The sequence below is a fragment of the Hyalella azteca genome, unplaced genomic scaffold (genome assembly GCF_000764305.2).
Source record: "Hyalella azteca isolate HAZT.00-mixed unplaced genomic scaffold, Hazt_2.0.2 contig6088, whole genome shotgun sequence".
Lineage (NCBI taxonomy): Eukaryota > Metazoa > Arthropoda > Malacostraca > Amphipoda > Hyalellidae > Hyalella > Hyalella azteca.
This window is the reverse complement of record NW_025936257.1, coordinates 1-64709: the sequence shown is the minus strand read 5'-3', so window position 1 is coordinate 64709 and position 64709 is coordinate 1. Positions and strand designations below refer to the sequence as shown.

Genomic DNA, 64709 nt, shown 5'->3' with positions numbered 1-64709 from the left:
CAGGCAATAAGTCCAGCAGCTATCTCAATCAATCGTCAGTTATGGAAAGATCGGGTTCCAAAGGCCGGATCCCTTGTGAATCAAGTCACGAAAAGTTCAAGAATCGGCAACAGGCCATGAGCCTATTTCTTCAACGCCGACACTTCTATTCTATTCTATTCTATTCTAATAGGGCAGTTTTACTGTAAATAATACAGTCACTTTACTATAGTTAAAAAGTGAAAGTTTTTTGCTAAATTTAACCCGAAATAAAATTGCGAAAATCATCGACTATTGTGCTCTCCAAGAACGAATTCATTGCGCATTGTGTGTTTTCCCGTTATGTATACCAAGCCTTAAACGAAGTTCTATACCAATCCTTATTCAAAACTATTAGTAATTTGTTTTCTTCATTTTTCAGCTTTACAGCAGAAAGATTCCTCTTTCGAGAATATCTGCCAGCGAGCGAATGAGTCTTCTGCAGTCGACAATCGACATGTTCGATCCGTGACGTCCACTCGTCCTAGTGACACCGAGGTAATCACACCAACTTCAACAACCATTTCTACGGCCATTACTTCAGAAAAAATCCATGCCAACGAAAGAAATTAATTTTGGATCAAAAAATTCTTTTGGAGCCGTTCATGAAAATTTGGGACGCTTATCGCTAACTTCTTCCACCGTTACCGTAGATCACATTTATCAAAGGGTATTGGGAATGCGTGTTTCACCTATCGCAAAGAGGATTCAAGCCTCTTCCTTAATCGAAAAAATACGTATAACTCGACCGCACCGCAGTTGATAAGCAATTGACCTGCCGCGGTCTTCGAAGAGTTTGCCTGCTAAACTGAAGACAAAGGCTGCTCTATGTTTACTTCACTCTGCTTAATATTTAGACTATCTTGTGGGGGTCATCTTCCTCTTTCGGATGACAGTCTCCGCAAGCGATAAACGTGGAACCAATGGATTTCCCTATTCAGTAAAAAAGAAGAAATTATATGGCGGCAGTAAGATTTTTTGTGAACTAATGACCGTACAAAACGAATTGATTAGCTAGTTGCTACACAATGGACGCAGCAGTTCAAAACCAGGTGAACTAATCTAAATAAAGTCTGTATGATGTTAAACTTTTGTCATGCACGAAAACTTGTCATGCACGAAAACTTGTCATGCAAGATATTATTTCATTTAACATCTCTCATTTACAATCACATAAAATCTTCCAATTATGCTGATTTGGCAGAATTAGTTTCTGTGCCTTCGTCAAATGTCGAATGCTGAATGGTTCCGTATACTGATAATCATTTTATTTTTGGCAATGATAAGCATCCCTCATTTGTTATGGGAAGGCGGCCTCACATATTAATTAAAAGTGGTCGCACAAATAAGTGCATGATTTTGTTCGTAATTTTCAAATTTTTGCAACTTATTTAATCACCCATACTTCTCACAAGTTATGGGCGTGAAGCACACAGAAAAACGTTTGATCATGGACAGTATTTTGCAGTCATGTAGTGATGGATTAATGCACATAAAATGTAAAATTCAGAACAGAATGTGACGAACACCTGAATACAGAAAAAAACAGAAGGCTTGATCTCATCAGAAGACATCGCTCATGTTTGTCATGATCTTCTAAGATGCACAAGGGACGATTTGCCGACAATGCACAAGGGACGACATCCACATGCATGTAGGTTGCTTCGAACAAATATCATTTCTCGCCCTTCTACGCGACACTTGCAACCACAAAGAGCTCTCAACCCTTACTGTATCATGTAAGATAGTGGTTTTGTGTACCACAAAATCCTGTTGTAGCTTGCATGAACTACTGCAATATTTTGCTATTCGCGCGTCGCCTATCAGAGCCTGATAAAATAACGAAACAACAATGGCAAACGGTGAAACGTAACATCCAATTGTATGTTAAACTTAGTAAATGGGTGAGTATGTCGAAACATCCCCTGAACTTTCCTTCTTACAAAAGTACAAGAATTTTTAGCTCTCATCTGATGAACGCTTGATTTTAATGCACAAACTCTCAAGCCTGAAGCTTATAAAAATTTCAAGGAATCGAAAATTAAAAGTTTCATTACTACAATAATTGATGGTGCAATGTATGAAGTAAGTCAACATCACAAAACTCCTGTTAAACTCAAACTCGCGTAGCATCATATAATGCACGTTTTAGATCGTTATATGCTGTTAACATAATGCTGCGAGTGTAATTCTTGGAATATAAAAATCGCATCACGACACGCGTATTACATCAAATTTGGAGATAACTTCAAAATTCACGGGTTATATCATTGTATCCTTATAGTATGTTTCGGACTAAGCAGTCCCACGCCACGCTGTAGGTGAGCAGCTATTGGAGGGTTGAAGTCAGCCAGCGGGCACCTGCAAGCGCCTGTAGTTGGTCAAATCGTGTGCTAATATAGCATAAATAAACGATCATTATTTGTTAAGGAGATATATTGGATAAATCATTGATTGGCAGAAATTATTGTCTAAGAAAGCGACATGTTTAAAAACGGTATATTGATCTATCTATTGTATAATTGATACAATTTATTTTTTTTATGGAAATAGAATAGATGCCGTTTAATAGGGGAATTCCTGTTTTTGATGTCCAAATGTGTCCCGGTGCGTCGTGCACACAATTATGGAGGAACCTAAATCCGGTTGTTTGAAATCGACGCCTTAATTACGTCTGTGGAGCAGTCTGACGTTTAACTTATCCATTGCCGTTTCTGCGGCATCCGCGAACTTATCCAGCGCAGTTTCTGCGACATCCGTGAACTTATCCAGCGCAGTTTCTGCGACATGCGTGACACGTCTTTCGCCGAAGAGATAGCCACCCATAAACGTTGGCGACATTAGGCGCATCACTGTTTGTGGTTTGAAACCTTCCCTTGCTTTGGCTTCGTGAGAACTCAAAACAAACTGGGACATGAACTCTATGGACAGGTCACGGCAGTTGCTCTTAAGGGGACCGCCCTATCATACGAAAACTTCTACAGTTATTATCCGATTGTCATGAAACTTCACATACATACGTAAAATGTATGAAATTCATAGAAAACGGCTAAAAAGGGGTACTTTAGAAAATCTATCTCCTCCCACAAATATCTTCCTACAACATCGAGACACGTATCAATCGATTCGTAAAGACCATATCTATTGACTCTAACATCACTTTTTTCATTTTCCATCTAGTTTTTTTTATTGCGTTTTTTCTATTTTTCCCATTTTTTTCTCATTTTTATAATTTTATCAGCCTAAACTATAGTTTTGGAGATTTCTTCAATGTGCAAACGTATTTTTGAGCCAGTCAATTTTTCAGTAAGAAACTAAATGATCGTAGTTGCTAATAATCATGAACAGCCTGAATGATCAGAATAGACTGGTGGACACTGTTCGCAGTGCACTGAATTTCTTCTGTCTGCAGCGAACGGTTCATCTATTAGTGAAAAAAAGCCGCTGTCTGCAGTGAAGATGAGAAATTTTGCGCTAACTCGGGAAATAGGGAGAATTTAAATAGTAATGAAAATGTTTACCTCGACGTAACTAAAAAAATCTATGCACAATTAATGTGCAGCTCATACTTCACTATTCTCGCGCACCTTAGACCACGTCACTACGCTGCCAGACGCTGCCGCTGAAATTTACAATGCTCTCGCCCAGTGTGCCGAGTTTAGAGTTGGAGCGTCCGTGAACGGGCCTCTTAATGCCAGGCCTTCCTTTGTGGAGTGACCAGCGCGTCATTTATCCTCGTAGAGTTTTGTTAAGGGACCTAAAACCCGCCTCCCTTTGAGGAGCTGTCACAAAGTCATTTTTCGACGTACAGGGACGATACTTATACCGTTCGATGCGCAAGAAAACAACCTTTAAGATGAGATAAGAAACAGAAAAACTCAAAATTTTCAAATTTTAGCTAGGGCGGTCCCCTTAATCCAGTCATATGGTCTGGTCAGATGGTCCGATCCTTTCATCCAACGAATGAAACTATCCAGACTTTTCCCAAGGCTCGAGTGCGAGTCGCTGCATCGAAGCTTGCACTCACACCCTGCGATAATCCTTGCTTGCTTCAGCGCCGTAGACACGAAGGCATCCTTCGATAAACTGCGCTGAAACAATATGCCGTCATCAAACTTATCCATTGACCAGAAAGCTCTTCCTATCTTCAAGACGATGTAGTAGTGGGAAATGGCCACGGGGTCCTCGTTCCTACCCTTATGGAAGGTCTTGACCCATTTCTCCTGGTCGCTTTGGAGAGGCGCGTAGTAAACTAACACCTCATCCAGGACACCTCCGTCCGCCTGGGAGCATTGCTCCATGGCGTCGTAGAATTGGGCCGGGGTGATGGAATAGATTCTGTCTCGGTGATCAGCCATCGAGTCAAACTTGATGAGTTCACTCCAAACTCCCCCGCTTTCGCCGGAATTGCAGCCTGCGTGTCATAGAGGAGAGGAAACTTATTAACGGAATGAATGAACTTGCTTGTTCATAAAGATCAAAACTGCACCAACGAACTACCTATACAAATGGGACATAATAATAATAGGAATGGCAGCTTATGTTATCAAATAGGCAGGTTTTGACGCCTAACGAAAACAATAACTCGATTGTATTGCAAAGACAAGCATTTGATGCGCTTCCCCAACCCTGGATAAAATTAGACAGGGAAGGATTGTTGTAATGACATTTAGCCCGGCATAGTTGTGTGCTTTTTTGTGTAATTAAGTCAGCACGAATCAGACGTGCGTCAGTTAGGTTCACTCACTGCTTCTGTTGCCGCTCCCCTCGACTGTAAAGTCTGAGTCCTCGACGCTGAAGCTGAAGCCGTCGACGCCGCTGACGATCTTCAGGCCGGTTGACTCCGAGCCGCTGCCGCTCGAGGTTGACTTCCAACCGTCACGCGTGGATGTAGAGCTCATCGTGAACGTCAGTTATTCGCCGGATGAACGTTTTATCTGTCACAATTTTGTAATTTCAGTGATACAAATAACAGATAAGACAATTTGCACTAGCGATTCAAGTAGCCTCATATATACAACTAAAATAATTTATGTTTCAAATTTACATATTTGACAAACTATTAAATTCCAGTGCGACGTGAAATTTTGTATTTTGTTGGGCCTGATGACCGCTCGGACAGTCCAGAATCTCAGGATTGACTGTCGCTCGGATTAACCAGCAGGTTAAACCCAGCGTTGCTTGGGACTGATGATCCGTGAGATTAATAATGCTGTTATGTTCAATTTAATCATCATCATACGACAAACTATATTCTTCCTAACAAATTAAATAATTTCCAAACCTAAATTGAGGGAACACTCGTTTAAACCTTATTTCACTTGCCTTCATTTTGAAATTTAGAAGACATGTTCATTTACATTCTTAAGTAAATGTTAGTTTTTACGTATATCAAACAACGATTAATTCAAATTTTGAAAAATGTATGCGAAGACTTGAGCAAGGGTATCAATAGGGAAAGTGAGGATTAAAATTTAAGGAAATTGTATGGAATGCCTACAAAAATTTATGTCTTTTTTTAATTTCTGGAAGTAAATTCATGGAAAACACCTCCCCCTCTTACCTAGAGGGTACGCAGCTCAGGAATGCTTATAATGAGAAATTGAAGACCAACCTCTTTTATGAAGAGGAGAAATTGTTGAGTTCTCAAAGTTTGAATTGAAAATATTCAAAACCAGAACCAGAAAGAACTTCATCATTAATTCAACGTTTTCATAGATGCCCACGATACCCTCATCACAAAATTTTTTACATTAATTACTAAAGCTTTAACTGTATCCTCTATTATTCTTACGATGGGCGTATGCGCGAGTCTGATGTTTGTTTTGTGGAATGAATTTACTCTGGAGATATTATAATTTGATCTCACGACTTTATTCAACTATTTTAGTTTGACAATTTTCAGTAAGTTTAGATTTACTTCCATTGTAACAACTGGGCTCACCAAGTGTGGCGCAGTCATAGAGCTGAGAACCTTCCTCCAGCAACGCTGACGGTTGACTGATGATCTGCGGCTCATGGTGAGGTAACTGGTGAGTGTTATTACCCTCTATTGAGAACAGTATCATGTTTTTCATCTATGTCCTGCTTACAATTGATACCTAATAGCTTTTTGGCAATAATAGACTGGAGGTGGCTCAGATCATCAACTAATGATCTATTTGCACCAGTTAAACTCACGGCATGAACGGTACTGAATAGTTCCCAGCATAAATAATCTAGGGAAACAACAAGCAACAGAGAACAGCAACAGACAACAGCAGCAAACAACAGCAACAAACAACAGACAACAGTAACAAACAACAGCAACAGACAACAGCAACAGGCAACAGTAACAAATAACAGCAACAAACAGCAGTAAAATACAACAGCAACATACAACAGCAACAAACAACAGCAACAGACAACAGCAACAAACAATAGCAACAAGCAACAGACAACAGCAAAAAACATCAGCACCAAACAATAGCACAAAACAGCAACAAACAACAACACCAAATAACAGTAACAAACAACAGCAACAAACAACAGCAACAAACAACAACAGTAACAAACAACAACTACAAACTACAACAACAGTAACAAACAACAACTACAAACTACAACAACAACAAACAACAGCATTAACAGCAACAAACAACAGCACCAAACCAAAGCAACAAACAAAAGCAGTAAGCAACAGCAACAAACAGCAGCATAAAACAACAGCTTCAAACAACAGAAACAAACAACAGCAAGAATCAACAGCAACAAACAACAGCAACAAACAACAGTAGCAGCAAACAACAGTAACAAACAACAACAACAAACAACAACAGCAAACAACAGCACCAAACAACAGCAACAAACAACAACACCAAACAACAGTAACAAACAACAACAACAAACAACAGCAGCAAACAACAGCAGCAACAAACAACAGCACCAAACAACAGCAACAAGCAACAGCTACAAACAACAGCACAAAACAACAGCAACAAATAACAGCAACAAACAACAGCAGCAACAAACAACAGCAACAAACAACAGCAAAAAGCAACAGAAACAAGTTCACTGAGCGCTAAGCTTCAAGATATTGCGGGCAGCAATATGACTGCAAACACAATGTGTCGTTTGTTCACACTCACGAGTGTGTTCGAGTTTGGTCAATCTAGGAACAAAAACGCGATGCTGAATGCTTTTTGATGGTGAAAAACATAGGTTTTTATTTATAAGAAGTAAAAAGAAGATATATATATGCCACGCTATCAGCTGAGGTATTACGGTCGCTTATGTTATCACTCGAAACATTGAAGCGATAGGTTATGGCATAATAATGAAATATTGTATAAATGATTTAAATTGTCTCATTGTTGGTATTGATGACGTTTTTTTGTGCTGTGCACTAATGACAATTGATGACTTTTTTGGGTCAAATTTGATACATCACTAACGAGCTTCTGTTACGCTGAAACGAAAAAAATAAAAATCATATAGTCATTGAACTACTTTGGCGTAGCTGAGAACAGTACTCATATCTGTATAGCTCGAGGTTTTGTTTGACTCCTACATAGTATACATTAATTAACAATTCAAACATTAACAATTCTTTGCAAATCTTGTTTTATTTTCCCAAATTCTACACGAGATTTAGGTCTGTTTTCGCAACATCATTTCCGCCAACAACGAATTCAAATCATTCTCGCCGATGGTCATTCATGCACCCTCCTGATATTCATATTCGCCGATCCTAAGCATTCATCAATGCGCTCTTAGATTTTGCTTATATATTTGTATAGAAGTTATTCAAGTGAAGCATGCCATATTTCTGCCTTAAGGGGACCGGCTACCCTCCGGAAAAACTTCTACAGTTATTATCCGATTATCATGAAACTTCACATACATACGTAAAAGGTAAAAAAAACATTTTGCTCCTATGTATTTTTCGAAAAAATTGATAGAAAACGTGAAATTCATAGAAAATGGCTAAAAAGGGGTACTTCAGAAAATCTATCTCCTCCCACAAATATCATCCTACAACATTGAGACACGTATCATTCGATTCGTAAAGACCATATCTATCGACTCTAACATCAATTTTTTCATTTTCCACCTAGTTTTTTTTATGGCGTTTTTTACCATTTTTTACATTTTTCACCCCTCCCCCCCATTCTTCCCCATATAAAAAACGAACCAGACAAAAATTAAAAAAAGTGATGTTAGGGTCGATAGGTATGATCTTTACGAATCGAATGGTATATGTCTCATTGCTGTAGCTTGAAAACTGTAGGAGGAGATAGATTTGCCGTGACAGTAAGTTGAACTTTTCAAATTTTTCAGGACGGCGCGACAAAGTCCCGTGCGCCTCGAAATAGGCACTCAATGTAGCATGGATACCAAACTACAGGCTTCTGTAGCTTAATCCACTCAAGGATGCTAGCAGCAACTTGTTTCTTGCATCAGGATACGCACATCTTGCATCAGGATACGCACCTCTTGTGACGCTGTAGCTGAGCTGCCTAGTTCGTTCAGTGCCTGGCAGCTTCAAGAAATATGCTACAGAGATAAAATAAGCGATGCTTGGGTCTATCCTGCTGCAATACTTTGGCTGCATGGCAACAGCTCTTGAGGAAATGCCAGGCTATGATAGCGAGGTAAAGATGAGACGATACAGCGAAAATGGTTTACTCCGTATTAGGATGGATTCTGCTAACGAATGAAGACAAATATGCAATATTTAATTTATTGACTTACTTTGAATGAGTAGTAAAGATATAGATATAGATTCGACTTGATAAAATATCTACAGTGGAGATAAAATATCGTCGTGAATGAAATCATCATAAATGGAAAGTGGCATCAAACTTATAAGCGATTCTAGGAGACTCATAGGAGAAACGGTGATTTTTAACATGAAAATTTATTAAATTTGCGGTTTACGAGTTTTTCAAGTTTAGTTTCTTGCTGTCTATAACAGCTCGAATCGAAGCTTGAGGGAGGAAACAATTTACACACGCCTGGCCTCCGCATTTGTTTTAGTTTCTGAAGGAATAGCTGGTTGGATCAGCTTTGTATATATGATGAATAAAAGAATAAAACCGAATTCTAACCAAACGTAGAGGGGTAACCGAGTCGGCATTCCCCATTATAAACAACGCCTGTAATGAAAATGATGGTAGCATAGATACAGCGCCTCACCACAAGAAGACATCTGCTCGCCCATGGCCTGAATGTCTCGATGGTGTCCACAATACCAGCATCCAAAGACGCAAGTAATATAGCATTAGGAAGTTGTAGCTGTCATGGTTAGCCACGCCTAACTCTGCATAGACAATAACTGAGATCCATGAATGCCGTCTATAATTTCCACGCGGAAGGCCGTGTTAAATAAATAAATAAATTAAATAATGTCTTGTTGAACCACACACGAGCAGGGTTTCCGTTTAACTCTCTTTGTGAAGTATAGTGAATTCTAATTTAACATTCAGAATCTCAATTGAAAAATAAACACAGAAAGTTGTGTGCATGTTTTTACTTGTATGGAGCCTGGTGTTGGAAATACATCGGGGATATTCGAGCGCGTATATCTATGTCGAGCCGTAGGGAATGATGGGGTGTTGCGAGCCGTAGGGAATGACGGTGCTGTATCATAAAAAATATCTTCATGCTGTGAAGTTACATTTTATTCACTACATGCGAAACAAAAATTTCCTAAAAGTTAGATATGAATGTTAAGTAGAAAAATCTATGTTCAATGTGGGTCCTAAAGGCTCATTGCTATATTATCATTACCTCAGTTTTGAAAATATCAATATTTATCAGATTTAATTTTTGAAGTCTATCTCGAGCAACGTCGGGTTGACGTGCATGTTTACTGAATAAGTAATTTGTTTTAACAATACCATTATAACGGATTATCTGACCGGCCAGAAATTGAACATCCCATTTTTGACTTGAGTACAGGATGTTTGAAAAATACTTACAGGGTCCTCTGCATGGCAAAGAATAATGCAAATGCATGAATGGACAGGGTAAGTGCTCTTGGCGAAGAAGACTTGGGGCCATACTTTTAAAACTCGCTAAATACGTGAAAGTAAGTACGTACGCTCGATTTTCTTGCCTATGATTGGTGGATTTTGCTTGAAAGGCTGTCAATGATTGCACTGTTAGAAAAAACGGTGAAAAAACGGTCCCACCGGCGTCCTAGTGGCCGGTCGCCCCGTGAAAATAAACTGTTTCGCCGTTTTTATCATATGTTTTACGGATTTCTGGTGTTAAATTAGAATAAAAACGGTGAAACGGTGTTTCTTTTCACGTGCCGACCGGCCACTGAAACGCCGGTAATACCGTTAACGGTAATTTTTCTAACAGTGTGGCTGATGAACTTACGGTCTCTTAACTTTTTTTTTAAAGTATATAGGCCTTGGTAGTGTTGGAAATGGCCGACGCGATGGAGTCATTCATAAGCACGACCACGAGTAACGTTGGAAATATGATGTAGTTATGTACCACAGCGTAACCAATACGCAAATTTAAGTGGTCGGCAATATGTGTGACACACTATAAATTCACAAATAATTACGATAGTAACTTCATTCTGTTTGCTGAGCAATCGATGCAATATGGATTCATTACCAGGGATTGAAGTACAAGTGTTTGTATTCAGAACTCCTCGAGCGTATTGAATTGGTTATGTAAATACGCTGAACTATTTTAAAATTCTGATTCTCACAGACATTCATCGCTACATAATACAATCGTAGTAATATCTTTGTAATCTGGGATCTGATAGAATAGTCTTTGTGTAACCGTCAAATGAAAAGAATTAAGCTAACTATTCCTGCTCTCGTAAACCGCGCCATCAGTTCGCTGTCACGAGAAATTCATTGGTCGAACCAATTTAAAAATAACGTTCAAGTATTTACATCCATTTCTTTATTAGTCAAGAGAGTTATTCCCATCTGTTGAAAAAGAAAAATCACTTTGATTTCCATCATGACAGAAATGACAGTCAACAACATATACTAGATTACCGTATCGTGGTGTCATAGCTTAATTGTGTTCCATATGAATGTGTTATTACAGCCTTCATTATTTATTATGATTACCCCAACTATCCTATAACTTCTTGCTTCATTTAAACGTACTGATCTTATGAGTTTTGAAAATAATGTATTTTCAATATGCGTTGCGTCTTGGGGGTTTGTGAAGGACTGCTGTAGTTGTACGCATATTAAGTTTTACCCGACGAAGGAAAACAAACTGCAACCAACATGTTATGCTTTTTCTTAATATTCAGTACCGAGCAGCTTAAACACAATACTCTCACCTGGGCTGAATTTATCTATTATTATTAAAATGTTGCTACTGCAGCTTGCAGTATAAGTCAGCGCTAGGCTGGAGTATTGCGGTATCTGGCAAGTTGTTGGTATAACGAGGCATTTTCGGTCACTATGATAGTGCGTAATTTATTAAGACACGCGCGTAAGATTTTCTTCAATTATTAATACCACAGCATTGATAGAACTATTTTCATAGTTTTCAAAAATATTAGCAGTTTTACTGCTTCCAATTTTTAGCGGGTGTTTCCCATGACGTTTCCCCATGAACAAACTTGAAAGATTTTCCATGACATTCATTCGCTCAGTGCGAATGTTTCTTTTTTCAGAAGAAAAAAAAAACATTGTGCTTTTCAGCGGAAATAAATGTTTTTGAAAATTACTTCCACGAAAATATTTCCTTCCGTGAAAAGGGAGAAATGAAGTACACAAATCCAACAATGTTCTTTATTCACTTAAAAAAATATTTTCATGAGGAATGGTGATTAAAAATGCAATATCCGATGAGTTCGTAGGAGTACAGTTAAATTGACCTTATCAATTTTTTTGGCTGAGAACAAACTTGAATTAATAGATACCTGAAAAACTTACGAAATTGGTCTGACGTTGGAACCGAAAAGTTACATCTCAAAAATTCTATGTTAAGCACCATATTTTTCAACAAATGCAACCTAACAAAAATCTTGCTCTATCATGGGCTCAAAACAACAAACTACCAGTTCGGTTTTGCCAGCAAATTCTTTTTATTTGCCTTGTTTGAGTTTCCTTTGTCCGCCATTGTTGTTGGACGTGCCCTGCTTCTTGTCGCCGTCCCCGCCAACAGAGAAACTCGCGTCTTCGATGTCGACGACGAAACCTTGCGCGCCGCTGACGATCTTGACGTTCTTGAGCTCCGAGTCGCTGCTGCCGCTCAGGTTTGACTTCGACGTCCCGATGCGTGACCCGAACATGACGATGGCGTGGACGTTACTTCCTGTGGAGGGATGGAAGGGAGGTTTAGGAAAATAGACGAAATGAATACAAGCATAGAAAACGGACGTGAAACATTCATATAGTGCGTGAGGAAGGGAAGAACTTCTGAATACCATCTTCTATACGTGTAACATTTTACTTTATACTTTATGGGAAAATATTTAGTCTCTCCACGCATGTTACTGTCACGTGTGTCACTCCGGTGCTTGCTACTCTGAGGTCGCCTGCACTGCGAGAAAACGGCTGGCAGTGAACTTTATATCGGCAAACTTTTACTGTCATCATCGTTTTGACGATATTAAAGAAATGATGAATTTAATTATAGTGGACACAATTTTTCCACTTCGGTGAAGCGATATGTACCCTCTGTGTAAGCTGTATGCGTACCCTCTGTATAAGCTGTATACGTACCCTCTGAATAAGCTTTTTCTCTCTGTTTACCTTCCGGAAACGTACCCTCTGTGCCCTCATTTTCTAATTTTCCCTCAACTCAAGTTGGTATAAAACAAATAAATTTACAACAAAATTGAACAGGCAAAAGGGCCTCGTGGTTTGGTTTCAGACTGAAACTTGAGTCATTAAATTAGTAAATTTAGAGGTAATGATTTCGTCACCATAAATTAACATAACATTATGCCAATAAAGGTCCATTACGACTCAATGCATTAAATCATCAATAAACCACGATCATCTCGTAAACATTGATCGTCTGATAAACATACTAATCACTCATGACATCGAAATAACAATCAGACTTTGCAGTGAGGCAGACTTACCAATTCGATATGGACGCTTAACTACGTACAAACTTCACCGAAGCTCGACGCGCACTGAAGCCATGCCAGCCACGGGCTCGGTTTATAAGTCAATGTCGGGGCATAGAACGTACCGAGCAACGGGCTGGCGGTTGAGGCCCTCCTGCTTAGAAGTGAACAGATGCTTCTTTGTGGTCAGATGTAAGGAATTATGCATAATTTAAATTGAGAATGGAAAATAATGTGTCTCATAATTATATATTGATGATGTCTGAGATGAAATCGTGATTGTAAGTTGCTTGCACAAATGAACCAAAATATTTTTAGGTTGACTTCTGATATGCTGGATAAATGGACAGAAAATATCGTTAGCGATCATAGTAGAAAAAATGTTATGCATCGTGATACTCATGATACATCATGATACGCGTGTTGCATCATGATACGCGTGTTGCATCATGATACGTTTGTTGCATCATGATACGCGTGTTGCATCATGATACGTTTGTTGCATCATGATACGCGTGTTGCATCAAGATACGCGTGTTGCATCGTGATACGTTTGTTGCATCATGATACGCGTGTTGCATCATGATACGCGTGTTGCATCATGATACGCGTGTTGCATCATGATACGCGTGATGCATCATGATACTCGTGTTGCATCATGATACGCGTGTTGCATCATGATACGCGTGTTGCATCATGATACGCGTGTTGCATCATGAAACGCGTGTAGCATCAAGATACGCGTGTTGCATCATGAAGTAGAGAGCATCATGATACGCGTGTTGTATCATGAAACGAGTGTTGCATCATGATGCAGAGAGCATCATGATACGCGTGCTATCGTATGTCGTATTAAAAATAACTTATCTAAATTAAGTTATCAGGTCCCTAACATCTGACCGCACATCAGATGACAGGCAAGCCGTAATGCCTGACAGGCACTCTTGCTACCACGGTCCGTAAGACGAGCTATTAAATTCATTTTCAATAAGTTGAACTGAGTTATTCAAGTCAAAATTTGTGTTAGGAAGGAAAAAATAAAATTTCTTCACTCCCGTCCATTTAGTCATTCTAGTTCATCAATTACATATGAATTTCTTATATTGTACTTAAAGTAAAATTGTATATAAAGCCTTAATTTCAGTCGTTTTGATCAGCGAACGTTCATCTTAAACCTTGAGGTCCTCCAATGCAGTTCAGATGATCGTTTCCCTTCACTACCTCGCAGGTGCTCAGCGTTCTTTGCCACAGGTAGACCAGTCGTCCGTGACAATAAGTTGCGGGAGGCAGGATATTATAACAAAAGTGGAACTGCCCTGCATCGGGCAAGATGGTTTGCAAGGCTTATGTTTGACTCTAGCTGGCGCATGGGCAGAGGTGGTCGATAAGGTGCTCAGGAATTTGTTGGAGTCGTCTTAAAGGCCTTTTGAGTATAATTAACATTTCTCAGCTCTCCCATGGAGGCATTGCAAACCCGCGGTCCAGCAACGGAAAGTAATCCCTCCTACAGAAAATGAAGATCCAAGAATTATTTTTCAATGGTATTTTGCTGAGTAAACTCTTCCTCTCAATTACTAGTGAACTCTTATCCTTTTTTTCCACTCTAGGGGGTCTCCAACTCACGTCGCTCCTACTCTCTACTTAAAACTAACGTGACCTCTTGCAACATAACCGCATAGACTGAGGGCAAGTGGAGAGTCTAGGCAACGTGAGTAGGAATCCCCCCCAAAACCCCTAAAAATAAAGAGCACAATATTACCATTGAACAGTAGAGTTTGTTATTTTAGTAGCAGCATGTGGATGTAAGAAAAGCCAAATTATTGACTAAAGTTGAAGTGATCAGTCCCTAACATGATGCCAAGGTCGATAATTTCCCACCTCGTGAGACTTGTGACATCTGCACACTCAACAAAGAACTATATTAACGATAGGTGAGTATAGAACGATTTGCAAAACACTTCGAGACTTAGAGCGTTCGCTTGACTTTCTTAATAGAGCAAAAATGAGGACTATGAAGTTATGGTACTGTTTAGTTTTATTTATTACAAGTGAAAAAGGTAATAGCTAATTTTTTCATAATTCTTTATTTTATCAACAACGATACTATGTACTTTTTGTACTATGACACAAGTTAGTTTTTTAACTCGACCAATAGTATTTTTCATTTTATTTCATCGTATATAATCTTATTTGCTATGCCCTGATGAAAGATGATCCTCTTTAAATCATGTAATTAAGCATTATTTTTCTTACATCGCAGGAGTTGTCAGAGGAGATGATTCCCGGTACCTGACAGGTTACGACGGCCTCAACTTCACCGGCGCCCACTACCAGTTCACCGAGTACACGCCCGACCTCAGCGTCGTGCAGATGGACAATTCCATCGAAAGCCTCTGTATTACGGGACAGTGAGTGAACTTAACGAATTATGACGAATTAGTGTCAAAAAGTTAGCGATTTTTTAGAATACAAAATTGTACGAATTATTATTACGTCTCAGTGTTAATGAACATATGCAATGTTCTCTGGAATAACCAGATATAAATGATGCAAATATTGAAATTATTGACGGATGCGATCAAGTTCGGTCATTTATGTGCAGCAGTACGAAATAGGGCTATTTTTCTTTATTATTTTGTTTTCAGTAGACCAACAAACTTCTCTTGTTATCCATATTCCAATGCAAACAATGAAACTTTTTTAATAACCAATTAATCCAGCAAAATTTTGTGACTGTGAAATCCTTCATGTTGAGCTGATTGTAGGAATGAAGAAAGCATTTCATTGTAAAGTGCTTATTCTGCCTATCTGCTCACAACAATACTGAAACAGTAACTAATAATGAACCCCCCAAAACATTGTTCTTATCAATAAAATGAAATGTTCTTGTTTTCAACATTTTGTTACTAATTGAACGGAAACATAGCACGAATAAGATTCGCAGAAAACCGGTCTAGGTAGCAAAGCATATCTCACGCTCACATATCTCGTCAAGAGAAAAATAAATGCGTCCTAATTAGACAGTATATCATGGAATAATGCGAATACAAATCTTAGATGGCATGCCTACGACGCCGTGAACTATGACCCAAACATGACTCAAGCTGCATGTCTATGGCGGGGAGTGGGATTCTGTTGGAACACTAGCTGCACGAACGCGGTGAGAACAACAGAGCTAAGCTGGAAGTCCCTTTAGATGTGTTATATAATTAATGATATGCCAATCTAGAGAATAAGTGTGCATTTTTTGCAGCACGACCAGTAATACATTTATTATAGATATAATTTTGGCTTGCCACGAAATTATTCCATGTAAGCGTCCCATGTATGTTCAATTTGGTCTAATTTTTCCAACAATACGAGCAATAAGCAAGTTTTTCTTTACGCCTAAAGTTTGAGGTGAAGTTCGTTCCAGAAGACTGTGTTGCTCTCATGCAGATATCGTCGGTGAGGTACGCAGGAAGTCCGTACGGCCTCAACGACGACTACTACAACCTATACGAGGGGACGTACTTCAGGGGCAAGGAGTTCAGGGGCAATACAAACGCTGGCAATTTAGGTGAACTGGATAAGGCCGTCTCGTCGCTCGTCGTGACCGGACAGGCGGCATGGACGTTCTTCACGTGAGTCATTGCAACTTTGATTTGGAAAAGGCTTTTGCAAATGATACAAATAATTTAATTCAGTATTCAAGAAAAAATCAGATGGAAATTCGTTTTCAAAACCTTTCCGTTGAAGCAACGAAAATTGTACGACCAATTATTATGTGCTTATTTCATAGGTAACTACTGAACTTTCTTGCGCTGAAGTTCGGATATTAATATTTTAGATAATGTTTATATTCATATCGCGAGACTAATTAATATATCTTATTTGAATAGCTCTTGTGAATAAAAGGTTTAGAAAGCAAGTAAGTTATTACGTCTTCTTGTCACATACGAGGCTAACATGTATTATTATTCGGTGTAGTTTCGGAGAAGCAAATTTTAAACGTGTTACTTACTTCAGTCAAGCTTCTAATTGCAGAAATGGTACGCAAATTGTAAATTAATTTTCAAATAAAAACTTATTTCTGGGACATTATGTCCAATGCTATAGTTTGAAATCATATATTTAGTGAAGCTAGTTTTATTCCGTGAAGCCTGATGGAAACTCGATCAAATGAAATACGCAGAAAAATAGAGGAACAGGTTTAGAAAATAATGCTTCAAACTGGACTGAACTGATTTTAAAAATTTTTAAACTCGTACATAAACAAGATATGATAACGTATAGGAATAGTCAAGGGTATATAGGGTAACGTATGGAATAGTCAATGCATAAAACTTTATATTGATATATAGGGAGCAAAGCTGGAGAAAACTTGTTCGCCCATTCGCTCAATTGTTATTTTGCGTCATTGCTTCCTAGTCTTTGATAGAAAGTGATCAATATCCAAGCTCTAGCTTATGAGCTCAATGTGAGAGGTTCATCCTGGCCTGCCCAGTGATGCTTCACTAATGAAATGCTTTACCAACAGCGGCGTCGACTTTACGGGGTCCAGCTTGTGCGTGTACGCGGATAAGCATTTCACGGACGGTGTCATATCTTTTGATACCACATACTTCTTAAATGTAAGATATCATACATAGCGTTCACGCTTCTTAACTGCAAGGATCATACATAGCGTTCATACTTCCTAACTGTAAGATATCATGCATAGCGTTCACAATGATGAATGCTTGATGACTTGCAAAGCCTCGCTCTGTGCATAATATGAACTATTTTACATAACTTTTAACTGTCAGCAAGTGTCTTCCCTGAGCAAGTTTAGAAAATCGTCTTTTGTTACCTTAATTGCTTTTCATTGCAATATGTTCGCCTCGAGCACATTAGATGGTCTGCTATATGATCGTCACTGCATTTTCCGTGCTCTGCAGGCATTCAGTAGATTATTTGGGTTAAAATATCAGAAGTGCCCATTTCTGGATTAATATATCCTCAGAATTTGTAGCCCGACAATTTTCATATCCTGTTTCCGTCCCTTTAATCGATTTGAATGTTGTACAGGCATTTGATATAAAAATGCATGTAAATGTAGTACATGCATTTATACAGTTGTAGCGTTTATAATAATTATATATTTCAACGAATTCTCTGGTCATCGGTCGCATGTGTGTAAACAAGTAAATTCTGCCATCTAATATTAATTTATAATAATTATGCATATATCGCACAGAACAACCCATACAAGTAATATACAACGCCCCTACAGATGGACGAGCTCGGCCTGCCCGACAACTCCATCAGGTCCGTGGCGCGAGGCTGCCTCAGCGAGCGCGTGCTGGGCCATCCCGGCGGTGAACCTGCGCCATCCCGGCGGTGAACCTGGGCCATCCCGGCGGTGAACCTGAGCCATCCCGGCGGTGAACCTGGGCCATCCCGGCGGTGAACGCGGCGGTCAAGATGCCAGCAACTGAACAGTCATGCGTGATGTTCACTGCACGCATGTAGGCTGTATACGTGTGCTGAACAGTCATGCGTGATGTTCACTGTCAATTACATAAGAATTTATCACATTATACTCAAAATAAAATTGTTAATAAAGTCTGTCATTCTAGAGCATCAATTACATAAGAATTTATCACATTGTACTCAAAATAAAATTGTTAATCACAGTCGTTTTGACCAGTGAACGTTCATCTTAAACCTTGAGGTCCTCCAATGCAGTTCTGATGATCGCTTCCATGTAGGTGCGCCGCGTTCTTTGCCTCCGGCAGGCCAGTCGTCCGTGACAATGGGTTAGGAGGCAGGATATTGTAACTAATAGGATATAATAGGATAATGTAACTAGGATATTGTAACGCCTTCCCGGCGGTGAACCTGCGCCATCCCGGCGGTGAACCTGGGCCATCCCGGCGGTGAACCTGCGCCAACCCGGCGGTGAACCTGGGCCATCCCGGCGGTGAACCTGGGCCATCCCGGCGGTGAACCTGGGCCATCCCGGCGGCGAACGCGGCTCTCAAGACGACAGCAACTGAAGCGTCATGCGTGATGTTGCTGCACGCATGTAGGCTGTATACGTGTGCTGAACAGTCATGCGTGATGTTCACTGCACGCATGTAGGCTGTATACGTGTGCTAAACAGGCATGCATGGTGTTCACTACAGTCGCATGAACAGCTTGTTGGTTGAACTAATATGTTAATGTTCGCGCACGCTCTGATGAGCGTATACGATTATCGCTAACATACAAATGATTATCAAACATGCGAATGTATATGTTTGATAATCGAATCGAATGTTTACGAATGTATGTCAAACATATGCGATTGTAAGTCAAACATAAGTGTATTGAAGTGTTGCTGCAAATTTCCCACTACTGTATGTCAGACTACGAAGTTTAAGTAGGACCGACTCTGACGTCGGTGTTAAATTGATTATAGCCGTCAGATACTATGCCGATCCCGACTTGCGTCCTGGTTCCTCTCTTGTAGGATTTTGACTCAGACGCCAGGGTGAGTTGCGTGCTATGGTTGGGAAATTTAGCTTGGAATACTTGATAGAATATCGTGATTTTTGTGTATATAACGACTTGTCATGCGTAGATATTTACTTTCTGTTTTCTGTTGTAGGATCGTGCATTTTCTTAGATCTCCATGCGTAAGCTCTCTCCTCGCATTTTGCTCTCATCGCACTTTAACTTCCTCCGCATTTAATTTGTTAGTTCGTTTCATATGCCGCACCTCTGTAAAAATCATTAGTGTTATTTGTTTATATTAATTTGCCGTTTATCTTTAATAAATAAATTGAAGAAAATTCGTTTGAGTAAATATCCGCTCGGTCCAAGCTTTTGCTGATTAGGCCAATAGGGAAGTTGCAATTAATTTCCGGTCATTGGTGGACGTGACAATTAGACCATCCGAACTTATGAGGTGACGCGATTAATTGGCTATTCGGGAATTCAAGATTAGTTCGTCACAATAAGATTGTATGACAAACATACGATTGTACTGGGTGCGTCAAATAAGTACATGACTGCATGTGAGTTGTGAGACATTTCCCTGTTTGAAAATTTTCATTGATATTCAAAGGTTTTCTGACTTTATTATTATTTTTCTATTTCCTTTTGAATAAATGTTTTCATGGCCTGTATATTTTAATTTTTTATTGACTTATTTAAAACGTCCGACGGTGAGATGCGATACTCCTCACACCCAGCACTTGACAATTATTTCTTGATTTCGTTCGCTTTCACTCCATTAGATGTAGTGAATTCATTGCTGGAGTACCTGAGAGGAGCACGACGCATGTTCTGTCGAACAGGTGTTCAGAATGTTCATTGATGTTACTCTGCCATTCATGAAATCTGAACACAATTGTCTTTAGCCTGATTTTCTGCAAACAAAATGTGGGGGAGTGTTATATATTCTGATGACGAACATTTTGGGCAAAGTGAAATAATACAATTGTTTCTGCAGGTTTCAGGTGTATCTCTGAAGTCCTTCATTATTACTTCTAATTGAGAAGCTGGTTAGACAAATAGATCTGTCAAGAAACTAATTCAGATTCCTTTTCACTGTTTAAGAAACTTTTCAGGAGAATAATATGTAACTTTTTCAGGAGAATAATATGTTTCGCACAATACCTACCTCGTACAATTATGATAGTTACGGTATCTTCACTACATTCAACTGCCTTTACCGAGAAAAAAATTGTGGGACCAAATTTTTTATTATTAAAAAAATGTTTGTATGAGGTAATTAGCGCGGCGATGAGAAACATGCTGAGTGGTTCTGAACACAGAACTTCGCTCTGAACGCTCGTTATGAAAAGATAGGCCTAAATTAAAATGTTATGTTTGTATCAAATTGCCCGGGAATCTAATCACAATTTGTTCAAAATCTTATAATAATTTAATCTCATATTATTGACATGTTGTTCAAATTAATTTTAAGTCTCACAGTGGGAGTTCTGAAATGTAAAAAATGTAATATTGATCAAATTGGATGTTTGCTTTGTTTTTATTTGATGTTATTATATTTCGACTTTTCTCTTCGGAGTAACTCGATAGATTGTCAGGTTGGTTTGGCCGTGGTGGCTGTAATGGCACGTAAAGATTCTCGATCCGGCATTCACGAGTTAACATAAGGAAGAATAACAACACATGGAAAGATTTAACACGACCTACTATATTATAAAAATGCAAACTGTACCTAGGTACAGAAATTGAGCTGAGTTATCGTCAATAGCACGGAAAACACTGAAATAATAATCAGACGCTATGAAACCCGCCTCTACAGAAATAAAAGAACTGCCTAACTTAAGTTTTCTCAAACAGGTACATCACCGGTCCAGGACGGAGGCCTGAAGACGGAGGACACTGAGGGACATGGTCGACGTCGCCGTCTCTTGCTCAGCTTCAGGGCCGTAATCTCCGCGCTTAGCTCGATGTCTAATGGCCCGGTCTGATCGTAGAATTTATGACGACCGTACGTCGCAATAGTGTCGTTGTCTTCATCTGCGATGGTGTTACTCCAAGCTTCTTGCCGTGCTACTACTGTTGATGATGAAGGTGACCGAACTGCTGCTGGTGATGATGAAACGTCTTCTCGATGGTTTTCTCGATGCGGCGGTGCTAGTGCGGACTCTCGACCTTCGATGGATTCAATCTCGAGACTCAAGGTCCGTAAAACGGCTGAAATCAATCGAAACGACGGTGGAGCGTTGGACTGTTGAGTAGTTCATTTTATAGAAGAGTCTTATACAGGATTCTTTCGAGTATGTCGTGTTTTCATACTCGTCCGCTGTAGTAGTTTCCCGAAATCGTCGCTCAAACCCCCCCTTCCCCCCACAGAACCGGAACAATCACTTCGCCCTATATCTTGCTATTCGCATTCTCCCCCAAATCACACACTAATTAACATTCATAATTCTTACTCTAATCAAAATGACTTGAAAACATGATTATTAAAATGAAAAGCACGTAACAGGCTTTGATTACGTTTAATTAGACAAATATGATGTTTTGCCACATATTGTGGTCTGCACTTTTATGTTTGCAATAAAACTTTATTTTACTTTTACAGCATGCAGAATGTATTCACCCATTTCAAAAAGTACTCTGAAGTCCTCTTCTTCATTTGTTGATGATGTAGATGTAAAATAGAAGATGTTTTCTGTAATTTGTTCCCAATATTCCTTTATTCCTAGACATATAAACAATTTTTCGGAAACGAAAACTATTTTTTCCATTTTGTAACACAAACTTTCAAAACAAATAGAAGAAATTCCTTTTCATACATTAATGTTTGCACTTAACTTAACAACTTAAAAGTAAACTGTGCTGGTGCCTACATGTTTTTATGGAGTATGCCTAACCGAGGCTACCGGTATCAGCCAACATGCTGAGCATCGTGTTAGTAAAAACGAGCTTCCCTCGGTTTGTGCTCATTAGGGTTAGTTTGAGCCTGATGTTCTCTCGTTCAACATCAGCCATGTCATGCTGAACAGGGTAGACAAATGATATCTCCTTTGTATCACTGCCTTCTTTAGGAATTCAACCATGACATCGCAGTCATCGTCTTGGACTTTTTCTCTCACGCGAGCAACATAAAATTTCTCACGTTGTACCCTTCCATCTAACTCGAACCTAACAAGGATAAGATCATCTTCATTAACGAATATTTTAGAGATGTCTTTGTCAGGTTCCTGCATCTCATCTTGAGGATTGGTCATGCCTTGAGCAACAGCAAGGTCAGTTCCATCATTTGATTCAAGCTCATTCTCCTCGTCATCTGAATATTTGTCGAACTGTAACGCCTTCCTTACATTTGCTGCCTGCTTCTTCTGGATTTGTGTTGTTGCTGAACCTGAAGTGCTGGCCCTTGGCCCAGTGTGGGACTTTCCAGGAGTAAGCGTGATAGCCTTTCTTCGTTTGGGTGCATTATTGACTTCAGTGGGTGGAGAGCGGATTTCTAGGAGTTTCTCAAGCACAGCATCCGAGACGAAGTTCCTTGTATTTTTAACATCTTCTTGCGTGGTTTCTCTGCGAAGTTTCCTGCGCACGCGCTCCCTGTCAAGTGGGTACAATCCTGTGGCTTGAAAGCCCATGCTCATATTGTGCTTGACTTCATTGTTGATCGAGTGCAAGAGGTTTGAGAGGAGGCGTGGAAACCAGTATTTTGGGAGTGTTGCAATGTTCTTGCCAAAAGTTTTCTTCCAATTTGTAAGGGTCTCGCGCTATTTCCTTTTCAATGGCCCATAGAAAACCACATCCAGTGGCTGCATAAGATGCGTTGCGTTGGCTGGCAAAAAGACGAAACTCATGTTGCTTTCATTGCAAAGTTTAAATACGTCCTGGTGCAGATGAGAGGAGAGGTTATCTCCAATTAACACATTGTGACCTTCCAAATTCTTACAGAAGGGCAGCCGAAGAGTTTTAAACCAATCATAAAACGTGTCAGCGTCGAACCAGCCACTTTTACTGACATTGTAGCGACAGGCATGAGGGGGACTACATAAGGTGGAAGGAGCTCCTCTGCAGCACTGCCTGCAAACATCACCGAATAGCTGGTCTTGCTGAAATTCATCACCCTCTCAGGGTATTTAATCCCTCGCCTGAAGATCATCTGGGACTTCCCATGGTCGTTGGTGAAATTTGTCTCATCGTAGTTTATGATATTCGTGTCAGGCACGCCTTGCAGCACATGGGCAATGTTGTCAAAAAACTTGTTGATGACTTCAGTTGAGATCTCTGCCCTTTTTTTGGTGATATTCTGACACATTCTCGTAGAGAGCCAGTGCTTGTATCGGGTAATAAAATTATTAACCCAGTCGATGCCAGGCAGATTGTTTTTGAAGGTGGTGACCTTCCTGCCACTCTTATTCAAGAAGTCCCTTACAATCATTCGTATCTCATGATGGGTCAGAGGGCACCCCCAATCAGCCAAAACAACTAGGTTTTGGGCGATGATCCTTTCTTCATGTGCAAGAAGTGATATTGGGTGCCCTATATGGAGAAAGTCATAAGTTGCATTCCCTGCAGTCCTGCGTTTTTCAACATATCTATGCAGCGTATTTCGAGGCACATTATGTATTTGCGCTGCATCTAATGGTCATGCCATCGACAATTACACTGTCTACTGCCACCTTCATATCAGCAGTTGTATACGATTTCCTTCGTACAAGTTTTCCTGTGGGCTTATAATGTCTCACCATTTTAATAGTCAAGTGAATTTTCTATAAGAGAAAAAGATCATAAAAAAAACTGAAAAATAAAGGGATCATTTAGAAAAAAGCATGATATTTTTGGAGAAATAGATCATAATTTAGGTAATGTATTTTTCATTCTATGTTGCCCGGTGCACAATTCTGGCTCTGAAATGAGAATTCTTATTTACTGGAGACTTTGCTAACCGGGGTGTGTCCCGAGTAGCCCCGCCGTGCGGAAATGGCTGCCATTTTTTTTAAATGAGATAGGCAAATTCCGTCAATTACGTTTTCAAGCCGACACCTGGGTGCAACTTTTATTTAAGTAAAATTTTTTAATACGGCGAATATTTTTTTTGCTCCAGACCTTAGCAGAAGTAACTTTTCAAAATAGCGTTTTTCACTATTATTTTCAGGAATTTTTCAAAGCTAGTAAATGTAGTATTTTTGACTTCCTTTATACTACATAGATAGGAAAAATGTTGACGCTTACGCCACTATATTTAGTTTTGCAATATTCCAATTAGTTTTGCTACTAAACAGTTTTACGCCGTGTCGGAGGACTGTCCCGAGTTACCCCCCCCCCCGCCAGTCCCGAGTAGCCCCGGTTGACGGTAGTAATCTCTCTGTAATAAATTTGTGGAGTTTTCCAGTGAGCCGTTTTTGTCTATTGGCAGTTGTCTACAGGTCTTCAGTGTTGCAGGTCTACAATGAAATGTCCTGAAGGAATCATAACTTCGTCCCAACAGTTTTTTTTATGCGACTAGCTTTTTCTCACAGTCAAGAGACGAAAGCAAGTCGAAGGATCAGAGCTGGTTTAGAGCCGCTATGACCGCATCAGGATGACCTGAAAAATGTGCTACGCTCATAATGACACTGCGTTCTGACTTAACAAAGCTCATTTATGAAGTCTCACGATGTTACAGCTTGGTTTTTGCGTTACATTTACAGCGTTTTAAAAACTTAAAAATCCACGTTAAAATTTAGGCGACTTGTGTCTGAATGCATGACCTGCTTCCGAAACAAAGTGCACTACAGCGGATGAACATCCGACAAATCGTGAAGTTTGCGCGATATTAAAATTATAGTTAAACGAACCACAGAATTTCAACCAACTGCTAAAATTTGAATTGAATTTAAATTTTGATATATATTCAGCAATAATAAACATTTTTAGAGCATAGTACCTTTGAACATCTGTTATAAACAATATGCAAGATTCTTACTACTGACTTTATATCTCACCGGCAAAATGAAGTTCATGAAATTCATCAATAAAGCTCCACAAAAATACACGGCACGAGGACGCACTGAGAGAACTGAGTAGGTTAGGACATCCCGATTCGGTGACTTGTTAGAATTTTAAATACATTGTGGTTGTTGTTGTTTCTTGCGCCGACGTCACGCTCTCGGGGGTAGAGGCTCCGGTGGCGGCCGGGGGGAGGCACCGGAAGAGGGGGAGATAGGCGAATGCAGGAAGGGCTGCCTCCACAGGGCTGTCACACAATGAGGAGACGTTGAGGGACGTGAGGAAGGAGGGGCAAGCGAAGAGATGCTGGACGCACTGGAGGGGTCCCCACACTCCGAACAGCTGGCACAAAAGGAGCGTCCGACCCTAAAGGTGTAGGACGCCAGGGAACTACAGTATCCATAGCGCAGCTGGGATGGCGCCGAGCGGTAGGGGCGAGGGAACGAGGCCTCTTCTGATGCAATCGGTGGTGGTGGGGCTGCGAGGACAGCGTTGTTAACGGCGGTCGCCACAACGAGGGCGGCTATCTTCCTGCGGAGGGAGAGTTTAGCCTCTCCATAGGCACCGTCGGGCATAATGCCGTCGGCCAGGAAAGGCGCTACATGGTAGCCGAATCTCGACTTGATGGAAGCTTTCATGGGGCGGTCTCCGAGGGAAGCTGAGGCGATGTGGAAAGAAGTATGGGTAGGCTGGAGGAAGCTGGCGAGAAATTGAGCACAGGTGAGCGGGCAGGGGAAAGACGCCGGTCTAATGGTGGAGATGGGCGAGTGGGCCCATTTTGAGGCAGCCGGTGGCTAGTCTTAGGGCTGAGTTATGGTTTGGAGACATGCTATTGCAGTGCGTGAGGCGACAGGGTACCAGATGGGGGCAGCGTAATTGAGGATTGGGCGCGTAATTATTCAGTAGGTGGCAATGATGTCCTCCTCGGAGAAGCCCCAGTTGGTGCCTGCTAGGGCTTTTAAGATACGTAAAGAACCTGTTGGTTTGGTGGCTATGGCTCTGACATGAGGAGAAAACGTATAGTGGGCATCCCAGTTGACGCCTAGGATTTTTTTAAGGGGATGATGCCCTTTCAGATTGTTGCAGAAGGGTGTAGACGGGATTGGTGAGTGTCTGGGGTGAAGAGCGTGACGGAAGACTTGACTGGAGCCACGGTCAGTTTTTTGGCGGTCGACCAGTTTGAGACGCCTTGAAGAAGCCCAGAGAGGTCAGCCTCCGCAGCGTTGAGCCTCGTGGACGACACAAAGATGGTAAGGTCGTCCTCATATGAGGCGATGTTGGGGGCCGGTACAGGTATATCCGAGATGAAATGGTTAAATAGGGCCGGTGAGCTGACCGACCCATGGGGGACTCCAGAATGGATTGTTCTGAAGGAGGATTGCGTTCTAAGATAGAGGCAGGATGCCATCCTGCCCCTGAGGTAACAGCACAGCCGGCGGTACAGGTTGTGATGTAGGTCTGAGGCAGCGATCATACTAAAGAGGAGAGGGTGGTCGACACTATCAAAAGCTTTTGATAGGTCGACCGCAGCTCCTACTGTGCGGCCTTGAAGCCGCCGTGAATTGAAACCCGTCGCAATCTGGTGCGCGAGAGGGAGGAGTGCGGTGACTGTAGAGTGTCCTGGTTTGAAGCCATGTTGCGAAGAGACCGTGATAAGAGATTCTGAGATGTATGGTAGTAGAAGACGTTCCGGATCTTGACCGCTGGGCAAAGGAGGGAGATGGGCGGTAGGAGGAGCCCTGGTTACTAGGTTTACCTGGCTTTGGGATCGGAATAATTATTGAGGTTTTCGGGCTTTCCATATATATATATTTCCATATATATTGAAGAGATATATGAGATATTGAAGATGTGGGAGAGGAACTGAAGGCTATGTCGGCCAAGATGCTTGAGGTGAAGAGATTCATGGGGTGCTCGGCCCGTGAAGCCGTCCGGTCTCCTAGCGGAAGAATTGTTGGCGGCTCTGATGACGAGCTTCACAATGTTGGGGGTGAAGGGGGAGAAGTCCCTGTCGAGGAGGTGCTCAGCCCAAATTCGACGCAAGGTGGTGGGTGGATGGGCTTTGAGAGTGCGGAGCGATGGAGGTGAAAAGTTTACAGAAGGCGGTGACACGTCGGATGGCACGTCCCTCCTCTCGTCGGCGACGAGAAGGGGGTCTGACCAAATTGTATTGGCTGATTGGGCGGAGGGCGGTTGAGCTTGCCGGCTAGGGAGCGGAGGAGATTCCAGTGTTTTGACTGGTGAGTTTGTCTGTTGCACGACGCGAGATGTGTCCGCCAGGTGTTCCTGACATGGGCCTGTATTGAGGTAGTGACTTCCAAGTTGAGTTCTGGTAGCCGGGAGTCGTTTGGATTGTGCGCCTTCATGTCATCCCGTAGCTTTATAGAGGCAACCGGGTGCCATGGTTGACTACGGGGGAGAACTCCTTTTTATAACAAGCAGGGATGTGTTGCTTGGCAGCAGCCGCCAGGACGCCTCTGAGGGTCGACTCACCTCAGCACGAGGTGGGGGGAGGGACCGCTTCGAGCCGTGACTGCTGCCGTGAAGGCGGGCCAGTCCGCTTTCTTGAAGTTGGTATAAGAGCGGGCGGACTGGGGAGCCGTGGAATCAATGGAGGGAGGCAAAAGAATCAAGATAGCTTGCTTGCTTGCTTGCTTTGTTGGAGGTGTAGAGGTGGTCTCAGTCAGGCCAACTGTCACACCTGGAATCAAGATAGGTAAGTGGTCGGAGTTCAGGGCGACCTGAGAAGCCCATGAGATGCTGAGTAGCAGATGTCCGGTAATGATGGCAAGGTCAGGTGAGGAGTGCGGACCATGGGAGGGAAGGCGGGTCGGCGAGTCCTCGTTGAGGAAAGCAAAGGGAGAGCCAGCGATGAAGTCATCGATGGTGGTCCCTCTCGTTGCTGCTCTTTGGTCCTCGGTGTGGGAGAACCAGGAGGGGTGGTGGGCATTGAAGTCAACCACTATTAGACAGTCACCCGAGATGGTGGCAATGTCTGGGAGATCCGGGGAAGATCCCGGAGGGCGGGAGGAGGCCGGTGGGATGAATACGTTGATAATACAGAGGGGGGAGCCATTAAGAGGAGTGGAGATTGCTATGGCCTCCATGGTGGTGTCGCCGCGCAGGAGAGGAGAAATGTCACGCCCGATGTACGGGACGTCGTAGCGGATCAGGATGAGAAGACCGCCACCGTGATCACCGGGGCGGTCCCTGCGCTCCAGCACGTATCCGGGGAAAGAAGGGGAGGGCGGGATGCAACTGATAGTTTTGTCCTAGATACAGCATTGTGCTGGGCGAGGAAGGCCGCCGGTTCAGCTGCGCTGGATTGGATCCCATTGCAGATAAACTGGAGGCTGCAGAGGCGTGTGGAGGCCAGCGCGGGGAGGGGGGGGGCGAGGGGAGCGGGGTCTGGCTGGGATTAGGTCAGCCAGTCTGCACGTAGGGCAGATCCAGTCTGTGGAGTAGAAATGGATTGAGCGCAGGCCGGACAGAGCACCTCTTGTGGGTTCAGGCGTTCCACCTGGAGAACAGGAACGGGTAACCTCGCCATGTAACCGGGAGGGAGCAGACTGAGCAAGAGTGCGGTCCAGGGTTGGGATGGATACCCTGGGTTAGGAGGAGAAGGACGAGCAGGAAGAAGAGGTGAGAAGAGGGTAGGGCGTAAGGTGTTCCGAGGATAAGCGGCCAAAGATGTGGGTAGGGGAAAGGGGGAGACCGAGGTTCACGGAACCTTAAGCGAAAAATTTAAGAACTGAAGGGCCTACATCCGGCGGCGATCCGGGCGGGGAGCCTCTGCCGTTTGGACTGTTCCACTGATATGCCGGGCGCACCCGGCCGACGGGCAGGCCAGGGTACCCCCGCGATGAAGACGCGGCAGAGATCGAGACGCGGCAGAAATAAATACATTCATCACTGACATGTATGGCCGTCCGCGGATCCTTATATGAAGAATTTAAAAGCAATTTAATGCAAGCCCGCGATATATGAGACATGCTAACAACGTTTACTCAAGATAATACAGTTGTAATGTCAGTCAAATATCCGAGGCACTTACGGCTTAACTAAATACTGGTTTTGGCAACTTAAATCTAGGAAGGCTAGTCGGGTTGGTCATGGAATTACTTGGTAATGTTTAGCTAAAAAAAAATCTAACGGGGTTTACAATAATTAATTTAGGAAATGAAAACCCAGTGAAAACCAAATGGTTTCATTCAAAAGAGATGAAAGGGTAATCTGATGCTCCTTCTGCTTTATAAATGCCATGTGATTTCAGTTTTAAACAAACGTTATTTTACGTTAATGCTTTCTTTTCAATAAGGGTATCAAATACTGCTAATATATCAGTGACGGACTGACGTAATACAGTAAACTCATTGCAATTAAGTTCTTTCATTACTCACGCTCTATCAAGGAGCACGCAGGCAAGTTCTCGAATTTGATCTCGGTTGGCTGTCTCTTGTCAATTGTCATGGAGTCTTGCCATCCTCGTCTGACAAATCTTCTGTCCCCATGAGTGAGCTTGAGTTTGAGGCTCGTGGCATAGCTGCAGAACTGCCACCTTCAATAACAGGAGCAGCTGAGCTCTAACGCCCATATCATGAACTGCAGAATATAAGGTGCTGAAGCATCACCATTACCAGATGAAAAATAAACAGACCCTAAAGTAGCAGCAACAGGAGCTACAGCTTACATTCTTCATGACTACAGCGCTTCTAATGTCATGATATGGCTTCCTGTTATTATTTGTCATTGAGAAGCAGTCTGGAATAGAAATAAATGAGAAAACATGTGCATATTCTAGCAAATTAAAAATGAATCATACAATCAAGTTTGGACAGGAAAGTAATTTCAAATCACAATTCAATTATATGGACTTTAGCTGTTATGGACTTGTCATTATTATTGGTGTTATCTTGGAAGTTGACCAACATATTTTGAATGATTCACTACTGAGTAGCAACGGTCAAAATGTATATATGTGAGCAGACAATTCTTCATGGCATTTTAAAGCCATGCCAGGTATGTCCTTTTCTAAGCAGCACATATTTATATCTACTTACTCACTTACTGAGAAATTGTGACCAGGAGGTTTCTTTTCATATATAATTCAAACTATTCATCAATAACTAGAAGATATATGCATTAAACTGGCTAGACTCTAGAGCATGACTATATTTTATTATAACTGTGACTATATTTTATGTGAGAGAAGAGAAAAATATTAATAAGAGGTAAGGTAAATTATTATAATATTTAAATAGATGAGAAAAATCCAATGAAGTTCATTAAAATAAACAATGTCATTAAAACAAGAATTAGTTGGTGTCTATTGGAAAACAACAGCTTTTCATATCTATACTGTAATTACTACTAATTAAAATCAATTTTTTTGAAAAATTTCATTAATAGACAACATTCTGTATCATAATGGAGAATTTGCTTGATCTCTGATTCAATTAGAAAGTTTTTAGAAAAGTGACTAGTGAAAAATCACCATTAATGAGATTTCATACTAGGATATCAAAAATTTTAAGAAGTTCTTCTTAAAAATTTTAAGAAGTTTTAGCCCAATTTTCCAGTTTGGAGATGAAAGAGTTAAAATTTTCAAAGTCACTTCCTTTTAGTTTTACATTTTAATTCATTTGCAATGATATAGGTACTAGACAACCAGTTGATGAATGCTTTTTCCAGTATTAGGTATTGTAGTCATGTAGCCTATCTACAGGTCAAAATTTGGTGTTTTGTCATCATCACATCAAATTTTGTAGGTCATCTGAGTGATCTGACGGTCTGACATGCTGAAGATGAATGAATTTGGTACTTCATAGAAGTTGATAGAACAAAGTTCCTAGTTATTATTTCTAATAAAAATCTAATGAATATTGAATAGCTAAGTAATATCCTGTCTTGCTAAGCTGCTTACAAGTTACAACTCAATCATATCAATAATCAAATAATCTATTACTATATTAAAATTATTATTATTTTATTCAACAAGGTGGATTCAGGAATCAGGAGGCATAACATATAACTTATATTTATTAAGTAATGAACAGGCGAACATATGACATTAAATCCAATAATAATAAACCTAATTTTTTCATTTCATACTTAGGCTCTCAGCAGATATTTTGGAAAAGTGGAACTGATCAAGAAACCAGGCTGGATCAATCTTAAATACCTACCTTGGCTACATGAGCAAAATCCACAATTACTACAATTCTACCTTGGCCCGCCAGGCCGCCACCAAGGTACTCAAGGCTAATTCCTAAATCCTATGTTCAGTGTTCACTATTTTTCCAGCAGATGCCACATGCCAGATCTGGCAGATCACCAGATGAATTATTCTGAAATATACTTGTCTGGGCACAGTCTGGCTTTCATGAAAGTACAGCAAAATTTATATCAATTATCAACAATTATTCTCATTCACATTCACCAGGTTGAAACTTGAAATAAGGTATGAAGTTATGAACTCTGAAAATTAACATCTACCATTCCTGGTAGCCTGCCGTTGAGTGGTACAGATAACCACAGCTCCACAGCCGGCCATAGTGATAAACCAGATTTTCTAGAATCAGTAGGCTAATTTTTAATTTCCTCATCTACTCAAGATGTAAGCAGCTTTTTTTTATGATAATGCTGGTATCCATGATACCTTACAGGTTTACTTTAATGGGATTCAAAAATGAACTTGAGGATGACTGGAAGAACCTAACTAACTCGGTATTGCCACTTTAATATGTATGATAATTCTGGTATCCATGATACTTTACTGGTCTACCTACTTATAGGACTCAAAAATGAACTTTAGGGAGAGTCTTAAAAACTCTCTGCTTTGCCACCACTATACGCACACTAGCACTGTTCACGGACCATAGGCCACTGGTGTTGCAGCTCTGAGTCTGCGACGCAAGGACTAGCTTAGGAGTAATGCCAATGGTGAGACTACGGCTCAGGCTCTCAAGAAGTGAAAATGCAACTGTAACTTGAAGTCTTGAACGTCGGTACAAAGAGGCTGAATTTATTACATAATGAAGGAAATACCAGGATCTAATTCTAATAGATGAAGATAATAGTTCAGCAATCACTCATGTCCACTGTGACGCCTAAAAGCTCTGGACAGCCAAGATTGTTCGATTCACATGGCAAGAACAAGAAGCGTTATCCTTAACGTGCGCAACGAAACCAACGATGCAAGGAATGTTGCCATAATAAACTGATTACGTTTCTATTCTTGTAATTGGTTCAAAGATTTGTTGTGTAAAAGCGCATCCCAGCCAGATACTGAATAAGAACATAAAGTTTGATAATAAACACGCTCGTGCTCAAAATGTGTAATCATCATTCGTTTATAATGAAATTTAATATAAGGAAAAGGTGAATATAATGAAAAATTCCAGAATATATGAGCATTTAGCTATTCAACGTGCATCCCGGCAGGATAGTTTGAGCAATGAATGATGGAGAATGGGCCTAACCCATTAACATACTCGCGGAAATTAAATGCAAAACTTTTATAAAAATTGAAATGGGGATTTTCTCGGTGAAGACATGTTTACTTTCCAATAAATTAAATCAGCAAAAGTTATTACCTTGAATTAATAGACTACTAAATAGAGTTGTATTTGGAGTTTAAATCATCTCAAATCAGCTTAAATTCTAACGAAATTAATTTTTTCATACATATAATTTCACCAAACTTTCAGAATATTCTAGAATCAAATTATGAGAAAGTTATTTCTAAATGAATCTCAGAATACAGCTAACTATTTCTTAGAGATCCTCTATAAAATAATCATAAATAGAACGAGCTTTTAGTCAAACTGTAAGCATTCATCACATTTAAACTGATTATGAAGTGAGCTCACATTCTTTTTGTCAGATAGAAGTATTCCATTTAACACGTAAATGTCAGTGTTCTGAGATGCATAAAAATGCAATATCTCTGTGTAAATATCGGTATACGATATCAGCAACAGTCTTGTTCAATAGGAGTATATGTCAAATTTTAGGTTTAGCTTCGAACACCAACTTACGCACGCACGTGTTCGATTGAGGAATCGATTATATATATAGAGCAGCCGAAATATGGTTGTGAGTAGCAGGCGGCCCTCGTTTGTAAACAACCTTGAAGTACCATGCGAATGGTCGCCGATGGTCGCAGAGCGGCCAGTCCATCACCTCGCGGCCCACGAGCGCCATATCGCCGAGATATGGGAAAAACGGCCAATCTGCCGCTCTGCGCTTATAATCGCCCTCCACGCCGATAAACACGCGCGCCACGGCCTAAAATTTTAACTGGGAATAGAACCAGAAATGAACAGCGGGATATCTTTATTGATCTTAATTCTCGGCAAACACATTGATTTTACATTAATGAGGATTTTATAATAGTAATAAGTACATAAAGCATTAAGTAATTATTATCATAGTTTTGTTTTAGTTTTTACTACTTTTTATTCAAGTTTTTCATTATAACTCATCGCACACAAATATGGGATCAGAGTTTCCTTGATGCGTTTCCAATTATATCAAAGAAAGCTATAAGAACACATTACATAAGCAAATACATCTTGTATCCTAAGGCAAGTTGAAGCTGAAAATATTTCCAATTAATTTATTTGAAATATTTCATGTATTGTATTGTCAGGTAGAATTCAACTGACGCGTTTCCTTTACATCGGTTAAATGAGAGCAGAACAATAATTCGATTCCTTTATTAAACCTTCTAAAATAACTGAAAGTGTTATATACTAACGTGAGCGCCAACTCTCGTTATCTGTGGACACTCGTTGCTTGGGGTAATGGCAGGTGGATAACAGTGTCGCCAAACTCAAATTATATCAAGGTTTCAAAAATCGCCATTTAAAGAGGAACAGGCCATAGGATGAGAGGATTTGGTCAGGACAAACATTCAAATCAAGAAATTGCCGTGGAATGCAAGTATGGCTTAGAAGTCGATGAAACGAAACTATAGAAACGGGGAAATACATCCCATTAAATCCCCTGGCCATGGGGCTAGTAGCGGCAGCTACTACGACTTGCCAATATTAGCCGCTATTCATTACAGTACAACAGGCATCACGTGTTAGGTCACTTGTCCTTGCAAATACTAGGTCCTATTTACATATTTTATATTTACTGGGTCAGCTAAAACAACAATCGAATCTTGCATCTTACTGAAGTTAGGCGCTTAGGCTTTCTCATGCCGGCTTTGTGAAGAGCTAACGTGGCCTTTGCTTCAGGCCTATTACAGTTTCTCGGAGCAGCTTCTCGTTAAGTTCGCACTGCCATGCAATGTGCTTAAGAAACATGATGTGTTGATCAACCGAGAGAACATGATCATGAATTTTAAATGAAATCGAAGAAGCATACAACTCATCACAATGAAGCTACTGGGATGTTTGTATCAAGGGAAATAGGTGAATACTGAACAAGCGCACGAAATAAATAATGGATTACTAGGCTTGCAAGAAAGACAAAAAAATACAATAAAAAGTCCAGCAGTGAGTATTTAAATCTAAACAATGTAAGCGGCGCATAGCCTATTTCTTCATTGCCGACACTTCTATTCTATTCTATAGCTGGCACACCGTTCCAATTAACTTAGTGACGACGTGTATCTTGGGGACCTCAAACTCGGCATGCAATCTGACATCGGATTTGCAAATAGTAATAGACGGAATATAGATTTAAAAATGAGTGTACAGAAAACTTAGTATCTATATAATAAAATTAGCTCGTTCAAAGCCGGATGAGACAACACATAGATGATATATGCAGGCATTATTCCCATAAAGTGAAAGTTCAACTATAAATATTCGGTGAAGGTAGTGAGCAAAAGAAAATTTCTCACTCATATTTTCATTGATCCCGTTTCTTTACCGGCAAAATATTTTATTACCTCGATCTATCGGATTTCCATGAAAGTATTTTAACATGAAAAAATTATCGCAATCACGACATCGTAGTTTTATTCAAATTATTAAAAAATTTCACCACTGGAATGAAACTTTTGCGCTCAGAATATCAAAATAAAATAATTTCGGCAGCGAAGTCACTAGCGGATAAATTTTATGGTTCCTGATATTTCGAACTAGAATTTCAACGTAATTACTGACCATTATATTTTGCTAAATTAGAGCCTAGAGATACATTTAGTGTGCAAATCGTCATCGTTCAAGTAGTGAGTTGCATGCAACTCATCGATGGAATTTCTCCTCCAACTCCTTGGTCAGGCAAACGCAGTTGCTGGAGATCACGTTGTACGGCCTGCTAAGATGTTCAGATTCCTTCATCCATCCAATGAAATCCTTCATTGTTTTATTTGGCCGCGAGGAAGATGAATGGAACTCGTTGCGACGGCTGCATTCAAGCCTGCAGCCACTACCCTCTATGATCCTGGAATTGTTCAAGCACTTGCTCATGACATCGAACACCGATAAGCTTCGCTGAATTACTATTCCATCATGGAACTTGTCCAATGACCAATATCCCCTTCCGATCTTGAGTATAACGAAATTATGCATGAAGCTTTCGGGGAATAGAACAAAATTATCCTTCAAACTTTCGAAGAATTGAATGAAATTATGTTTAAAATCTTCGAGATATTGGTACAAGGAGGCCGAATTGTAACTGATTGTAGCACTTTGTTGGTTTGACACTAGACGCGTAGCATAATAAGACACTTCTTCCACTACATCCCCGTCCACTCTGGAGCAGCGCTCCATTTCGTCACACAACTGCTCCAGAGTCATGTGGCACACGCGTGTGTCTGGGGCGTAGTCAGCCCTCGGGACGAACCTGATCGTATTACTCCAGTCCGCTCCAAAAGACCCGCTGCGACTTCCTACAGGACAAATCAAAAATTTAAAAAGTCAACAATTTCAAATCTTAGACCACATAAAAGAGTGTCATTTAATAATTGCGCGAATCAGTTAGAGTTTTCATGAGCGTCAATAACTCGGGTATCTATTTCTACATCGTAATATGATTTGTACGCAGAACTTGAATAAAAAATGCAGTTGATTCTTACCCAAACTTCAACTCAACTGAGCAGAGATATGGTCATGCAATTTTCTGTACAGTAATTGTTCACCAATCGCAAGTGCATGTCACGACCCTAACAAGCACCATCTTCCTGATATTGTTTTCAAAACATAAGTATTCTAAATGGTATGTTATGCTAACCTCCAGGAAAATACACTTTCTTCTTTATGTACCTCCATTACTCTTTTATTTTACCTCAAAACTACTCAATCGGTTCTGCCTCACCCTGTATATTGAGAGGTTGAGACTGTATTGACCTTTTAGGCAATTTGAAAGATTTTCCACCCTAATACGAGTATTCTTATGAAAATATTTAATTTAAATCTTTATATATGTGAATTTAAAATTAGAAACAAAACCATTACAATTATAAGACTATATATAAAATAATTAAATGCGGTGAATGGATATAAAAATTTGAATTGTGCACATGTTTATTTCAAACAGTGTTAGCTTTTCTCTTAACTTAAGTCTCGTTTCAAGTCGTTTGAGGTTTGTTGGGTTATCGTTCAGTTTGTGTTTAGTATTGATTTATTGGCCTGAATTAAACGGGAACAGTGCAGTCAGTACCTCAGTCACTACTAGTCGGTGTGTATAGAGGGTAGAGTCTGGTAGATTTATAGGACATAAAACTTTAGATCTATTGATAGTGCTGTACACTGTGCTATCAGCTACCTATCTGTTAGGTGACTCTTCAATGTTTAGAAGATCTGCATTCCTGAAGTGTTTTTGTATAGTGATGCCAGTTAAATGGTCAATATTTAGCTCGTTACCTTGCTCCATACAAACTTTACAAAGCTACTGAATGTAGACTTATCAATAATTGTTTACCCAAATATTCCTATAAGTGGTAAACACCACCTTGGCCTGTTGGCCATTATTGAAGGCAATAAGTGCCCTTTTTAGCCATCCATTATGATCCATATACAGTTATTGTTAGTAGGCTAAGTGCAACATAAAAAATAACCTTTCAAAAAGACAAAAAAGCTAAAAAAATCAAATAAATAAAAAAAATCATGAAAAAAATAAAAATAATCGATTTTTCTTCTTGATTTAAAAAAAATCAAAAAAATCACCAACCTTGTTATTGGTTATATTTTAGGAAGGCTTACATGTTATTGTGCTATATGTTTTGGAGGCTGTTTCGATATCTGAGTAATTGAATCTGGGTCTATCCAATTGGTGTGTGAACTGTGTGTCAATAGCCAATTTATCTCATATAATTTGTATCATCCTAACCTTACTAACCCCATCTCATCCTGCGCTATGGTGTATATCAACATCTTTGATGTTAGCTGGCACTAGCATTTCCGAATATATATTCCTTGGCAGTGCCAGGGGTTTTTAGTAACCTACCCTGCCAGTAGTGTCCAGGGCCATACTGTGAACCTCTTTAATATCGATATTAAACTTACCGGGACCGAACGCCTCCCCTTACAATGCCAAGCGTGAGGAAGCGTGATATAGCGAGGCATTATTGTAAACTGTAAACTAATCTGGCAATGATTTACTTGGTAATGACCCAACCCAAGTAATGAGGCAGCGTGGTAGAGGCAGTTTAACTGAACATGAATCGAACACAACATTTTTGGTGGATTCACTCACCACTTCCGAGATAAATATTCAGAAGGCGTATCCCGATTCCCCAAAATCCCTCGCCAGTTCGATTAGTGGTATTTGCGCTAAAGCTCAACATCAGCTCTTGCTCACTCATTTTGTATTGTTCGTTGATTTCCTGAAAGAAAAACAAGCCTGTAGAAAAAAACTACCATTAAGATTTCTGACACCTAAGACTTCAATGTCAACTATCCCTTATAATAATAGAAAACAAAATATCTTCACATGGGCCTCTAATGCTTAACCTGAATTATTAAGTCACATTTTAATAATTATTCTTATATTATGAATTACCGTATTATATAATTTGATGGCATATAGTTGTGTAATTTAACAATACAATAATATATCATATAATAAAATTATATAATATGTATACAATAACAATAATACAAAATAGTACCATAATTAGAAACATAGGAGTAGCTCTCTGAATCGTGACAGGAAATTGTATTTGACGGTCCTTCACTAGACTTTTGAGAAGCTGTGGGAGTGCAGTTAGTGACATCAGAGGATTGTGTTTAGACTTTAGTGTGGTAGTCTACAACGATGGCTCCATGTAGGTAGGTAAATATAAAACACTCCCATAACTATCCCATAATGAGCGCCTTCAAGATTTTGCAATTTTATACACCTTTTGATAGATCACAATAGACTAATCTATCTGAAGATACTTTGGTACAAAACCAATTGATTATGCTATGTTTTATTGGTGCAGCTATAATACAATCGACGTAATTTGAAACTTGAACAACTTTGTATGGATATGTGATACGCCGGCTACATGGTAGGTGTTATGAAGCGAAGCATTTTGCTATAGAAAGTTTTAGTAGTAGGCGTTGACGGGAAAAGCTCCACATGAGATTTTATTTTGGTTAATAGGTCACACAAATCATACATTAGGCTTACACTATAGGTAGGACTAGACTCCTATACCGCTTCGACTATTGAAAACGTTGCAGCTGAGCGCTGTTTGTTTTAACCTTCAATTAACTATTTAATGATGCGAGATTTCAGCTGGTATGACGTGAAGGCTTTATGTTAGCATTAATAATATCTTGGCGTTCCATTAGTTACTTACACAAGGGGGTTTTGGCCGACAAGAAGGTGCGATGCCGAGCTTGATGAAGAAGATTACGCTTCACAATTGAAGGTTGGCAGAGAGTTTCCTCAAATACCCTCGCTGGTATTTGCCAACACTGTGGAATAGACAGGTCTTGGATAACGATTGCGATATCTGGAATCGTGAGATTGGGTATTAGATTCTGAGGAGATTGAGATTACCCAGCATGTTTCAACTAAATGAATACCCCGTGAATTTATCGCATCGCAAGTCAGCAGAAAGGTTTCGCGAAACGGGATAGGAGATAAAAAACTTTTTCTGTTGTTTGAGTTACAAAAAAAAGGGCTGGCGTTTCTGCTTTTTTTGCTTAAAGCTTACTGAGAAAACACAAACACAAAGATTGGTTACCACAAATTCATCCTAAATGCCCTCGTTCACTTACCCTCAATGATTCGAACAACAAATTAATTCAAAGATGGCACCACTGATGAATAAAAATGAATCATAAGTATGAAATGTGCCGCTTTTGATCCTCCGACTTTAACGCTTCCATTACTGTTAACAATTACTAGAATTTGAAACAAGAACCAACACCAGGACTAGAAGCTAAACAACGCGTTGCAATTCATCTATGTGACAATATTTCTTCTCGCTGCTGGTGCCCGAGATGTAAACATCTTTCCTGATCACGTCATGACGCCCATACTATGACTATAGACACGGCAGAAGAACAGAATACACAAGGCTATGCAAAAGTATATGTTCAGTCTTGAATTGCATAGCAGTGAAGCACGCAACGAAAGAAGTTAAAGTCCATTGTTGATGTAAAACCAATGTCACTTGAAAAGATTTGGTCAGAAGGCCTGTTTTTAAATCTGTGAACAAGTCAACAAAAGTACGTGAATCGGCTATTTCTTCAACGCAGAAGATGCTATACTATGAGCAAGTTCATAATGACACCAACGTAAAACACAATAACAACTTTAATCTCAACTCAGTGACACCAATTCTAGAGTCTAACAGATAGAACATGCCAATAGGAAACACACGAAAACTGTTAGCATTAGCCATTATGCAATGAGCACGATCAGCACCATCCTAATCAGTATTCCTACTTACATTTGCTCCAAGCGCGTAGTGCTGCCAGAGTCCAGTCCAGAAGCGAGGCTAGCTGGCGACTGAGAAGGGAACCTTTTGGATAACTTGTATTATTCTATCATTCAGGACACTATTTTCACACTCATGACAGTGATGACACTATTTCAATACATACAGAACACTATTTATACGTTGTGTCCGAGGTTGCGCCCAAGACATTGAACTCATTATATGAAGCTCTACCAGAGGATCGGGTTACGTTGACTAAGGTAGTGAGGGATAAGTAAGACATAAGTCCTGATAATGTATCTTGGAAACGGGGTGGTAATGCAGAGTTGCGATAGAGTTATAAGCTACAGCGTCGACCGTAAGGTCGGAGAACTCTACCGACACGCTATACATCGCGGAGTGCTCATCAGCTACTGGGGGCTCTGGTTGCTAGGCCTTTTATAAGCTTCACTTCCGCCCACTACTGAGGTCTCGATCGCGTGATCTAACACGTGTCTATCAGATGTTGACTCGTCCTCAATCTCTATCAGTTCAAGTGAATTGACCCGGACAGTTGGCATAGTGGGGAAAAAAGGAAGAAAAATAAAATAAGCCTAGCTAAAACGTTTAAAAACGACAAGTGACAAAGGATGTCATAAAAACCGTGTTGATACATGTTAACAGAGAGGTGTGGTGCGAACAGCATTTGCCTTAAAATCTCGAATAGAAAAAGAAGATACATTATTAAAATGCCCTTTAAATTGAAGAATTTTTAGGCTAACGCCGGCAATGCGTAGTTAAGATTTTTTGCCAATATTGGATTCAGCCTACACTGAAGTTTTGAGCATCATTCAGAGAAAATCCAGCAAAATGATTATGTTATAGTTACATTTCAAAATCGCCCTCAGACTCTTTATAATTCAACACCAATTTTCAAACAATCGGGAGCATTCGGTCATGTCATCCTTCATAAATGTAATTTTTTACAATGATCTCTGAAAGCAGAACTCCATTTCGATACTCAGACACAAAGCTTCCAGCATTGTTAACAATTAAATGGTATAATGGTTTTGCATGACAAAAATAGGGAGCCAGGAATACCTACGGCTCACGCTCCGCCATGCGATTAAAAATGATGGCAACTTTTGTGTCGTTCTGTCTAGTTTTGGTTGATAATCAGTTACTTGTATAGTAAAAACTTTTGCTTTCACGTTGGGCGTCGTAAAAACTTTAAATGAACTTGAAGATTAGTGTTTGCATATAGGCTATAGTCAACAATTCCAAGCTCATCCAGAAATGAGCATTGAATCCTTCTTATCTTTTGATTCCATGTCTCCAAGCGGTTTTCTCAGTCATCCCGACACGACGGGCACGTTTGTTTACTGCTAACTTCCATGCTCAAGCGTAAACAGCGCTCTGTTGTCCCAAACGTTTATGCATTCCGAAGAATCACGTAGCTTGTTTGCTTCGTGTTTTCTGCTTTTTTTATAATTGATTTTAAGACTTCGGGTATGAAGAAATCACACCTCCCAGTCTGAGCACAACTCGATTTCATCCGAGTCTTTTCCTCTTGCCACCAGTTGTTTCACAGTCTAATTTCTAGCTCACTCTCACCAGCCGGTGGATGTTGTGTGAAGGAAGAGACGAAAGAATTAGTCACTTGGCATCTTCATAGGGTGTTTACCATGCTGCAGCTCAGCAGGTATTGTCCCAGCCGACGAATTCCTGCTGTGCGTATTATCTGAGGGATATCTCCCCCACCAAGAGCTGATACAAGGTTCCAATTAAGGAAGTGAAAGATTTTCCAAGTTGGAGCGAAACTCCCTCCTCAGGTTTGTGTAGAGCGAACACTGCAAGATGAAATGATTAATAGTGTCCTCAGTATTGCACTTAAGACTCATACTGGAATTAGACAAATTGAAACGAGCCAAGTGAGCCTCACCCCAGCATGGCCAAGTCGCAGGCGAGCCACAGCACATTCCATAGATCGCGGTAAAGATCCATAAGCCACATAATCAATTGATGCTCCCAGGCCCAGCCTGATGCTTTTCCCAGGCCCAATTGATGCTTTTCCTGAGGTCTGCACTTCTTGTGACCACCAGGATGCCCAATGTTCCGAAAATTTGGATTTCAACACTCGTATCCACTCCTCAAAGCATAACGTGGATCGTGCAGAGCGATCATTCGAGTGCGTAAAATTGGCAATTCTGTCAGCAATTTCATTGCCAAGAATCTGGCTGTGACCACGGATTCAGCACATCAACACTCTATCGAGCCCCTTAATTTGCATCAATTTTTGAATTTTAATTACAATCATCTATAAGAGCCACCATAAGTGGAAGAAAGGAACTGCGGTGCTGTTCGTGAATCAGACAACATCAGAACTGGCTTATTCTGTAGAGACACGTCCATGATGGCAAGCTACACAGCATGGTATATAGCAAAAAGTTCAGCCCCCAGTACAGTATGCATTGGATTCAGCAGCTACTCAGTGGCTGTTTGGGTTGATGGCACATATAGACCGGCAGAGACAGATCAAGTGGCAGTCCTTGATCCATCAGTATAGACCTATGTTGAGGTTATAGATCTATGGTTGTCTGTATAGATCTATATTGTATAGATGTTGAGGTTTATTAATACTGCTTCCAGAAGTCTTGAAAGCAATTCTGTGTAAATTGGGGTGGCATTGAGTTGACGGCAGAGTTCAGCAGATCCACGCAGATGCTGGAGGAAAGATCTACATGCGGTGGAATAGCAGACATTAGCGATGTTGGAACTCGCTGCACAGATGGTAGGCTCAACTCCTGAAAGCTCTGACATGCTTTGTCAATGAAAGGCGTGTGCAGAAGGTTCCCCTGATCCAAGAATCCCATAAGCCACCTGGTCCCTTGCAGGCATGTACATGTACCTGAGAGTCCATTTCATGAATAGGTAAAGAAATCTAAGTTGCAAAGGGGGAATAATACTTTCAACTTGCAAGGATAACATAGGCGTCGTACGACGAGCACCCAGGATGTATCTGAGTTTTGAATGTTTCAAGGCGGTTCAACAAAGACTTTGGGATATTCCCCAAAATTGTGGCACCATATTCCATATTACTTCGTATGAATGCCACATATATTCTTCGCAGTAGCTCTCGCGAAGCTCCCCATTTCTCTGAACTAAGGGCTCTAAGCACTTGTAGCATTTTCAAACAGGCTGTGCGGGTTTGCCTAATATGTTCCTTGGAGGTAAGATGAGGAGAATCAAAATAAAATCAAATAAAATCCCAACACCTTCTGGTGTACCACGTACTGGATATTTCTGTTGCATCCTCAAAGCGATACATCTGGAGCAGCACGGTGAGACGTGAAGATCTGGTAAGAACACTTTGCTGGGTTAAGCTTTTAAGCTTAAACTGCCAGCGATTGCACCACTCACCAATCTCATCAAGATACCGCTGCATGCATCCCCGTATCTCAATTAGGGAATGCCCATTCACAAATAGTGTTATGTCATCAGCATAACCAACCACCTTCACATAACATAACATATTGATCTCGGCGCTGAAGTGTAGGCCTGATGTGGCCTGTCGCCGATTCTTTTCCTTTTCGTGCCTTGTTCAAAGAAGTTCAAATATCGTTTCAATTGACCGGATCTTTTCATGACTGACGATAGTTTCAAGTAGCTACTAGACTTCCACCGGGTTCGATATGGTGCTAGGCATTTCAAATCTGAACATATATTTTTCCATAGCTTTATCTAGACTGTTCTTGAACGCGTTCATACTTAGAGCGTTAACGATGTCATCGGGGAGGCTGTTCCACATGTCGGTTATTCGAAGCGAGAAGAAATTTTGTCGCGTGGAGAAGTTGCAGCGCAGTTTTTTTAGTTTATAGCCGTGGCCCTTGGTGTTGGTTCTTGTTTCAAATTCTAGTAATCCTTCGGGGACCTTGTATAAACCATGAGTATACTTGTATACTTCAATGAGGTCCCCACGCAGACGTCGATAACTGAGGCTTGGAAGCTTCATAATCTTCAATCTTCAATGAGTGATGGCACTGATGGGTCGATACTGGGAGATCATGCAGCATCACATTGAAAAGTGTCGGTGCCAGTGCAGCACCCTGCGGGACTCCAACTCTCACAGGCTCTGACACTGATTTACTTGTTCCAACCTGCATATGAATAGTTCTATTTTGAAAATAGTTATACAACCAGGCCAGCATTTGGTCTCCCACTTCAATACCATGCAGTTTGAAAAGCAGTCCATCATGTCACACACTGTCAAATGCTCCCTCAATGTCCAGATAAACAACCAGGCAACATTCATGAGCAAGGAGGCATGCTGCAGTAATGGCATTATTTATTAGGTGCAGAGCATCATTATTGTACTTTTCCTTTTCGAAAGCCAAGTTGAAGTGAAGAGAAAACCTTCCGTCTCTTCATGGTATATTCCAGGCGTCGTAGGACCATACGCTCCATGAGTTTTCCCATGCAAGGAAGAAAAGTGATGGGTCGATACCCATTAACTTGTTCTTGTGACTTTTCTGGCTTGGGGATGGGCACAGCAATTCCATGCTTACACGTTTCCGGAATAAAAAAACAGAAATCCAACTTGTGTTCATGAGAGATAAGAGCTCCTTCTTGAACAAAGGTGATGCCTTTGCGAAGAAAATATTCATGATCGAGTCATGTCCAGGAGCAGTATTTTTCAGACCTTTCAGAGCCAAAGAAAATTCCCCAGCTGTAAAAGGGACACAATGATAGTGTTTAAAATTGTCTATCTCTCACAACCTCTGAGGCTTCTACTGCAGGTATAGGACCCTCAGGTGCAACAGGTAAAAAGTAATTAGAAAACAACGAGGCTTTGGCAAAATCATCATCATGGGCTGCATCCAGCAGTGGATAGGAAGAATAACTTATTAGCCCAGGCCTACCCTGAATACTGCGAATTTCCCCTCAGGTCCTTTTGTTGGTAGTGGAAGAGGATATAGTACCAATATACTGAACCCAGCTTTGATGATGCTTCCTGAGTTTGATGTTCCGGGCCACAGTCTCACAACGCTTGTATTCTATAAGGTTAGCAGGAGTTGGAGAGCGCCATAGTCTTCCTTTGGCCTTGCGCCTTAGAGCCACTGCTTTTGAACATTCGCCATCCCACCATGGTGTTGCGAAATGGCAGTGTCTTTTTCCTGAACTCTGAGTAACTGTTGTAGAGGCAGCCTTCAGAATGGCATTAGATAAGTGGGCACAACCACTGTCGGCATCCAGTGGGCCATGAGCAGCAGAGATCAACGCATCATCTAGAGCTTGCTGATATAGGGTCCAATTGGCTTGATAGAATTTTCACCAAACTGGAACATTCTCAGAAGATCTTACAAGTCTTGTTTCAATTTTGCAATAGATGGGGAAGTGGTCACTGCCCAGTTCTGGTCCCTGGGTCAAAGAAGCTCTAGTTAACAAATCTGGATTTAGAATTGCCAAGTCCAAGCAGGATGTAGTGCCACAGCGGTTATCTATGTACGTTGTAAAGCTACCATCATTCAACATACAGATAGGAAGGGCTTCGATTGTTGCCTCCAAGGAACAGCCTGAGATGTTGGATCTGCCACGGCTATCCCGCAACGGAGAATGTACATTAAAATTGCCGACTGCCACAAATTTGCCTCCAAGATGAGACATATAATATGTCATCTCCTCCTGTCCCACATTCCTGCCCGGGTTATAAAAATTGGCAATTGTAATCCATCCTGGAGCAGTGTTGATTTTAATTGTCTGAAATTCAAGATTTGCAGTCCTTGGGTATGAAGGTAGTATGAACTCTTTCCTCTGAATATCCCTTCGAATCAAGATTGCCATCCACCCCTCATAGTGCATTTTCTCTATGGGACCATATAACAACATAACCAACAAAGGAAGGCTCATATGATCTGACCCATGTTTCACATAGGCATACCACATCAGGCTTTTCCTGGTGGAGGTACAACTTAAACTCTGTGAGTTTCCCGTGTAGGCCATAACAGTAAAATTGTACCACTTCTAAACCCAACTCTCTCCTGGGATACCTGACCAAATATTGTGATTTTATGGAATAGCTCATTGAGATTGTTTTCTGTTGCTCTTCCCCTACCTCGGCCTCTGGCTTGTCTTCCCAGTCTAGCCACTGCAATTAAGAGTAGACTGGGCTTGAGATATAGCCACAGAAGATTTTAGTCTTCCTGAGCATTCAGCACTAGCTGCTTTTCTGAGATGAGAGGTAAATGATTCACAATTATTTGCTGCTTTTCTGAGCTGAGAGGTAATTGATTCACAATTATTAGCCGGACCCTCTGGCAATGGGTGGCAGAAATCAGAAGCAAGTGAGCGATCAGGTGACCATTCCCTCTACAGAACGTCACCAACCTCCTGGCCAAAGGCATTCCTCAGCAAACTATTTAGGAGCAGTGATCGCTCCTTTGACCCTTCATTTAATAAATTTATTTTGAAAACTTCATGAATAAACTGACCCAGTTTGGTTGAGAACCCGTTTAGCGATTTATGAATATTGTCCTCAAGTCGTCTCTCACTTGATTGAGAGTTCTTCCTGTATTATCTTGCGCAAGTCTGCATTGGCACTGGTGTTTCTGTTGAGCGTTTCAGTATTTGTTTGAGAACTTTTCAATGCAGTTTAATTCTTAGTTTGATTTCTCGTCATGAGGCTGGCGAGGCTTAAATTTGAGCTGGTACCCTGAAATCTATGGACATCTGCAGTTATTATCCTGCTAGAGAGAGCCACCAAAGGAGAACATGAAGCTGCTTTGCTTGCATATGTTGCATGGGCATGTGAGTTACTATCAACAGTCAAATCAGGTGTTTGCTAAAGAGAAGTTGCATCCACTTTCTTAATAGCCTGTGCAGATGAGAGCCCAGTAGGACGCACTTTTTCAATTTCAATTGCTTTAGCAATGAAGAGGCACTCCAACGAGCTGGCTTGGTGTGGTCCCTTGCAATTAGCACAAATCGTTTCCTTGGAAGTGCACACAGAGTGCTCATGAGGCCCAGCACACAAGAGGCACCTTCTGGGAGTTACAACCCTCAACAAGGTGCCCCAATCTTCGACATCTGTAACACCGCATTGGGGAGCTACATAGGGTCTCACTGGGTAGGAGACATAGTCAATTGATACTCTGCTGGGGCCATACTTTCATAACTCGCCAAGTGAACGTAAGTACTTACGCACTATTTTCTTGTCTATGATTGGTGGATTTTGCTTGAAATGCCGTCAATGATTGGCTAATGAACTTACGATATCTTAACTTTTTTTGAAAGTATGGGCCCTGGACAGGGTTTGTCCATCAAAAGTGACTTTGAGTGGAGCTGATGGCTCAAGCTTTCCATTGCGGAACCTATTCAATCGAACAATTTTAGTAATTTCCGTATTTCCAGCAGTGGCAAGTTCTTTTATGCTTTTGACACTAGCGTTACAATCAATTGGTCCAAAAACCCCCAAAACACGAACATCAGAGCCTGGCTGGTAGCAGCGGACAGTCCATTTTCCAATCACAGACACAGTTAGAAAATTGCCCATGCGCTATCCCATGAAAGGCCGAATGAAGAAGACTCCAGGGCAATCAACTGATGACGTTGATTTAGGCGTACAATGAGATCTTCTCTAATTTTATTGCTCCAAAATGTGAATTTTTGATTCCCTCAGCTAGGCCAATGGGATCCTTTAGAATGAATAGGGCATTGGGTTCTTGAGTTTTCATCAATATGGTCTGACCACATCCTGAAACACGTAGAGGTAGAGTGGCATTAGTTGGAAGCTTGACATTTGTCATCATGTTATCAGTGAAAACAGAAGCCCTTTCCAGTTGCAACCTATTGCTAGGCATGACTGGGCGCTTGGCCCTAGCTCCACCAAGGCTTATTTCACTTGATCCAGATTTCTCCAGAGCTCTACGCTTCCGGCTAACACCAACAGCCCCAGCCTCCGCAGTGGCGGCAGGGGTTGCCTCTATGATACCATCAGAGTCCAAATAACCAACCACAAAAGAATCTACAACCACCAGATTGTCATCACTTCTCACCATGTCCTCTTCACCAGCTTCTCCAACTTCAGATGTTGCAGGTGGGACCGTGGGGCTGTTGGGCCAAACCCAGACGACGCAGCAAGGCTACCAGAGTCAGCCATTCCAAATAATGACCAGACAACAAAGCCAAAATACAAACAAGTGAGGAACAAAAGCAGAAAAAAAGACCAAAGGAACAAACAACAGAACCAGCAAAACCCAATGGGAGAGAGCCAGCTGTGTCTTAAATACATTTTATTTGGTAATATGTTTGATTTTGAAACTTACGTCGGAAATACTGTCGAATAAATAATTCTTGCCAATGAAAGCATTACATGTAATCACAAACGTGCTTTCGCTATGAACAGTGTTTTCTGATGCCTATTCACAGCGGCAAGCACCTTATTTCTTCTTCTTCTTTTAGAGCTGAGGGAGATCTGGAGACTCGATCGTCCAAGCTAGGCAGCCCCCTGACAGATTAGTGCTCAGGATTCACGCAATTGTGGGCAAAAAGCCAGAAATAAGCAGAGATGGGCTGGCAGCGCTTTTTTGTAATGTAACGGCCGCTACCGCTACCGCTACATGCTCTAAATGTAGCGAGCGCTACCACTACCGCTACAATTGCTAGTAGTGGCCGCTACACGTAGCACGCTACTGCCCACCTCTAATGTTTAACTATTCCTTATGTATTAAAACGTTTGAAAAATAAGGCATAAAAATTCGTTCGACTTCCATTGAATAGAATAAGTAAATAAGCTTAAAGCTAAAGGCTAGAGCCGCTAGACTATTAGCTAACTAGTTGATCACCAAACTAGCGGTAAGCCAGCTAAAGACTAGACTAGTAGCTAATTGCTAATATCTTGTCGTTTATTGAAAGAGACATAAACCTGATAAATCGTGCGCAACCAATTTATGAAAAATTAAGCATTCCTCGGAATTTCGTAAGTTCTCATTCCAAACTACCTCGAATAAATGAAATATTAGCTGCAAAATCCGTAGACTATGGAAACAAAGTTATTGTTTTACTTTGAATGCATTCACTCCATTTTTTGTATCGACTGAAAATTTACACCCGATTACCAGTACCGAGAAGTTAATGAGCTATGTTAACAATCTTAAGGTCTTCCAGACAATATACCTGATATCCCTATATATATAGGTGCACATGGCACATAAATGTCTCATTTAGCTATGCAAGTCTCGCATGTCTTTCTAGTGCATCTGTCGGGAATTCATATTATTTGCTTTGCTATCAAAATACCTGTGTGAATCTGATCTATTCTTAAAATATTTTAGTGGAAGAGGTATTTAAAGAGAACAATTAGAGGAAGTAAACATTAAATCAGCTAACTAGAAAACATAACTACCTGCTGAAATTTGACCATTAAACCGAAGCTTGATCATTTCCTTCAATTTCTCGAATGTTATTGCGCCATCGGTAGCATCATTAAAACATTGATTTTTGCTGGCAATGAAGTGAATTATTTAACTTGTTTATTTTGCGATGCTGCCTGGACACGTGGAAATGTAAAAAGATAAAACTGATGTTGAAAATTTCCAAGAAGTTTGAGTATTTTACAACACTTCTCTTTAACTTCACTTTTTGTCTGTTTGTTTGTTTGTCTGTGCTACAAATCTTGTAATCGAAATTTGATGCACTTCTACTTATCCTATCGATCTGAAATTTTGCGCACTTGTGTAAAGTTGGAGACAATGCATGAATCAAATGTCAAAATAAATGATTTCAAAAATTATTTTTTTTTCAATATTAAAAAAATTGAAAAAATTTTGTCAGCTACTAATCTTGTAACTGATATTTGACACACTTTTACCTGTCTAATTGATCTGAAACTTTGCACACTTGTGTGAAGTCAGAGGCAATGCATGAATCAAATAATAGAAGAAATAATTTTGAAAAAAATTTTATATTAAAAAAATTATATATATTTTAAAAAATTGAAAAATTAGTTTTTTAATTTTCGAAAATTAAATGAGAAATTCATTGTACATATGTAAGATTGGAGACACTGGATTCTTTTGAAGTGTTGTCTTTAAAAAGTAATTTTTCAACGTATATTTTTTATATATACAGTACTCAATTGTTTGAAGAAACTGTATTAACAGAAATTTAGTATTACGTTGTTTTCAAATCGATTTCTCTCCGCTGAAATATTAGAATCATGTGTAGTTTATCTGAACGTTATTCCACGCATTACTCTTCAACATTGGCAAATGTTCGAGCCGGCGAACAAAGGCTTAGGTGAGTCATGTGCGTGGATATCAGGACGACGCCATTTTGAGTGCAGCCTGTGACCTGCACTGCGACGCCATTTTGTGTGCGGCCTGCAACCTGCTGTATTTTCATCTTCACATTCATTTATCTAACCAATTTATTGAATTCAACCAAACTGCGAATGAAAAAGTTTAAATTCCTGACAATATCAGCTTCGGTCTGATGATATATGATGAAAAAAATCATAAAATGGAAGGGATGAGAATCACAATGAACTGTTTTGATCTTAGATTCCGCTTAATAATGTTGGCTTTACTTGATCGATAACTAACAACAATAAAGAAGTAATTTGTACATATTATCAATTAATTCGTTTCTCAACGACCAGAATTTGTTTTGATGGATCGAGTCTTTGTTGGTGGCACGAATTAACAATAAAATGAAACACTGCAAATTTGTGCAAAGCACTGCAATAAAACACTCACTTTTGATGGAATAAACTTCTGTATAAGATATGCTTATCTGCCTTCAATGTAAAAATTGAGTCGTTTATCCGCACCGAAACTTATTAAATAGAACATCATAAATTATTAAGAAAATCATAAATATAAACAAAAGTATAAGAATATCGTATTTGACCTCAAACTATACCCATCCAAGGATTAATTCACTTAAAAACATAAGTACGTGCACTCATTGTTTGCTATAGGGAACCATACTTCTAACTTCTACGAGTTCATATTTCTTGCTCAAACCTCTAGATCATACATTTACATCATACTTCTAGATCATACCTCTACATCAAGTAGCCAAGGCGCCCACCTAGACGTCCAATTATGCTTCTATAACATGAAGATTCAATGTGAATTTTTAGAAACGATATTATCGATAAATAAATATATTTACGGTTTGAATATTAAGTTTCATACGAAATTTAGCAAAATTTGATCGAGAAATAAATTTCTTAAGAAATTTAACAGAAAGAGAGATACGATAACCATCCTCAAAGTAACGCTAGCCAAGACTGGAGAGTTGGAACGAAAGTATGAGTTCGTTGCTTGGCTGCCGCGTGTGACGTATTCGAGGGGAACGCTGTACTGTGCTCTGATTAGCCGCGAGGCAACGTGAAGGGCGGTCATCGAGATCATTTAGAGTGCCATCAAGTTAAAAAATCTGAAAGATATTTGCGATCTTGCAAATATCGAATATCACAATATTCGAATGGTGTTGTATATAGAGGGATAAAATAAATTGCCACATTATCGAACAACCATAAAGGAGCAAATCCATGATAGTTTAGATCTGACCCAACACATATTTGACTTTTGAATTTTTCGCCCCCAATTGTCCGCTATTCTAATAAAATTCTAAGCAAGGAAAAGCCAGGGTACGACAGCGACAACAGCGCTGCGGCTCCAGTGGAAGACAGTGATTTTGGATGGAAGGACTAATCTGGATCATTATGTTGCCACTGAGAGCGTGAACCTGCGTTCGTGACGACCTCGTGATGTTCACCTTTGAAACCTCCAAGTGATGTTCCCTGGCCTTGTGGACAGACGTCTCATGAATCCTTAATCCAAACCTGCATTAGCCGCCTCGGGATGATGGACCTCTCTTCGAACACTCAGCTGGACCGAACTTACCATAGATGCCAAGTCTTCATTCAGTGCACTATGCCGCTTGATGACGTCCGCATGACGTCATCCGCCTCAATCTTCTGCTGGCCCTTCATTGAGCAAAACAATGGCGGAATTCACGCAATTCTTATTACTTCCTGCACATGGTTGATCGAAAAAATTATTTCGCAAATACCGCTTTTTTATCTACGCTGCCATAAAGTTTTCGTTAGCAAAAGTCCTTTTCTAGATGATTTATCATACTTAAGTAACCGGACTTGTTTTGTAAGGTCAGGTTAACAAATAGAAATTGTAGATTGTTGGGAGGATAGCTGGAGTAGTCAATTGACAAAGACAAGTGGTACGGAACGCAAAAATATGCAACCTTTGGCTTGCCTGCACATGTATCTGTCATTATATATAAAACGTTCGGAATAACAATTTTAACCCAATCGTACCTACTCTTGTCAAACCTGCTGCATGAATAAAGTTATTGAACTGAAACGCTTTCCAGTGCCCCTCGAAAATTTAGTTATAGAATCACTCTTTAGCCAACGCAATCTAAGAACCATGATTATAGGCCTTTTGGCGGTGCCTCAGCTAATGCGACAGCGAAAAGACACCGACAGCGCGGCGTGTGATGAGCCGATTTATAGTCAAGCATATAATTATTATTTTCTAGTCTATGCAAAGATCAAGCATCTAGTAATTATATTTATTTATCTAGCCAATACAATAGTCAAAAATCTAGCAATTGTTATCCAGTCAATTCTAAATACAAGAATCGAGCAATTACTAACTGGGCAATAATTTGTAGCCAAAAAGGGGTTAATATGAAGAGACCCTTTGCAATATCCATATGTCATATTTCTATTGCAATATTTTGGCGAATGCAAGATTCTGTAGGAAACATTTTAAGGGTAAAATGATGCTGATACAATAGAGCAAACTAGAAGGGTCATAACATGTATGTTCTCTTAATACGAAATTATCGTGACGATGTGACAGCAATTTTACAGCCCGAACATTGAAGCCTCACAGAGCCATGTGAGCGAGCTGCAGGATTAAAATAATGCTTAATAAATGTCTTAAACGCGTGGAAATAAAAGACCTCACCAGCAGCTGTATGTGACCTCACCAGCAGCTGTATGTGACCTCACCAGCAGCATTCAAGAGGGCAGCAGATGCACACATGATATTTACATCATACTGTCTTTGATATCGGAATATAAAAATAAGCGCATAAAATATTATTAATGAAATAAAAGTGACATATATGTTGTAGAACCATCATGAGATCATGGTTTGGGGACTGAAGAGTTTCTTGTTATCTTAGGTGTAAACATAAGATTATTTTATCCCTAGAGTATATAACTGTTATATTGTCCTGGTTATAGATATGATAAAATCCTGTTGTAGTTGTTCGAGGCATGACTAAATAATATGTTCATGTATGTATAAGGAAGTACATTCACAGAAGAAACATGGGAAGCAGAAAAGTGTTAGTGAACAGAACGAGTTAACAATGAATTAAATCTGAGGAGACCATGATAATCTTAAAGAAATGAATGGGAATAGTTCACGTCCTACCAAGCATCACTTAATAATGGTTTAAAAAATTGTAATAAAATATAAAAATTATAATTTATTGAACAACTCTACAATCATCAGGAAGCAGAATTCCAAATGTGAGGTGGAGAAGTTACCCTGACTCATATAATTTTGGGTCGAGTAAGGATAACTTTGTTTTATGAATTTGCGCGTGATTTAGAGAAGTTGGATTAACAACAATGAGATTACGATGAAGCGACGGGAAAAGAAGACATCACATGCACCATAAACGTTATTGACTATTAACGCTGCATTGATTATTGATTTGTTTGCACCATAAATGCGATTGACTGATTAACGCTGCTTAATATTGGTTGAAATGCATGATCTACATGACACTACAAAAGCTTAATTTAAGCCCACAAATGTTGATAATATTGAAGAAGAAATTATGTCAGTACCTTGCAGACTAGTGCGCAACTGAAATTATTATTCTTTATTCTTTGTTTAGATTCCATGCATGAAAAGGAATAGAACAGTAATATCGCATGCGCGGAATCAAATTGAAATGGAAGGAGCATGACTGATGCATTCCATTGTGGATGTTTCCATTGAAAACTTGAAAAATTAACTGAAAATTAAAAGTTTTAATCAAACTTTATTCTTGCAAGACAACACCGACGCCAGAATAATATATAGCAAAAGAAAATAATGAGAATAAGTTAAAAATAAATAATAATAATAAAGCAAAGCTTATGGATACACAAGTTAGCTTTGAGAAAAAATTTCAAACTATTACTTTTAACAATAAAGGCCAAAATTGAATATGTATTTGGAATTTTAGAGGCCACGTCAGTTCAAAAGAAGAAAACAAACTAGAAGCACATTATTGCGTGGCAATATTCAACATGGTTCTCTGGTAACAAACAAATTCTATCGAGCTGATTTCCAATCTCATAAATTTTGAATGCATTCACTAAATGATCTGGCCCAGCATCGACCAGGCCGAGCGTGCAGTGTGTTGGACTGCAACCTTGCCCTACTTTTCAAGCTCGCTCTCAGTCCCGTACTTCTGACTAGAACTTAGCTCCCATCTATATAATTTTTTACTCCAACTTCGCTCCCAGCAGCATAAATTCGAGAAAATCTAAATGACGTTGCAATTTCACACCGAAGAACTAGTAGCACGAGACCATGGAGAATTCCTGTTTTGAAGGAAAATTAAAGCTATTGAAGAAAAAAGTGTAGCTCATTAGAAGACGGACAAGTATCAACCTTGATAAGAGTTCACGCATAAGTTGATGCCTCACAAAATGGTAGTAAAACGAGTGGTGCGAATCCATCGATAAACAAGATCATAACAAAGTTTTCAGCGATAACTACTGTAATGGGCGACAGGAAGGTTAATCGACATGCTTGTAGTGCACTGCAAGCTACACGAGCAACATGGTTCACAGCAGCGATCAATAGAACATTATAGTTACCGTGACTACCGTGACAACAGCCGGCCCGTTATCGCTGTTGCTGCTCACCTTGAGTGTGGCAAAGGGAAGAGGTTCGACCCTCCTGCTCATGCCCCTCGTAACACCTCAGCACACCATGCATATACTACTCATTCCACACCATTTGTGTCATCATTCCTATCCAGTCAACTCCATTCCACTCCACTCCAGCTGTTTTAGCGCATTTTCTCATTTATGGAACAAATGCACTATTGTGCTCGCCATGTCCGTCTGTCCGTCCGTCTGTCTGTCCGTCCGTGACCACGTTTTCGTCGACGAGAAAATGCGCTCTCTGTCACTCACTGCAGTGAGTACTGATTTATATTTTTAATAATAACACTGAAATTTGTCACCGTTTGCTAGGGAAGTTAGGCAATTAGCGACCGGAGTTGCATCTTTGCTACAAACAAATAAATATGCTAGTTTGTATATCAGATTCAACAGACAACCTGTTTTGAGTTTTTGATTGGCTCAACACATGGAACGAGAAATCACTTCCACAAAGTAAAGTGGTCCTGGTTCCGAGATTAAGGCATGAAACTTCTACTAAGTAGGCAAAACTACACTTTCTCGGTTACCAAAGGCCCTTGAAAAATTCTCTCTTAAGAAAAATAGATAAGAAAAAGAAAATAGAAACCATATCATTATGAAAAACTTTGGCAAACTATTGGGACTGCTACAAAATGCAAATGAGTTTAAATCATAGAACATCCCCATAAACATTTCTTACTAAGTTGTCTAATATTACTGATGTCACTTATTAACGACGAGGCGCCAACATTTATATTTATCTCCAATAGTTTTCCTAAAGACGTCAAAATGAAATATTTATATCAATGAAACTCGCATCACTAGGCTGGTGCAAGCAAGCATAAAAGTATACGTCAATTTTTCAGATTGCGCTCTGCTATCTGACGACGCCTCCGTGATATCGAATACGTTTTTGATTAAATATTTAGATGGCGAATCTAATGCTCAGTATTTAGTTACTTAATTCGGATCATCACGACATTGTAAATCATCGAAATTCTAGACCAAGTCATGCGAGAGGCTTGATCTTCAAATTTATGACCTAGGTTATTTCTTCCAGTAACCTACCCACAGAATACATCAATGCAATTATCAATAAAATATGTTTACTAGCTATGACCTCATTTTTCCTCATGTTGTTTGTGCCAGAATTTTTTCATCCAGATAAACACAGATTTGGACACAACCCTGATAAAATCAAATCCAATCCTCAACATATATTGGAATTCTTCATCAATTTACGTAAGTACCCTCGTATCAGGCTAATACTCCACCCACCTGCTTTATCTCTGCTGTTGATTTCGATAACGAGACAGACACTTGTAGGCGCGTGCTGATCAGCCTGCTCGGCGAGGTGCAGAGGTCGGCAAGACTAGAGCTATGATGCGCGTGCTTCTGGCCCTCGTGGGCTTGATGGGTTGCTTCGTGACCGAGGCCGTAGGTGAGTTATGTGTCAAGTTCAATAATTATGATGAAACTCGTAAGTTTGTTGGTTCAGTGTAAATTAGGATTTAAATTCTATCGGTTCACATTTGCAGCTCTGTTTCTTATTGTTATGCGTTTGATCGGCTGGCTTCCGTACCAAGTCTCAATTGATGATTGACCGATCGAATCAATCAATATAGGATTGAAGCGACCTCTTTTTCATGGAAAACCTAAGTTCAATTCATTCATAAATACAGGGCGTATTGCTTGCCCTGGAAAAGGCAACACGTGCGATCGAAATAATTTGACGGCTGTGAGGGCGTGGATTTCGCTTATTTATATCATTGTCTGACGTGCTACTATAGATTTGGGTGCACTTAAATAACATAACATAACATAACATAACATAACATAACATAACATAACATAACATAACATAACATAACATAACATAACATAACATAACTAACTGAGGCTTGGAAGCTTCATAATCTTTGATCTTTCTTCATAGGACTTGCCCTTCAAGCCTGGAATTATCCTTGCTGCACGTCTTTGAACATTCTCTATTAAATTATAATATAATAAAGCTCAGCTTCTCGCTTTCCGAACGGAGAGCTTAAGGGCTCATGCAAGTACAAAATACTCATTGAACAATTATTAGCGATGTACGAAGTAATAATCTTAGCAGCTGCTGAAATTTTGAAGCGATCTTTGTTCCAATCATCAGACATGCCCGACTTGCGCTATCTGAAAGCGTATTTCAGCGCGAACTGCACTGGACCTTTTCATGAGTTTTTCGACTACTCGCCAGAACTGAGCATCCAAGGCATAGATAACTCTATCAACAGCATCCTTTTCACTGGCAAGTAAGTTACAGTTTTAGGACTGCCTTCCATTAAATAAATTTTTATTGATTTGTTTCGGGTCCCCATTAGATTTTGCTATGCGCCGTCATGGGATCTCTGTCATATAGATTTTGAAAAAGGTAATGGTTTTGAAACTTTATCATCAGCTTCGGCTGAACATGTAGAGTGCCCAACTTTTCAACTGTGAAGGACGCAAAAGTCTAGAACTGCTTTCGATCCCATTAGCGGGAGATGAAAAAGTTCATCAGTAAAGTTCTTCGAGAAAATGATCAGAAAGAACATAATTTATTGAATTAAAATTTATAAATATACAAAGATAATATATCCGACCCTGAAAATTTAAATTGACGAATTCTCTGGCCATTAACCAAACGTGTTGAAACAATCTTATTCTGCCTTCTGATCCCAAGATAATATATCATGCACCTCTAAATGATTGATGTATGAGTATAGTACAGGAAGCTTCCTCATAGGCTGCTTCATTGAATAAATAAAGATGGTGAGCTTGCGTGTGATGTTTTGAGTGAACTTTGTAACTTCACCTCGATATCTTCAATGTTACTATACCCGATGCCTCGATATAGTCTCAGTACTATGGTAAACCTAAAAATTGCTACAATACTTGCTTAATTTCTTGCATTTTCTTATCATGCTGCCTTTGCCTTATGGATAGCATGAAATTTTTCTGCTCGACAGAAACGAGACGAGAAACCGTCGACAATAAAATACGCGTTTCAATTATTTCCTTCCGCAAATTTTGTGATTTCTGATGAAAGTTTACATCTATAATTAGCACACATTTCCTAAGGATATTTTATGCGTATTCCTGGAAAGTTTTTATGTTCTTATCTATTCTAGCGACACTCACTTCATAGAGTTTATCTTTTAGATGAAGAAACCTGCGATGTAGGTTGCTTGCTTGTGACATTAGAGGTTTTACACAATAAATGATACATTTTATGATTGCAGCATTTGTCCCCCTTCGTGAAGTTTCGATTTTCTTCAATAATAATTGCGTAAGGTCAGGTGGGGTAAGATTGGCTCCATAATAATGTGATGAGTGGTGCTACGGCCAGCTATATGAGTGGTGCTACCTCACCAGTGATGCATGAAGCATTTTGACAACTCATCACTTTATCACACTACAGTACAACAAAACTTTTTCTAACTTGAGACCAATGATGTACTTAAAGGCCAAACTTTCCCCAGCTAGACTTGAATAATGTGTTTTCACTGGTGTGAGACAAAGTTTGTGATAAGATTGTTCCTAACGCTTGTATCAACTGCAACGAAAAATTAAAAGTAGTAATACTGTAAGTTTATAATTTGATATCAAGTAGCCGATTACCCGACACCTGCGTCCTCTCAATGAGGAGAAAGATTGGCAATTAGAAGTCCAAGCGAGTTAGGCAAGTCCATCTAGTGAATAAGCAGGTGGTTGTCCCTCAGCTGGATCCTGTACGCTGACAACTTCTACAACATCGAAGGCTTGGGTGGGACGTACGGTCATTGGTTTGGAGTCAACCATTGCTCCAACCTCGTTTCTCCAATTGCTGGCGCGGTGAGTCCTTGCATGATTGTGTATATACATGTATTTCTGAATCAACTTTAGTAATTGTACGCTCATTTTAATTAATGAAGCGCAGGCCGCAGGACAATTTTAATGTTTTAATTAATAAGTTTTATTTAGAAAGTTGTAGCGCGTGGTAGTTTCAATTGTTAAGAATGTGGCGGCATCTTGGATGATAAATGTTGTCTTATTTTTGAAATACCATATACCATTATATTGTATTATGAATGTTAACCTTCAAATTCAACTGGAGCTCAAAAGCATCGAAATAATATTAGGTAACCTCGATTCAAATTGATATATATGTATAACAAATCAGTTTTTTAATGTTGAATGTTCATACATGAAAGTAAATTTAATTGTACTGAGATTACAATACTTGGTTTTTGCCACACACACGATTATTATGATACAGACATGTGTCTGTCTGATTAGAGTAGGAATTACTATTGTTAATTAGGATGTGATGCGAATAGCTCGATAGGGCAAAGTGGTTGTTCGTTCTGATGGGGGAAAAACCTATATAAGGTCGTTTAGAGTAAAAATCAAAGCGACGCTACGTGGCGGTTGCGAGGTATTTAAAGTAGCGCGGCGTACCGCGAGCAGCGTTGCCAACTGGTATTTATTCGTACCAGATTTCACAAATCTGGTATTTTGAGACGGTGTCTGATATTGATATTTTTTATGTGGTATTATAGCCTAAATCTGGTATATTTCTGGTATTTTTGGACTTTTTGCGAATCAACTGCATTAATTTCCACCTTTGATGTTTGAACTTCCCCCAGCGTGAGAGTGAATTTTATAGATTACTTTTCGAACGGCGTTAATAGACTTTTCCCGCCATTTTTAAAACCGCGAGATTACCGCTTGATGAAATAACTTCAATCTAAATGTTAACATTCAACAAAAGTGCTTAGTGCAGCAAGTGCACGAGAGTGATGGTTCATGATTGCTTACTGATCAGGGATTATATGGTCTTTGACTAATAAGGTTGTCGAACCAAGGCCTGCAACGCGAGCTCATGAGTTTCTGTTCGGTGGTTTTGAAAGTAGATGGTGAGTTGCCTGTTACCACACTCTTGTGAAATTTTATCCCTAGTTATCCACGCTAATCCAATTTATTTATTTGTTCCACTTCCTTTTGTAGATTTTATTCACAAATGCAATGAATATGAAATATAGACGTGAAAGACTTCCGTAAGCAATATTTAGAATAATAAATCTTGCAACATTACAATAACTACAAACGTCGCAAGGACAAGTCTGAAGAAAATATTATGGAAGGTTTGAATTTAATTCTAAACATAAGCCGCGAAAACATATATACTTTTTCGCTTTTTCTGTTTCCTAGGTTTCTTCTCCTATCTGATCCAACCTGCCATGGCTCCCAAAAAATCGTACGATGCATCACGCAAATACCAAACGGAATGGGAGACCCAGTCTCACATTCCGCAAAATTCGTCAAGACGGAAATATGCACTGTAAAAACGATAAAAATTACTTATATTTTTTTAACCAATGTTTCTGCCGTATAGTTTCGTCAAATTTGAAGGTGTTAATAGGTAATAAAATTTCTGGTATTTTGAGCTAGGCAATCTGGTATTCTCGACGAGAAAAATAGTTGGCGAGACTGCCGAACCGCGAGAGCGAGTTAAGTCTCTAGACTAGTCTCAAGCGTATGTCTCGCGCGAGCTAGCAAGTTGAATAGGCGGCCGGCGTATTTCCAAGGTGAAGAGTAGTGTTTTTAGAAGCGGAAGTACGATGTTTTGCGGCAGTTGAGCTACTCATCGGAACAATCACGTTATCTACCCGATTTATCAAGACAACGCGTAGGCTAAGAGACGTCCAACGAATATAACGCCGGCAGATCACAAGATTAAAATTATCTAGCGCAGAGCAACAATTATCATCGGTACGGTCATCAACACGATACGGTCGCAGTCATCGTCAGTAGGGTACGGTCAGGATCATCAGCAGCACGAACAGCAGCTAGCAGGAGCACGCATGAGCATCTTCGACGAGGAACGCAGCAGCAGGAGCACGAGGATCATCGACGAGGCACACAGCAGCAGGAGCACGAGGATCATCGACGTGGAACACAGCAGCAGGAGCACGAGGATCATCGACGAGGCACACAGCAGCAGGAGCACGAGGATCATCGACGTGGAACACAGCAGCAGAAGCACGAGGATCATCGACGTGGAACACAGCAGCAGGAGCACGAGGATCATCGACGTGGAAGTCTTCACCACTAGCTGGAGTACGGGTCGTCATAAGTTCAGCGATTGGACCGGCCGTGAGAGGGAAAACCAGAGCGGGAATCACGGTGAAAACGCGAAGACAGTAACGGCGGCATCTCCGTCACAAAGCCGTTGATGTACTCGTTAGGAATCTAATGGAGGTAGAGCCGTTATTTGCTGAAAACTTTTGACTTCTGCATATTGATCGATTTTGTAGGAGACGATAGCCCGTTTATTAGGCCAGAACGTTCCAAATTTACCTAGACCTCTAGATGATTCATTATGCCCGTGTGGTAATGTCTTACGCAACAGTAATCCAGCTCTGAAATGGGTGTATGGTTTTCCATAATATAGGACGCTTTTAAATTATCGATGTGTCATTTATTTTTAGCCTCCTTGTCATTTCGTCATTTGCCACAATAGAGAATCGTCTACGCGCATAGGATAAATCACTGCGGAATGTCATTAGATATCAAGAACATAACGTAACATAAAACCTGATGGGATGAGGGTTTCTGATTGATCATCTTAAAAAGTTCGCCGTCCGCAATTAAACTGAATATGATAGAAACTCGTCAAGGATTAAATAAATAGATTCTTTACCTTGGGTTTCAGGTTTACCTGACGCCTTGTCAGGTTTGGCTAAGCCATTGAAGAGATACAATTCTAGCAGATACATTATCTCAAAACGATGTACTTCAGTAATGAAACATTTGTAAAGCCTATATAATAATTGAGAAGCCTTTTGTTAACTTGAGGCCTCATTTCCGCAGGCATCTTCACTGCGGTACGCCGGCAGTCCGTACGGCATCGACGACGTGTACTACAACCTGTACGACGGCTTGGGCTATGCAGGGGATGAGTTCAGGAGCAACACGGACGCAGAGACCGTTGGTTACATGGACATGAGGACGACTTCTATTAACATAAATGGACAGTCCCCGTGGACTTTCTACACGTGCGTGATGCAGAAGCAGCAATCGTCACCATCTTCTAGAATGAAATGCCGCATAAAACTGTTTCTCAAAATGAAGTTTCATTATTGCCGGTTTTCAGGCATTTTCCGAACTAAAGTTCTTGTATTATAATTTATTATAGATGTTCAATGCAAGTTTTGATTTAAAGTGATTAGGTGGGAGCCTTTAATTTAAACGCAAATGACAAAGCTTTAGTAGATAACGGCTACTTATCTTGAATATCAGCATCGTCACCAAGTGAAGTGTTCATCACTCAGTGACGACAGCATTGTGAAGGCAGGTCAGATATGCTCATGCATGGCAAAGTCTTTCATTGTGAACTTACGAGAATTTCAAAGCAATCATCTATATTAAAATCAAAGATTACGATACAATTTTTGGTGTGCACAATCATCAAACTATTGCTGTCAAGGCGTAAGGACTTCGAAGAGACACAGTTGTCCCGCTGCATGCACTTCTCACTAATCGCTAAGAAATTTAATTATGTTCGATTTTTCTGGCAGAGGTCTCCAGTTCACAGGGGAGGCGGTGTGCCTGTACCCAAATTATGTCGTGGCGGACAAAAATATTCAATTGAGATATGCAGGCGTTAATACGGTGAGTTATTCTTTTAAAATGCACCTAGTTGGAAAATCGAGAAATTACTAGAGATATTGTTTAGATGTTTTTTATTTTTTCCTAGTTTCTGTTAAATTTCTAACCAAAAATGGTGTGACAGTAACGACGCTTTAGAACTTACATCCAAACGGTGTTCAGCTCGGCGATGCCGAGTGACTAAGATACCAAGAATAGAGTAGCGAGTTGTGGAATCGAAAGCCACAAATATGTAGTTGTCAAAATTCTGGTCGAGATTGACAATGTGGCCGCGTGACTAAGAATCTGCAATGGGCAAACTTTACCTTTTGTAATTGTTATTGAATTATAATATGGTATTTAAAATTTTAATTATAGAAATGAAATATTCAGTATGCAGCATTCACTTATTTTGAACTTGGATGAACTCTTGCAGTATAAGTTGTGTATGTTGATTTCGTAAGTTTCATGGCAGGTGGTATCATTCAGTAACCTCCTAGTTTCAGTTTTTGAACTTGCATGCAGTACATATAATTTGTGTATGTTAATTTCGTAGTTTCATCTCAGGTGGTATAATTTATGATACTTCTATTTTCAAGGTAGGTGGGATCATTTAGGGTGCTTCTACTTTCAAGGCAGGTGGGAACATTTAGGATCCTTTTAAACCACGTCAGGTCTTGCCGGACTCGGACTGTGTTAGAACTAGTAAGATTCTCATATATAACTGAGATCTCGAACGCTTCACGGATGCACATTAACATAACTTCATGCAAAGGTTTTCCTTATGTTACTGAGTGCTTTTTTTCCCCTCAGGTGACATACTTGGGCATCCCGGACAACTCGATCAGGTCGGTGGCCAAAGGCTGCCTCACCGACAACGTCTACAGGGGCGCCCGGTCGTCCGTGGGACATGGAGGTGCTGAGCCCCTGGAGCATTTCAACCTGGAGCATACCAATCTGGAGGATAACAACTTGGAGCATTCTAACGTGGGGGATGACAAATTGGAGCATACCGACCTGGAGCTTAACAACCTGGAGCATACCAACCTGGAGGATTCCAACATGAAGCGTTCCAACATGAAGCGTTCCAACATGGAGCATTCCAACCTGGAGCATTCCAACCTGGAGCATGATAACCTGGAGCATACCAACATGGAGCGCCACGAGCTGGAGCAAGAAGACGGAGTATAAGCTGGGATGACGTGGCGATGTGTTGTGCAGTGTTTCTTAACCTTGTTCAGACGGCGCTCCTATGAACACTAAAATTTTTCTAAACGTAACTCACTTCAAAATAATTCCGTAGCAAGAGCGCGCGACGTATGTGAGTACCTCAGTTTGTATATGAGGAAGTATCCAATTTTTAGAAATATTTATTTCTGGATATTGTTAGATATTTTCATTGAAAACTAATATGCTACTAGATTATTATTCGCGATAAACCGAACAACGATGAGTCATTTTAGGCTTGATGGTGATGGCACTCTCATTACAAGTTATTGACGGCATGAAAGAATATTCTCCTGAACAATTAAAATTGTAAAGTTGATACCTACTTAGTACTTAAATTCGCGAGCTACAACATTGAGAGACATATTCTTTCCGTAATTCAAATATCTATCGAAACCAGAATGTTCCCTTACCCCCTACATTTTAATTTCAATATCAATAAACTCAACCCTCTTACATCCCACGATGTCTTATACAATGTGCTCAAGCAGCGTCTTCCATTAAGGTGCGACTTGGCGTCAGGGACCCAACCTCAAACT

General features: G+C 40.2%; 3 protein-coding genes and 2 long non-coding RNA genes across 6 annotated transcripts; 2 read left to right on the top strand and 3 right to left on the bottom strand.

Annotated features, from left to right (window-relative positions):
• Nucleotides 1-2438: 2438 nt before the first annotated feature.
• On the bottom strand, nt 2439-6013 carry LOC108665752. Its single transcript, XM_018152544.2, has 4 exons — nt 5963-6013; nt 4766-4955; nt 3930-4432; nt 2439-2964 (listed from the first exon to the last, which is right to left on the bottom strand). The coding sequence occupies exons 2-4, from the start codon at nt 4917-4919 to the stop codon at nt 2683-2685; spliced, it is 939 nt and encodes a 312-aa protein (XP_018008033.1). The 5' UTR covers nt 4920-4955; nt 5963-6013; the 3' UTR covers nt 2439-2682.
• A 5811-nt stretch (nt 6014-11824) lies between these two features.
• Nucleotides 11825-13159, bottom strand: LOC108665751. The gene is made up of 2 exons (XR_001930461.2): nt 13085-13159; nt 11825-12309 (listed from the first exon to the last, which is right to left on the bottom strand). It is a non-coding gene; the product is annotated as an uncharacterized LOC108665751 (long non-coding RNA).
• Nucleotides 13160-15037: 1878 nt separating this feature from the next.
• LOC108665753 lies at nt 15038-18600 on the top strand. Of its 2 annotated transcripts, none has more exons than XM_018152547.2 (6): nt 15038-15129; nt 15333-15480; nt 16130-16229; nt 16508-16695; nt 17592-17685; nt 18327-18600. In XM_018152547.2, the coding sequence occupies exons 1-6, from the start codon at nt 15075-15077 to the stop codon at nt 18435-18437; spliced, it is 696 nt and encodes a 231-aa protein (XP_018008036.1). In that variant the 5' UTR covers nt 15038-15074; the 3' UTR covers nt 18438-18600. The 2 variants fall into 2 exon arrangements, with proteins under 2 accessions (XP_018008036.1, XP_018008035.1); XM_018152546.2 differs by having other exon boundaries at nt 16130-16232; nt 16511-16695.
• A 15338-nt stretch (nt 18601-33938) lies between these two features.
• Nucleotides 33939-40538, bottom strand: LOC108665749. Its single transcript, XR_001930460.1, has 4 exons — nt 40362-40538; nt 39261-39378; nt 38168-38297; nt 33939-36362 (listed from the first exon to the last, which is right to left on the bottom strand). It is a non-coding gene; the product is annotated as an uncharacterized LOC108665749 (long non-coding RNA).
• Nucleotides 40539-56656: 16118 nt separating this feature from the next.
• Nucleotides 56657-64566, top strand: LOC108665750. The gene is made up of 6 exons (XM_018152543.1): nt 56657-56734; nt 57446-57584; nt 59034-59145; nt 62167-62351; nt 62874-62967; nt 63757-64566. Exons 1-6 carry the CDS (start codon nt 56674-56676, stop codon nt 64132-64134), a joined length of 969 nt encoding a protein of 322 aa, XP_018008032.1. The 5' UTR covers nt 56657-56673; the 3' UTR covers nt 64135-64566.
• The last annotated feature ends 143 nt before the right edge of the window (nt 64567-64709 follow it).

Bases quoted from the DNA above. Each gene is read 5' to 3' on its own strand.
- LOC108665753 (XM_018152547.2), top strand. From the start codon at position 15,075: ATGAGGACTATGAAGTTATGGTACTGTTTAGTTTTATTTATTACAAGT. The intron at 16,230-16,507 runs GCGGTGAGAACA...GTTGCTCTCATG, and splicing joins GGAACACTAGCTGCACGAAC to CAGATATCGTCGGTGAGGTA. The intron at 16,696-17,591 runs GTGAGTCATTGC...CTTTACCAACAG, and splicing joins GCGGCATGGACGTTCTTCAC to CGGCGTCGACTTTACGGGGT.
- LOC108665752 (XM_018152544.2), bottom strand. From the start codon at position 4,919: ATGAGCTCTACATCCACGCGTGACGGTTGGAAGTCAACCTCGAGCGGC. The intron at 4,433-4,765 runs GTGAGTGAACCT...TATGACACGCAG, and splicing joins GGGGAGCGGCAACAGAAGCA to GCTGCAATTCCGGCGAAAGC. The intron at 2,965-3,929 runs GGGACCGCCCTA...GGTCCCCTTAAG, and splicing joins GACCATATGACTGGATTAAG to AGCAACTGCCGTGACCTGTC.
- LOC108665750 (XM_018152543.1), top strand. From the start codon at position 56,674: ATGATGCGCGTGCTTCTGGCCCTCGTGGGCTTGATGGGTTGCTTCGTG. The intron at 59,146-62,166 runs GTGAGTCCTTGC...TCATTTCCGCAG, and splicing joins TTTCTCCAATTGCTGGCGCG to GCATCTTCACTGCGGTACGC. The intron at 62,352-62,873 runs GTGCGTGATGCA...TTTTTCTGGCAG, and splicing joins TCCCCGTGGACTTTCTACAC to AGGTCTCCAGTTCACAGGGG.